General features: G+C 41.4%; 4 protein-coding genes across 11 annotated transcripts; 1 reads left to right on the top strand and 3 right to left on the bottom strand.

Moving 5' to 3' along the window:
• Positions 1-7,988: 7,988 nt before the first annotated feature.
• Positions 7,989-42,954, top strand: LOC129200365 (gap junction beta-7 protein-like). 5 transcript variants are annotated; one of them, XM_054811703.1, is made up of 4 exons: positions 8,268-8,332; positions 14,251-14,314; positions 36,997-37,058; positions 41,712-42,954. In XM_054811703.1, exons 2-4 carry the CDS (start codon positions 14,289-14,291, stop codon positions 42,527-42,529), a joined length of 906 nt encoding a protein of 301 aa, XP_054667678.1. In that variant the 5' UTR covers positions 8,268-8,332; positions 14,251-14,288; the 3' UTR covers positions 42,530-42,954. The 5 variants fall into 5 exon arrangements, with proteins under 5 accessions (XP_054667677.1, XP_054667679.1, XP_054667681.1 ...); XM_054811702.1 differs by lacking the exon at positions 36,997-37,058 and having other exon boundaries at positions 7,989-8,332; XM_054811704.1 differs by lacking the exon at positions 14,251-14,314 and having other exon boundaries at positions 8,199-8,332.
• On the bottom strand, positions 16,862-23,655 carry LOC129200366 (uncharacterized protein C6orf163 homolog). The gene is made up of 5 exons (XM_054811707.1): positions 23,508-23,655; positions 21,807-21,901; positions 21,158-21,265; positions 18,744-18,946; positions 16,862-17,360 (listed from the first exon to the last, which is right to left on the bottom strand). Exons 1-5 carry the CDS (start codon positions 23,653-23,655, stop codon positions 16,862-16,864), a joined length of 1,053 nt encoding a protein of 350 aa, XP_054667682.1.
• On the bottom strand, positions 26,431-29,346 carry LOC129200367 (small integral membrane protein 8-like). Of its 4 annotated transcripts, XM_054811709.1 has the most exons (4): positions 29,200-29,228; positions 28,933-29,109; positions 28,027-28,168; positions 26,432-27,090 (listed from the first exon to the last, which is right to left on the bottom strand). In XM_054811709.1, exons 2-4 carry the CDS (start codon positions 28,989-28,991, stop codon positions 26,932-26,934), a joined length of 360 nt encoding a protein of 119 aa, XP_054667684.1. In that variant the 5' UTR covers positions 28,992-29,109; positions 29,200-29,228; the 3' UTR covers positions 26,432-26,931. The 4 variants fall into 4 exon arrangements, with proteins under 4 accessions (XP_054667686.1, XP_054667684.1, XP_054667685.1 ...); XM_054811711.1 differs by lacking the exons at positions 28,933-29,109; positions 29,200-29,228 and adding an exon at positions 28,303-28,436 and having other exon boundaries at positions 26,431-27,090; XM_054811710.1 differs by lacking the exon at positions 28,933-29,109 and having other exon boundaries at positions 29,200-29,346.
• Positions 42,955-48,024: 5,070 nt separating the features above from the next.
• Positions 48,025-58,309, bottom strand: LOC129200364 (zinc finger protein 292-like; the record flags this gene model as incomplete). Its single annotated transcript, XM_054811701.1, has 2 exons — positions 48,025-56,396; positions 58,121-58,309. Coding segments are annotated over 2 exons (7,377 nt in total), but the record flags the coding sequence as incomplete, so codon positions are not given.
• Positions 58,310-59,328: the final 1,019 nt, after the last annotated feature.

Genomic DNA, 59,328 nt, shown 5'->3' on the forward strand with positions numbered 1-59,328 from the left:
GTGTCCGAACCATTGGCTGACACTGATACACAGTAAAAAGATTCTTCTTGGCTTCATGATATAAGGACAGAATTTACATATTAGGGAAGAGTCATTAAAAACAACATGGCAGTTTTTGAATTGCTATAAAGGTTGACACCCTAGTGCTTTCTTCAAGGGAAAGCATATCACCTATTTGATGAGTCTGCTATCACATTAGATTGGCTGTCACATTTAGGAAGTCGCCTCTTTCTCCAGCTATATCCAGAAGACAGGATTTACTCCATCGGTTGCTCAAGCCTGGGCACATCTCCTCATTTTGCCAGCGTGCGGACAAAGTTGCAGCTGGGTGCTCTTACATCGCAGAGCTGAAGGGGAAACAACTTAGAAGCAGCTACGTGACACAGCATGCGAATTTAGAGCACAGCTTGAGCGCTTGTCAGTCACATTAGGCGAACGGAGAGCTTGCACCCCAGAAGATAAGACTGCCAGGATGGCAAAAATGCATTGCCGTCTGAAGCTTCACCCACTGCCCTGTACCCAGTGGAGAGGCTAGGCTGAGGAGGAGTCTGTCTGAGCTCCACTAACACAGTCACGTTCACCAAGGGATTCTGCAATGACTAATCCTCCAGTCATTCTCACTCATTGCTCATCTGAGAGACACTAATCAAGTTGACCTTCCAGCTCAGTTAGCCTCTCTCTGTGCTCAGACCTCCTCTGACTGGGTGGCCTGCTAGTGAGTGAGCACCAGCTCTCTGACCTGAAGGTCTCCTGCTGTCATAAACAATGCAAGGCACCAGTTAAAGCTCTTTGAAGATGATATACGTAAGTGCAGGGATTTACAGCTGACAATGTGGGATCCAGGCAGAAGCTGAGTTACTGTCCCTTTCTTCATCTCTGAAGTTAAAACATAAGCTGTGCGATGCAGGGTTTTGTTTGCTACATTTCAGAGTCCTGAAACTACCTTGCATCGTGATGCAGAAACTAACATTCACTTGATTACACTTGGTTCTACCATAGAAGCAGTGCAAGGAAAGTCTGTATTCGCACAAGAATGAAAAGCCTGTCTCTTTTAAGAGGGAAATACACTCAAACTACCTGGCTTTTACTGTTTCCAAAGAGTCACACACAAGTCTCACAGTCAGAAATCTACATTGTGAAGGCAGACGTATCATGCCACCTTCTTCAGTCTGTCTGTTAGTTCACAACAAAACTGATTTTCAAAGCTGAAAATATTTTGGTGCAAGAATTTTTATTCTTTCTTCCTCCTCAGGCCTGCATATCAGCAATCATTGGAGGCCTCTGTGCTTGTGCAATCTTGTTCAGAGCACCACTGTGGTGCCAGCCGACGGTGTTGACTGGCTCAGCTTTAAGGACACATTCACACAAGAGGGTGCAGCACTATTTTAAGTTTCCAGTGCTCTCCTGGAAAGCTATATAAGTGGTAGGTATATAGCCATTTCAGGCTCATTGAGGCACAGCACAGGCTAAGGTAAGGGAATCCCAGATGACATCTATAGCAATTATTTAAGGTATTGTTAAGGGTTTGAGCCTCCCTTTTAGAACATGGTGAAGGAACATTAGACTGCTCTTCTGTTTTCTTCTCCCAGCTTCATCATTTTGCTGCAGTAAAGAAGGGATGGCTGGGTATGCTAGCGCTGTGTCTCCCCCTAATTCCCAATATATCAGAATTTCACTACAATATGTGGGTACCTAGCAGGGAGCTTAGACTTACTCATTGTACAGGGAACTCAGATCAGGGAAGCTGACAGTTGTTCCCTGGATGAAAGTGTCTCCAAGGCAGCAAGATTTTGCTAGACAAAGAAGTCCAATTTGGCTTTTAACTTAGAAATCAAAAAAATTCATTCACAGGTAACATGGCACAAAAGGTTTACCCTTCGTTTGAGCATTTCTGGAAAAAAACCCAGAACTGTAGAAACCCAGTTAACAAATGCACTATTGTTAGCCTGGGTCCCTTAGCAAGCACAATGGATGCACTATATTTGCCAGGTTACAGAAAAGGGTGTGGAGCAAAATTATTTGTCCTTCAAACCTTGAGAGATCTGCCATTCGCTGTACAGAGGGAGTGGAGAGATTCCAGACATATCATCAAGTGCATCAACTGGAAACTCCTGCAAAAGATGCAGCTATATTCAGATGAATCACTTCCTAAGGCTCCTAAACAATATTAACATTACATTAATGTTGCAGTCAAAGGCATTAATAAAAATAACACAGATCAAGAGCTTTTTCCATTAATCATCCCTCTAAAAAATCCGTTGAAAATCAGACCCAGGACTTACCATATACTACTTGATACACGTCAAGCAGCTGCCATATATTCCTGCTGAGTTATGTTTCAAAGGAGCTGCGGTTTGGCCAGAAGCACAGTGCTATTTCATGGGTTAGCTAGACATTAACTAGTCCTTATGTCTGTACAGATTATAATAATTCAGAAATGCTAATATTCATTTTACAGGTGTGGTGGGTTGACCCTGGCTGGGGGCCAGGTGCCCACCAAGCTGCTCTGTCACTCCCCTTGTTCACTAGACAGGGGAGAAAAAGTATAACAAAAAGCTTGTGGGTCGAGATAAGGACAGGGAGAGATCACTCACTAATTATCATCACGAGCAAAACAGACCAAACTTAGAGAGGGAATTCATCTAATTTGTTAACAAGCAAAACAGAGTAGAGGAATGAGAAATAAAACCACATCTTAAAACACCTCCCCCCACCCCTCCCATCTTTCCAGGCTCAACTTCAACCCGGGCTTCAACCTCTGCCCCGCCTCAGCAGCACAGGGGGATGGGGAATGGGGTTACGGTCAGTTCATCACACGGTGTTTCTGCCGCTTCTCATCCTCAGGGGGAGGACTCCTCTCATCGTTCCCCTGCTCCAGCATGGGGTCCCTCCCACGGGAGACAGTCCTTCACGAACTGCCCCAGCATGGGTCTCTCCCACGGGGTTCAGACCTTCAGGACCAGACTGCTCCAGCGTGGGTCCCCCACGGGGTCACAAGTCCTGCCAGCTAACCTGCCCTGGCGTGGGCTCCTCTCTCCACAGGTCCACAGGTCCTGCCAGGAGCTTGTTCCAGCACGGGCTTCCCACGGGGCCACAGCCTCCTTCAGGTGTCTCCACCTGCTCCGGCATGGGGTCCTCCACGGGCTGCAGGTGGAATCGCTACACCCCCCTCATCCTTCCTCCATGGGCTGCAGGGGGACAGCCTGCTTCACCATGGTCTTCACCACGGGCTGCAGGGGGGTCTCTGCTCCGGCGCCTGGAGCACCTCCTCCCCCTCCTTCTGCACTGACCATGGTGTCTGCAGAGTTTCTTACATCTTCTCACTCCTCTCGCCAGCTGCAAAAGCTCTCCCTAACTATTTTTTTTTTCCTTCTGAAATATCACAGAGGCGCTGATTGGCTTGGCCTTGGCCAGCGGCAGGTCCATCTTGGAGCCGGCTGGCATTGGCTCTATCAGACACAGGGGAGCTTCTAGCAGCTTCTCACAGAAGCCACCCCTGTAACCCCCCCACTACCAAACCTTGCCATGCAAACCCAGCACAACAGTAGATGACCTTCTTGTGCAATGTCAAGATGAGGCATTGCAAAAGCCCCAAATACCACCAGCATGCAAAAGAAAAAAAAAAACCAAAAAACTTGTGCAGTAATTTTCCTATGAGCTGAACAAGTGTAAGAAACAACTGCTGGGCAGCACCCCACACTGATGGGATACATCAGGAGATCCAGGACTGAGGACTTTTTCTTTCTTCTCTCAATTCAGGTTATAGGCACTTCTAAAGTTACGGAAACACAACTATCCAGTGCGTGGATAAAGGAAAGAATCTTATAGGTGTTATACAGCTCTGACTCCATTAGTGGAGAAGAAAAAATGCACTAATAATGGTAATGTGATTATTCCACAGTTTGTACATTAACTTCTCACTCAGCTCACTTTTACCCAGCTATAGACTTCTCACTGATGTACAAGGATGCTCTTCATTCATCTGTCAGAAAGGAAGGGGAGTCAATCAGACAGCGAGGGCAAGAGGATTATTATCCACGCCGCTTCAGAGCCCTCCCTGCAGTGTTTTCCCCATGTCAAGAAATGAGCTGGGAACCAAATGGATACACTTGCAGTTATGTACCAATTTGCAAATCCTTCTCCAAAATAAAATTCTGAATTTTGTTGCCCAAAAGCAATTCTATTCCCAGTGAGCCTTCTCTCCCCTAGAGTGGCTATTCAGGCTTAAGATCCTGTCAATTTGTGCTGAATACTTGGCAGAATAACTCTTTAGAGAGCTGTGCCTCTTTGTAGCTATCTTCAAAAGCAGCACTAAGGACTGGAAGAAAGTGGTATTTTAACATCATGGGATGCCTGGTAACTCTTGGAAAACCAAAAGGATTACTGAATTAGCATTTCTTACCTTTTAGTTTAGAAATTAATTCTATGACTTTTCTACAGATATGCAGCACTGGCCAGCTGTGACTGTTTTTTTTAATCTGGCATGTCAGCTCATCTTGATAATAGAAGTGAAAACAATATTTAGATAGAAAACATCCTGAGGAGATAGAAAACCAATTTATGAAACTACAAGTACAGAAAAACACGTGACATTTAACCATAGACATAAAATGGGACTGAAAAGGACTTAGAGATGGTCATTAAGTCCATCTTGCTGAAACAAGGACAGGATTACTGTTCCCTGGCATGCACAAACATTTGAGAAAGACAGATAGGTTTGCTTTGAATCAAAGGCATTTCTTGTAAGAAATTTTGAAAGTCCTTTGCTAGGACATTTTACCATGCTGACACCCTCTGACCTCCCATTCAGCTCCTTCCCATGACAAGGAGACAACTGAAGTGAAACTGGAGATTTCTTCAAGTCTTTATCAAGGTGTAAGCTGGAGGCCATACAGACATACAGACTGACCCCAGTGTACAACCACAGCACAGAGCTCAAGAGGTTTTGAGAAGAGGATGCCTATCCTTTGCAGTTTTGAGGCAGTTAGAAACAGGTCTACTGGCAGGTCACTTTGAGCACAGGAAGTCTTAATGGCAGATTAGAAGAGTTTAAAATGTTTATAGATATATAAGACAAATGCTGTCATGTGCCACAGAAAGACATTGCTTTACTGAGAAATATAATGTGAAGCAACAGCTTCCAAAAAGTCCTCATTCTGGGCAGCTCTTTCCAGCTGGTCATTTGCAACATCTAGCACTACTTGGAAAAAGCAAAAAGAAAATCCCTACGTTCACATTGACTTCTTTCTGCCAAAGCTGACCCAGTTGATTCCTCTGGCATTTCTTTAGTAACAGCTCCATGTAGAGATGTTAGGGTGCAAAAGACATGACCATCAACCATGAGCATGACCTGCTCCTTTGTAGTGTCAGAGGTAGTCATCATTTCAAGAGAGTCACCAGGCAATGCCACAGCCCCCTTGTCCTGAAGCAGACCACTCTTCTACACAACCACTCTGTTTCTTTGTCAACATTAAGTCTCATTTTAATCAGAATTTCTTCTAGAGATATCTGTAGTGGTGCCTAGGAGGAAGATTATTAATAAGTTACATGCATCTTGACATGCACGTATGGATGCCTGCACATGAGGGAGGTAGCATGCTTAATAGCTGTCTTGGTCTGAAGCATCAACCAAGAAGAGCGGAGAGCTGCAAGAAATATATTTAAGCCCTGAGCAGCCTAACTGACATCTCCCAGAGTTCCTAGCAGGTATTTAAGTGTCTTTTAACAAGATAACTGGTTATAGTTGGCTGCATTAGAAACAAAGACTTCATATACCTGATGGGCCTCTACTGACTTCTTTATATCTTTGCAGAACTCACTCACTGGTAGGGAAATCACCTGTCATGATTTCCATTCCTGGTTTTGCCTTTCAGATTCTAGGTCTTACCTTGTAGCCCAAATCTTCAATCCAAGCCCAAGCAACAATGAAGTCCTCTGCCCACCCAGAAGTGGACCAAAAGAAGGTTTGGCCAGTATTTGGCCTCTCAGGAGAAGTGCCCTTGCTGTCTTCTAACCTAGGGGGAGGTCAAGAGGGAAATGAAACTCTTATTTGCACTCCTGCTGGAGCCAAGCAATCCTTTCAAGGTTGACCTGCCTATAGTTTATTCACTTTTCAGAATTCTTTTGCAAGTCTTGTGAGTCCTGAAACAACTACTTACATCCCACTCTGAGGGTGGTGTAAGGACTTTCACCTACCTAGAGGACTATCCCACACCAGTGTTGCAAACTGTGGGCTCTCTGCACTGAGAGAAGAGGTATTATAGATAATCCACTAAGATATCTGAAGATCTGAGTTTGATTTTTTCCTCTACTATGGAATATTAGGCTCTGCTTCAGAAGACAGTTTATGTGGGTTTTTGAGTTAAACCAAACACCCTGAAACACAATATTTATGTATAAAAAAAAGCATCTCACAATAGTTTCTGTTCCAATCTGATTTTCTTTGACTAGCTGAACCCCTGTGTTGTTCCATTTGAAAAGTGAACAGGATTATCTCACTGAAACAAATTTTGAACCAGCTAACCATAAAGCATAATGCTCTCTGTTCGACCAAGTTTCTTTATACTATTCTTTGTGGTTAATTCTAGCTTAATACATGTGCAACTTCATGCTATTTCAATCTTAAGCCCCCCAATAATGGACAAAGGATACTTGTTCTTAGAAATAATTAAGCTGGGTCATCTGGGTGATGATCTGGGTGTGATTGGCTTTGTAGGACAGACAAGGAAGTTCTTGTTTTGCTTTTCTTCTGTGGCTTTAGTTAGTTTTCTGTAGGCTTTATCTCTAGTCTGGCTTTGTTCATCTTTCTGAACTTGATTTAATTCTCTCCACTTGTGTGTCACCATATTGCTGATGTTTAAGCAGTAGTGATCTTGCAATGCCACTCCTAGCTCAATTTCATGTAGTTTCTCTATTCTTAAGTGAGTATAGTTCCTTTAGTCTCTCAATTATCAACTTAATCTGATTGTAATATTCTTGGTTTATAGCGTTTGAAGGACTGAGTCATTTGTGTTAATAAAAGACACATCACATATTAGCTGTCTTTAAGCTTGCACACACCAGGCTGAGAATTTACATACAGCTTCATTGGAAGCTATAATCTAAAGACAATTTAGGATTTAAACATAACTGTGAAACTTCAGGTTACACAACCTCTTCTCAAAGTTCAATTAGGGATAGAATTAATTTGAAAAGTAAGTGGCCTCTAGGCTGAGGTTTAAAAGACAACACACATTAAGTATTGACAAGAGCGTATTTCACAAAGACAGAACTCGGGATTGAGCTTTGACCTACACAATCAAAGCAGTAACTTACAGATTTGTAAAAATGGATGCTTTGAGCAAAGCAATGATTTTCATGCCAGTTCCAAGCCTGGTGGCTGCACTTGACACAATTCTTTACTTCACAAGACCTTCCACCTCTCCAGCCAGCTCTACTGCTCTGCAAAAGAACATCCCCTTTCACTTCACACTGAAGAATATCCTCTTCCTCCTAGAGTAAAAATTTTTGAAGGAAGTCCACACTGGCATTAAAGCTTATTTCTAAGCTTTGCAGACAACCCTGAATACACAAACTGCTCTCAAAAGTAGCTGTGAAACTCTGGAAGGATGTTTTGCTGAAAGACCACTGGTTGTTTCTTTGACCTCTTGCTTACACTGGAGACTTCACAGCATTCTAGATAATGGCTATCTAAATGGGTAAATAAATATAGAATATAAAAAGAAAGTATGTACGTTTACAGCATGCTAAGATCTGTATCGTCTCTATATCAGACTTCTAGAAGTGCCTGAAAAACAGTCAAAATGTAAAATTTTCCCAAAAGCTTGAGTTAATAATTACATATCAACGGGAATATCTGGCCGTAAACCTGTTTATGTCCCAGTCAAGTAGAACCTACTCAAGCCACACCTTAAAATATGAGCAGCAGATCAAACATTTACACAATACCAGACTGGAATGTTATTATGCTCAGGGCAGAGCATGAAACAGCCTCTTGCTTTGTTCCTGCATCGCATCCCCTACTTCTAATGAAGATGGAAATTCCTAGCACCCACATCTGTGATTATCTGTGGGGTTAGGCACTCATCAGACTACTTTGCTTGTAAAAAAATCCCCTACCCTGGTAACTCAGAGTAGCCTTGCAATGAGCTGCAGAAGGGGCTCCTGAGCCAGCATGTTAAGGAAAAAGCTGTTTCCAGGTCCCATGGAAGACATGGGACTAGCTAGAGGCCTGCAGCTGAAGGAAAGATGCTTCCCTCTTATCTGCACTGACAGCAGCAGAGTGAATATTTCCACCATTTGGAGCCAAGAAGAGAAGAATAAAATACAACAGGTAAGAAAAATGGGCTATGCATACAGCTTTGGGGGTGTGTGTGATGGTGAAATAAAGCTAAAAGATGACTGTATATGCATATTGTAATTCCTCAAAGATGCTAGTTTGCCAGCTTTCACACATTTCTGTGCTGGTTATGGTTTCCTTGACTCTGGCTCCAGTAGATCAGTCAAAACCATTGAAATACTTTAAAAAAAATGTTGTGGTGCCTCCCCTCTGCATACATACTGTGTGTGCACATACAGTGACACTACATGACAGTCACTTCTGGGGGGAGGGAGGAAGAAACTGCTGCGAAATATTGTTCAAGAAGTTCCTGCCTCCCACATATATTCAAGAAAGCTCTTAAACTGTTGTCAATCCTTTTGACAGTCTCGGCAGACTCACCACTTCTCTGGTGCACGCACATCAGATTCATTAAGATAGCTTGCAAGGAAAGGGGAAAGGTGAAGTTTTGCTAGCCTCAGTAAAAAGTCACACTGATACCAGCTGACATGCAGCTTTTCCAGCACATTACAGTTAGTATCATGCCTGCAAGACTTTTTACAGAAAGAATAATTCCAACTTTTAAAAGATAATTCACTAGAAGTTGCTGTAAGAGCATTAAGGCCAGGAGCCGTGGAAGGAGATCTGCAGCAGCGCTGGGAGCCTTGTGCAAATCTGCACAGCATGTTTGAACTCAGACACTCCTTAATGCCATAAAATGGATTTACCAAAACACTTTGTGTCCAAGAGGAAAGAGGCCTGACAGTAACATATCGAGAACCAAGAAAAAGCCACCACCTGACACCAGTTGCCATTCTCCCTTGCGGGGTTCTTGCTGTTCCCCTGGGCTTTAGACAATAATGTACCTCTCAGGTTTTCCAGTCTGCTTCCTGTGCCAGCATTTGTATAAGAACAGATCAGTAAATTGCAGAAGCACAGATCTTTTTGTCCTAAGTAAGGCTGCAAGGCAATTCAAATAAGATGTATACTGATTTTATGCTCAGGACTACAGTATCTGAAAGGCATTTTTTTAACTAGAGGAAAAGGAAGAGATGCACTTTTAGTGTTCTCAAAGCAAAAATAATTTTAGTAAAGAAAAAAAAAGCAAGGAGCAGGGACTTTAGAAACTTATAGGGCTTATAGAGTTGAACCCATATTATTCACTTCCAAATGAGCTCAGTTCTTTCAAGCACTCTTTCAACACCATGAATGTCCTCTTCCACTGCCAGACTTTCAAGACGCACTCCAAGTCACTCAACTTATTGCTGCTTAGATAGAACCAAGCACAGGAATGGACAAAGCTAAGGATTTCAGGCTTTTACAGTATTAGAAGCATTTTGTTCACAAGGATCTTTCAACAGTGCGTGTTCCAACATCTTAACCTTGGATTTAAAGCTACAAAGACTGGGGGCACATACTGAAAGAGCTCTGCTGGTGTGTGTAGAGAATCCCAGGTTATTTTCCTTCTGAATGGAATAAAAGAAAGTTTTGCTGTCTTCTTGGCAGCTTCCCAAGAATCCTCTGGCGAGATCATAGTGGTCCCGCGTCATCCTATGAAAGGAATTCAACTCCTCATTGTCCTCGGTGAAAGCCCTGCAGAGGATGGTCTCTGCAGAGCTCAGTTCAGAATTGGCAAGCCTGCAAGAGCATGTGTCAGCTTGCACAGCATAGACACAGATCAAGGTCTCAGTCACATGGGTGCATCTCTAATTGACCAGTAATAATGTCAGTGAATTGCAGTTCATGGCCCACATGCAGCAGTCTGGGTGGCTGGCGGTTTGCAAGGTTTCCAGCAAAGTCAGCCAGCAACTCTCCAGTACCCTGCCAATACAGCCCTTTTTGGCAAGAGAATTAAAAGAATAAGAACTTTTCCTTGGCAGTAAAGTTAGTAATTCCAAGCTTTCACTTACAAAGCTCAACTTACTGAACTGAACCCAGTATTACAGCCTTATCCGAGTCATGCTTTGAAACACAGTTTCTTTCACATGGTTTGTGAGATGGCATGGGAAGTTTCTGCTCTTGGCTACAGCAATCAGTTTCATCGAATGTGGTTTGTAACAGAATAAAGGATCAGTCCGGTTTGTGATGGAGATCAGTTTTCTCTCATTAACAAATAAACTATTCCAAACCATTTAGGAGTCTTTATCCAGGAGAGGTCAGCAAGTCCTGTATAGAGCACTATCTGTTTAATAACCAAGAGATGGATATTATTGAATTTATATATATATTCTTGAATGTTACCCAGTTTCCATCCTCAGTTATCCATACACAAATGAGTATTTATATTTAATCAGTCCCTAAATAGAATGGGTAACTAATATAAGCTGGTTACAAGAATAATGGTTTAACAGCTATTTTCTGATATTGATTAACCACATTCAGAAATGGGAGACGCAGCTATTTTTTATTTCCTTGAACTGCCTCATCTTCCTCATCACAGTGATAACATCTGTTGTCTTTGCTTTCTGGTTCTTTTTCATTAGCACAAGGATGCAATGTTTGGGTTAAATATATTTATAGATGAAAGTCAGAAGACAAACACATTTGCAGTTTGTTTTATTTTCTGTGGTGGAACTCAGGAGTTGCCCTGTAAAGAAACACACTTCAGGTAGTTAACTTTAAACCTGGACTTGTCCAAGTTATTACTCACAAGTGATCACTAATGTGACTTTTAGTTTCTAGTGGAGAAACAAATTTTGTAAGAAAACAAAACAAAACCCACAAAACAAACCAGAGTCAATTTCAGAGGTGAAAGAGTTTAGCAAAAGCTTAACACAAACATTACAGCGGTGCCCAGCTCCTCCTCTGCATTCCCCACATAACTGATGATAATGCATTAAACATGCCAGCAAGCATTTACCTTGTTCTCTGTTGAATCAAGAGCAAAGGTCCTGTTTTATAACAAAAGATCTACATATATCTGTGTTGCCTAATCTCTCAACTCTCCCCTTTTAAAGAGGAATCAGGTCCCTGATCCAGTTCACAGCACCACAGCAAATGGTTGGGCCAAAATAAAAGAGAGTGGGGAGGACAATTCTTTAATCCTATTTTCTATGGGACACTTCATCCTGTGAAAAATGTGGCCTTACTTGAAGGTAATGCTAATGTCTGTTTAGCAAGGCGATGGTACTTTTATTACCTGATTCAGAAAGCGAAGGGGCGCAGCCTGGTTTCAACATGTAGCTCCAAGTCCAGAGTAACTTTCTAGTTTTAATGAGGGAACCCTCCTTTTGCACAAATGGGGAGAGTTACCCCCAGAGGATCCTAGCTTTAATGCTGCCTGGTAGCCCTGCAGTACCTTGAGGAACATTGACACTTGAACTTCAGTGCTGACCCACTTAAGGGGTGAGGTGCTCACTAGCATAGCTAAGTGTCTCTGCATCAGATTCCTATTGATATAATGGAATTACAAGAATCTTCAAGGTGAACTTTAAGGCTGACAGTCCAGGTCACTGACTTTTAAATCCACATTGAAAATCAGAACTGGGTATAAATCAGGATTATAAGCCTCATATTAAAGAGGGACTATCAGAAACATTTCAAAGATGGTTAACACCTTAGGTATAGCATCAAAGTTGCTCAGACACTAGCCTCAGAGTTAAACTGCTCTCTTCCAAATCTTCATACTTGCAGTGCTTGGCAGGTAAGGAAAAAAAAAAACCAAAACCAACCCACGATAATCAGGAATCATTGTGGGATGCCATAGGCAGCACAGGGAAGGGACTGCACCTTTTGTGGCTAGCAGCAGTAGTACCCAGAGCCCTGCACTTAATCTGGCATCAGCAGTATAAGTTCTGAAGAAGCTGTGAGACAAGACAGAATGGAGTTCAACTTTGGCTAGCAATATTCCATTTATAGTGTGGCTTAAGTTTTCAAATAAGGCAACTGGAAGTGCCTGTGCCTTTTTGAATTTTTATTAGAGGAAGGAAGAATGTAATCTTATGAGAAAAATAATAGAAAAATATGGTGCTCAGACACCTTGATGGGGTAGGATTTTTCTCTAGTCACTCAAGTTTTAGGACATAGACTGCAGCTGTATAGTGGAAATGTCCAAGTATGCAAAAGAAAGGCAAGATCCAGTAATGAGTCAGCCATACTCTTAGAAGAAGGCAAACCAAAGTGCTACAGACTGTTTTAATAAAGAGCAAGACAAACTATTGATGATCAGCTAGAAGAGCCAAGATTTGGGCAGGCCATGTCACAGTTGGGGTACAGTAGTTTTATTTATCCTTCTACTTGGAGGTAGTTTACTAGCTGTTGTTAGTCAAGCTGTTTATCTAACTCTTGATTTGCTCACTGGCCCAAAGAAAGCTAAGGTGATGTGTTAACTGCTAGTCCCCGTAAACTGCAATGGAGGCAGCACAGGTTCCCTCACTTCCCAGGATGTTTCCATCATTGTTGTTGGCCCGTTCTTCCTTCTAGGATTTGTCCTTCCCTCTGGTCACTGCCAACACATTCCCAGGCAGAATCCTCTCCTAGATATCCCCAAAACACCCATGTACTGTACCTACTAGCCAATATTAATGCCGGTTGTTCCAGTATTTGCATCTCCCAGCAGTCACTTGATGCATTTTGCGATTAGTCATTCATAATCCTCTACACAATCTATATTTTAACTAGCAGCAAACATAACGCTGAACTGTTGTTAATTAAGGCAAAGGAAATCACATCGGTAACTTAAATCACAATTACTTGGTTTATATCTCTGTGGGTACACTACATCCATGCATAGACAGAGTGTATTCGTTCTGCAGTCTGTTGCCCGTGAGGCGCTGCAGTTCTTTAATTGCCTCATAAGCACAGACAGCGTGTGCTCACACTCCAAATGCTACTGGCATCATTAGTTCCTTTCACACTTCATTTCTCCATGCCAGGCATTCAGCGATTTCACAATCTGCATATCCTCCTTTTAAGACATCACAGATCTCTTCTGCAGACCTTTGAGGGACTAACGAGCAAGATGTCTCTGGTTTATTAATTAGCTGCTTATCAGCCGTACGCCACAGCTCCCTACTAGTTCAGCTGCTCAGCTACAGTAATTAGACAACCCACTTTTCAGTCTTTTATAGCACTGCCTTAGACAGAAAGTTTCACTGTTCCTGAGACTATGGTACTTTCTGGCAATTTTAGACATCTCCTGAATGACTAATAGAGAAATCCTGCTTTCTGTATTATTCATTGCAGCATTACAGCTCCTCATTCTAGGTTTTGTCTCATGCACTCTGCTGTCAATATGTGCCATCACCGGCATCCTAGCATCCAGATGTTATCTGAAAGCTTCTTTATTTGCATCATTCAGACAGTCAAAAAGCATGTATTCGTGCTCTCTCTGATTCAGAGTGCAAGTAAAGTGAGTAGTGTTACTTTTCCTGCTGCAATCCTTCTCAAACAGGAACAAAATCAAGCCAACAAACATATGCTGTCTCTGCTTCATGCAATGAAAGGCTTGCTTGTATGCCTGAACTCCTGATTTGTAGCTCCAATGAGTTACCAATAGCTCATGTACTCACAGATTTCATTAGTTAAGGATCTGACATGCAGAAACTTACAGAATATGAAAAACAGCCTTTTTTTTCAGCTTGCCAGTCATCCGTAATTAATATTGTGCAGTAAGTACAACTAGAAGGGGAAAAAAAATCTCTTAAATCAGGCTTAGTTGGTTACTTTACTTTCTACAATATTTCCTTGAAATACCAAACAGTGTCCATGGCAAATGGCTCTCCAGGTCCTATAGCAATTTTACTGCTTGCTATCTATCTGGTCTATCCATTTATACTGCAGAGCTATTCACTTAGGCCAAGCTGTGGCTCCTTTCATCTCTACACAACCAAGCACACAGACTTCAGAGGACGCGCTGTTTCTAAGCAGAGCCAACACAACTTCACCTTGACATTTGAAAGCAGTAAACCAAAATGTTCTTCCTTTCCCAAAAGGCAATGAGAAGCAACACCAGTGTCCGACAGACTGTTATATGCTGTATACGCTGTGCATACACCGGTAAGTCCACCCCAGAGCATGCTTGCAGTGTATGTATATATGTATTGACACAGCTGACCAGATCTTGAGCCTCTGCTGCCTGTCTCCAAACATGCTCCCAAGGCTGGAGGTCAGGAGGGGCCTGGAATGGGCACTCAGAGGGGCCCTTGGTCTTGTCTGGATGACTGAGGTATCCAGGACTAATGTTCACCACAGGGAACACTTACCTCTGTAGACAGCCACAGTCTGTGTCAGTCACTGCCACTGTATCCCAAATAAAAAGGGCTAACCTCTCAAGGCAGTGTCACTTCTTTTTTTCTGAAAAAAATGCTAACTCTAAGGCATTGCAGAAGTACATGATGATTACATTATATCCTTCCCAGTGGAGAAGAACAAAAAAATCTACTTATCTATCACTGTAAGAGAACTTGAACTGTTTGTTCAAGGGGAGTTGAAGCACTTCATTATCATCTTGGTTTTCTGACATGGAAGATGTAGAATTGCCCCTCATGTTGCCTCATGCACAGACACACGCACGCAAACAGCATGTCTGGTAATTGGTCCAGACTTAGGACGTTACCAGCAGCCAACCCTCAGACCTCACAGCCTCTCCAGTCACTGGCTGTGACCACTGAGTCCCTCGAGTAACCAAATCTCAGATGCTCTGGTCTCTCCAGTATCTTAGATTTACAGCCACTCCGTCACCTACCCTATTTGTCGGCTAGCCTGTCTTGCTATTTGCTAGTAACTACACACTGACATACCTACCCACATAATATGCATTCCAGCCTCTCCAATTGCTGGCACCCTGAGCCCACACCCCCCATCATCTGTGGTCCAACTCCAGCTACTGGCAGGTAGACTTCCAGGCATACACATGCACACAGAGAAAGCCCTGCACCCAGAAAAAGTTAGAAATGGAGTTCAATGAGAAGACGGGACAGACTGCACTGATCAGGAGCAGGGCATGGTCAGCTATGACCAGCCCGTTTACATGTAACCAGACTCTTTTATCCCTTTATCTCTCATTTCCCACTCTTTTTCTTCCCCAAACTACAATGGTCCCTGTTTCCGCACATTTGGTTCTTTCCCTAAACATCCCATAATAAGCCTTTATACAATCCCCATACAATCCCCAGATGTTCTTCCCTGCATCCCATAAGGAGTCCCATACCTCCAGTCTGTATCCGCACTCCAGAAAGCCTCTCCTGTTGACTCACGGTGATGGGTCTCACTGCCCGTCCATGGGGCTGATGCCCTCCTGGGATGCCCTAGGAGGGGCTGGATTGGAGGCTCGTTCCTCTGACTGGGTTGTTGGGGTTCCCCCAGCTGCCGCTGTGTCTCTGGGCTTCATGGTGTGTGCCGAGGTGAGCCTTTAATCAGCTAACCCAATGGAGAGCATTCATCAGCTTTAAGTATTTCATGATGCAGCTGCTAGTACTTTAGATCCAGTATTTTACTCATGTAGTTTCAAAAGACATTTATGCTTAATGCATATGAAATCCACAGAGCAAGCTTCCACAATTCAGTGAGGTAAGGTTTTACAGGCATTTAGGTCAGAAATAGTGCCAGAGTGTGCCAAATATCTGTTCAAAGTATTTTATATGAATTAAACTGTTCCACGAGAAACCAGTGACTCACTTGTCTTCACTTCTTAGTTTGGTAGAGTGATGGATATCTGTGAGATTATTCTGCTTTTTTGTTTTCTCGGGTTGTTTTTGAGCATGAAGAAAAGAAGACTACACAGATTGCTCTCTTAAAAATTCCCTTAAACAAAATGCCTACGGAGAGTTTCCTTCACCATATTATACTTGCTATCACCTGCAGTAAAGACCAGCTCCTTTACATTCCTCAGCTTGCACTCACGATGCTAAACCGTGTTTTCAGATTAACAGGTAACAAATGAGATAGACACAAAGCTTTAGTGAATGGTGTGAGAAGTCTTATTACACAGCGAAGACAAATCAGACGTTTAGGCAGAATGAATCGCAGACACAATTGATGTGCTGAGGCTGGCCTAAAGCCACACAGGCCTCAAGCATGTGTGAATAGATAAACTTGAGTACTCCCACGGGAAGGTTATTTTTTATGCCTGCTGGCACACACTTTTTGCCCAAAAGCTGTCTCTCAAGGTGAGTTTTCAGACCATGTAACCCCTTACTTGCAAGTATTCTAGACATACACACTGCTACATAGAATAACCAGCCTGTAAATCTCAGGAGCCAAGCTGCAGGTGTTTAAAGCTTGTGTGTCTTACTCCACATCCAAGTATTCAGGGGCAGAGCCGACAGCCCTCACAGTCCAAGCACTAATGCTTAACTAAGCAACAGATTTTCTGATCAGATTCTCAGGTTTTTTCCTTCTCAGTAAGGACTCAGTGGGAAGCTCCTCAAATGCTACATGTTCCAACCTCTGCCCTACCATTTGTAAAACAAAAATTAATGCATAATTTCTAAGCATGGCTCACCACTGCATTATTTAATATAGTGGTGGTTATTTTTCTGTGTATCGTTCTAACCACACTCATATAATTCAGTGAACAGAGATGAATTTATTTTTCAGCATCACCTATTTGTAGTCCTGTTTACCCATGGCTGTTAATCTCTCACTTCTAATACTAGTTCTCTTATATTCCTTGTCACTGTCCTCTGCTTCTTCTGGGGTGTCCTTCTGCTCAAATGCTTTTCTGAATGGCAGAATAAAATCTGCCTGTCCAGGAGACAGATTAGGAAATGTGGCATCAATATACTTCTGAAAAGCTTGTCTTGTTGCTTGTATTTCAGTTTCCAGGCTGTCCTTCCAATCTGTCATCTTTTCCAGTTTTTCCGTGAGAGTCTTTACCTGTTCTTCTGCTGCTTTCAGTGTAACTATCACTTTTTCCAGCTCCTCAAGATGTAGGGTCTCTGCTTCTTTGACCTGTTTTTCAGTCTCAATCTGATTCTCTTTCTGTGTGATATTCAGGGCAATATTCATCTCTTGACATTTTTCTTTGTTTAATTGTTCTATACTCTTATGATGTAGTTCCTCAGCTAACATCCTTTCTTCTTTGAGTTGCTCTAAGTGCTTTCTATTTAAAAAAGAAAAAGAAGAAAAGATTTTTAGGGAAGACCTGTTATTAAAGATTATTTAAAAAACAATTTAAGCCTATTCAGGTCATTGTAAAACCCCTCTTCTTCAACTATAAATATACATGGAATTAGAACTTTATGTAGAACCTCTGAAACAAAATAGGGTAAAAGAAGGCCACTGATGACGCAGAGAAAGGCAGCTGCAGAAGATTCTATTTCTGCATGTGTCACTTCTAGCAATAATTTAATGATGCTTGCTTCCAAATGGAAAATATAAAGGATTATTATTTCACTCTTCATTCAGGTCTCTCTTTGAGCTAGCCCTTAAGTGCAAACTGATTTTCAAATAGACTTTGAGCAATTCTGCCCCCAAGTAAAAAAGCTGTCTTGAAGTGAAATCGAAGAACTGATTTCTAGACTACAGATTCATCTGTAATTTTGTTTAAGTGGTACTGAGAACATCTTTGTGCTAGCATGTTAGTAATAAAAGATATAATTTACATTATGTAGTCAAAACATTATAGGTGCTATTCCCCAAAGTTGGCTCAGAGACACGTAAAGAATGGTGCATCAGGCATCCATTAAGGTTACTGATCCAAATACTTCAATGTAGAGAAAAAGAATTCTGCCCTCTGTTATTGCTCCCTCCACTTTGCTGGAGATATTTTTGCAGAACTCTGCTAACCTGAGAAGTTAAAGAGACCAGCTAAGTTTATGCAGAATGTGATTTATCTTTGTCAGAAAGGCCATGATTTAATAGTGAAAATGAAGGTATTAAATAATGGATCAAAACTTATGTGTGACTCTGTTCAGAAAAAAAAAAAAGCATCTTACAAGGGAATACACCTGAACTGATCTTTTCATTGTGAGACTACAGTGTTATTTTGTTGTTTATGCTGTCAAAAAATGAAATGTAGTCTACTCTTAAGGGAGAGGGGTGTGTTATTATTTTGTTATCAAAGCTGTTGAATTCACAACACTTAATCTGTAAGGGTAGAATCTCCTGCGCCCTGCAGATCTCCATATGAACACCTATTTTTCAGTTTTACATAGATGTCATGAAAGGCACAATAGGCCCCTGAGATCTTTATTTCTGATGACTCTAAATAAGCCATAAAAAGTAAAACTTTTGGATCCTTGGTTGGCTTTATGATACTTGCTTTTAGGAACAAAACATGTTTTATTCCTATGTGGGATATCAGCAAGAGAGAGTGAGCCTGCAACTCTTGCTGGTCCCTTGACATTTCCAAATACATTTTTTTCTAAAGGGTCTATCAATCTTTTCCTAGAAGACCTGCATCTGAGCAATGCCGATGCAATTCCAGTCATTTTCTTTAGCACAGCATGTTTGCCAGCCAAGTCAGGGGAAACACTAAGAGCACCTGTGCTGTCTGGCTGCTTCCTTCATGGCCGCCTCCCTCTCCTGCTTCCTGGCTTCGGCCACCGCTTGCATCTTCTCCTGGGCACACTCCATCAGGGCGCACTGAAGTCTGTGAGCCATGCGCTGCTCTGCAGCTTCAGTCTCTCTCCTCTGCTCATCCTCCATGTACTGCTGCATCTCTGCCTTCACCTTCCTCACCTCTTCCTTAAGCAAAGTTGAAAGTAGATGTAAGTAGTGACAACTTATTGTTCAGTTGTCTTTAAACAATCCTCAGCAAGGCCCAGCAGAAGACACTTCAGGAAAATATTACAGGGCAATTACAGTGACTTACTCTAGCATCATTCCACATCATCCATGTTTTCTACATAAGGCACAAAAAGTTCCTGGATATATTTTCTTCCCAAGCTCACATGGCCGGTGACATGGTTTTAGAGTGAGATGGAGAAGAAGCCCAGTCCTTGGTATGCTTGTCAGCAAGATATTGCTCGGGCTAATACATAAAGGTGTGACAACACTAGTCTTAGGTTGTCTGGATGGACATACATACATCTGGAATCTCAGACAACTCAATATATACCAATATACCTCTGTTGTCATTATAGGCCATGCCACACCTAACCATCCAGTAAAGCAATCCAACTCGCTTAACTCACTGCCCAGTCATCTACGCTGCTTTGCCACCATTCACAGCTCTTTCCAAGACCCCTGACAAGTGCATCCTCTGTGGAAGCAGCAAGACACCATTGGGAAAGTTCTGGCTGCTTAGATCTTCGTAGGTTTTCTAATACAGGATGAGCAGAGTTATATGAGGTCTGTTGTAAATTGCTTGCACACCCATGTACAAACCCTGTATTCTGTGTATTTTTGTGGATACTGGTTATTTACCTACTGCTGGCAAGTAGAGTGACAAACAACAGGACCTTCCTACAAGAAGCCTAACTAAAACCATTTGACCATTAGTGGTGGTAGAACAACAACATCAGCACTGCTGCGAAAAGCCGTTCCTGAGGCTACCAGCTGAAAGCAGTTGTCTTTGACCTATCCTCCATGTAAAAACCCACTTCAGTCACTCATTCAGTGATATGTTTTGTTGGCTGCCACTGTTTGCTCAGACAGAAGTTGAGTAAATTTGCTGCCACCACCTCTCCAAGCTAGCTGCTAGTGAGAAGTGAGCTCACTGTTAACACACCTCTTGAACTGCAAGAAATACAAACCACCAAATCTAAACCATCTTGCAATTACTTTAGAGCTGCCTCTTCTTCTGTTTCAGCTGTAGAATTCTGTATCTGCTCCTGAGCCCTTAGTCACTGGAGCCAGTATTATCAGGACAAATGGTACACGTTCAAACCCTGAGCACTCAGGTCTACAAAGATACACTTATGGCAAGTAATTGAATGGTTAAACACAAGGAACTGAGCTTCTGCCAACTATTGTCAGCAGATGCTATGACAGTAAAAGACAAAGCTCCCTTGGAAAACAGCTCCATAAAATGGAATGAACTCTGCCGGAAACTTAAGACCACTGTAAACCTCCCTGCTTTTCCTCTTGAGATGCCAAGCACGTTGCTTTGACTGCCTGCAGTATAAACAGGTAGCTATTTAGAAACTTGTATAAAATAAAATTCCAAAGCAAAACACTCCGGCAATTCTTTGTGCGCCTTTCATCCGCTGGTGGGAGGCTGCAAGACTAAGGATGACAGGTGTTCGATGGACTGTGTAATGCCTGACCGAGGAGTGCTTGGATGTTCTAGTGGTAAAAAGCCCTGTGAAGCAGCGCAGAAAGCAGGAAGGCTCAGATCCAGAAGGCAATTGCCTTCCTTTTTCTTTCTACATGTGTCTCAAATATCCAAACAGCCATACGAAGCATGTGCTAAGTACATATAGAAATAAAAAGCTACAGCTGGTGTGCTTCGTTTAGAAATATCTCTATGCTGGCAGTTTTCCTTCTCCTCCACTCCACTTAGGGTCCAGGTTCAGTAAATCAGTTAAACACCTTTCTAGCTGTGATGAACACAAAACTTCAGGACAGATTTAGTTAAGCCCATATTTAACTGCCCTTAAGAAACGCACCTCATCAGGTTCAGTGGCTGGCTGAATCAAGGCCTGACAGGAATTTTCAACAAAGGCCACAAACTTAATTCAATAAATAAAAGAAGTTAAATGTGTTGAAAGTGAATTAAAAATCCAGCTAGCTCGAGCTCACATCTCCCCTAGCACAAAGACAAAGCTAGACATCTTTCAGGCCAAGTTCTTCTCCTGGCACTAAAGTACAAATCTCAGATGAATGAAGGTCCTGGTTATGGCCAGCATTAAAAAAATACTTTTTTTTAAATGTAGAATGACATTCTTAGTTGTCAAAACCATGATTCTGTCATGCTGGCTATTTCTATGGTAATGAAAGCAAACTGGTTCATACCCTTAATTCCTCTCCAAGTTTTTGTTTAAGGTCTTGTACAAATGCATTGTGGTTAGCGGCTGCCTCTTTGAGAGCTTTATCCACTGCATCCTTCTTGTGCATTTCAGCCTTTAAAACAAGTTATTATTTAAGTATAGCAGTTCACATTCTAATACCATCCTATTAAGATGAAGCAGAGGTTACATAATCAATAGTTCTGTATTTTTCTATTCAAAAAATCAGAGCAAGTTAAATTTAAAACCAGATGGCAAAATACATTTTGGCCCATTTGGCAATTTTATTGCAGCAATTCCTGTTAAAATGTGGCCACACAATCGCATTGAGCCGTGAGTTGTAACCACTATATGTCTGTATTATAAAGGGCAGTTTCAGAATCTTACATAGCACTGTGGGAAACAGCTTTAACAACCGACAACTTCTGTGTGCTTTAAAGGCCTTTTTCAGACCAGATGTAAAATTTGTTATTAATTCAAAGTATGCTTTGTTGTGCACATATGTGCACACAGAACTCTGTGAACAAAAGACGAGCTGAAATTAATGACAGCTCTATAGCAGTGACCTCAAAGTTCTTTATTAACTGTTTTTACACTATAGCAATTATTCCAAAGAATAATCAGCATTTAAATGACAGGAGCATAATTTAATTTACCTGAGAACAAAGTTCAGCTTTCATTTTTTCAATGCGCTCTTGTATCTCCACCTCCTTCTTTTTATGTTGTTTTTCTTGAATGTCTGCTCCAATCTCTGTACAATCAACACAAGCGGATCACGCACAGCAAATAACCAGAGTGCAGAAACCCGTGCCTCTCTCCCGACCCCTTTGCATGGCTCTGCAGCTGAATTAAAAATCAAAAGGCTAAAAACTACACACCCACACTTCACGTATAGAAAAAATACAATTATTACTGCTTGTGCAGTTCCATAAATATAATAGGAAGGTGCTGAACCCAACGCTCACCTTCTGGGCAAAGCTGCACAACAGGAGAGCATCACAGACTCCCATGGAAATGCTGTGAAAGCAAACACGTAGCCCTGCTAACTCATTTGAAAAACCGGTCTTCAGCACCGATTGCCCGGAAGAGAAGCCACTGCAGAGAGAGGTAGATAAAGATGCCTTTCTGCAACCCAAAACTCCCCCTTAAAAGTGGGATTTTGGATCCTCCCCCTCCGCCTTTCCTACTCAGTGCCAAGCCTGGGCATTGCTTTGGATCCCATTCTCTGCACCTGGCAGGGCCGTAGAGTCACCTCTTCCTGGGTTATTAGGAAAACGAAAAAGGAATAGAGCCACAGGAGATCTAGCTTTCACACAGCCACTGGAGGATTAGGTGTCCCTCTTTCACCCCAGTGTTCTTCCTCACTCCACATGGGTGAGCAGAGTCCTCTCATGGAGCTAACACAAAGTACATGGAAAACAGGGCTCAACAGGTTTAAATCAGCAAAATAGAAGTCCAACAGTGCATGAATCTTAGCAACAAGCATGTTGTGCTATGACTGCATAGCTTTTCCCCAGTCCATTATATTAAACAGTAAAGAGAAAATAATTTAGAAAGAGACTTTCTGTGGCCTTCTGGATGCGTTTTACACTGTGTGTGTCAGTGCAGGGCTGAAGCCTCGTGTTCTGAGACATGCACGGCACTCGCCCAGCTGCCAAGGCTCTCAGTGCACTGATAATCCCTTGGATATTGTTTAAAATAGAAACCAAGCACACTCCTCTTCACAACGCACATTAATTAAAATGCACAACATGATTTCTACAAAACTTTACAGGGCTGATCAGAAACCTTTATGACAATTAGAAATAGCATAAAAAGATATTTCAGATTCTTGCTTGATCCTCAACCAAGTGAATGCCACCATACGCTTTCTTCATCGTTGAGGTTATGATTGTGGTATGTCAGAAAAAAATCAAACCTCAAGAGGCTCTACAGAGCCTCACGCTAAGGTCAGCAGCCAGAATCAGGTATGAGAAGGCAGGATTACGGATAAAACACCCCAGCTGTGTCCTGTTGAAGGACAAAGGGATGATCTTTGCAAACCCAACACATAAGTCTTAAGCATAGTTCTTCCCCCAAACTACTTGAGCCCTAGAAAACGTTTGCTAATGGTCTTACAGCTCATTCTCTTTTGCACTTCATTATGCCCAAATCTGAAAGTCTCCATGCACCACGGGATGGCTGACACTGTCCCCGCTCTGAATATGTTGGATTTACTAATATTCAGAAGATAAGCGCAGTTCGTTCTTACCAAGATGTGAATGCCTTCATGACTATCAACAACAGATGGATACAACAGCTCTTGGAGTTTTCCTAAATCTTAGATTGTGAGGAAAAGACTTCAGAAACAAACTTACCCAGAATATCATAATGAGTGTAATACCGTGTCCTGAAAGGTTTATACTCCCGAATCCGATCAAAAGTAGCGTTGGAAGGTGGTGGTGGTATTATTTTGGAACATACAGCACAACAAACAAAGGAGTCCAGATCAGGACTCGTAATCATTGTGGTATTCTAGTATTTTGCTGTAATACAGTTACTAAAATGTCAGAACTCTATTCCTGATAGATCTCTCGCTTGCAGGCATAAACGCTTCTTGTTGCTACAGAAAACACACAAGCCAGTGAAGAGAGAAAAATCATTGTCCATTCACTTTTTACCAAGTTAGCCAAAACGTTTGCCTTCAGATGAGGATTCACACATGCTGACAACTCAGTAACATGCTGTAGGCAGATGATGAGGGAGGGTTGTACAAAGTGACCACTTCCAGCCTTAATACAGCTCCCTACGTAGCAACTGTCACTAGGCAGGGCTGGCTTTGCTCACAAAGAACTAACTTTCCCTGGTAATAGTTAAGCAGCATCACAGTAGGCTTTGGCTTTTTAATGCATTTTTTTGTTGTTGTTCTTGAATCTCAACAATTCCTATTCAAAGGAAGATTTTAGGAGCAGTACAATAGCTACTGTTTCAGATATTCGAATCATAGCATTTTGTTGCTGTTCTTGGTAAAGATGTGAAAGCCACCATGGACAATAAGGAACTGGCAAAAACCTGCAAGAGCCTCTGCCCAGGAAATCACTTTGACTCACAGTTCCCATCAAGCCAGCTATTATCCATTGTAGATAATTATTACTATATTGAAGATGAAATTGAGAAAAATGGAACCAAAGAAATCGTATGGGTGCTGTTTGCTTATCCTCCAGATGCATAACAGGAGCAGCGCTTTCAGAGTTCTGCGAACAAATTTTGTTACCGATGTAGTTGTGTTTGGGTGGGGTTTTTTCCCCCTTTAATCCCTATGCACACATAGTTTTTATGATATAAATCAGGTACTTAAACCAGCAAATGCCAGTATTGATACTATAACACCCGTTAATTTACTACATTCTTCTCTGTATTTGCACTGCTTTATCTCCTTTTTATATATAATTTTTGTAGCATTAAGAGAGTTACCTGTACAGCAGCTGCCACAAATAAATACGGAGAAGCTCCTTCAAAACAAGAACGAGTTTAAATACTCACTCTTCCTTCAGCCTAGGCAGTTCTAAATGAACCTGGTTAACAGGACTTTACTCGATCCAACAGGTAAGAGGCCCCATCTCAGACAGCTTTTCTATGAAGTGCCACTGGCATGCAGGTCGCCTAGATTCTGCCCAGGTCAGTCCCACACCTTTCTCTTTCACATACCCTCTCCTCCTTTTCCCCCAGTGACTTCCATATTCACTTCACAAAATAGAATTCAAAATTTTAAGAGTCCAAATCCTGCATTATTCCCAAATATGTGAAAATGAGAGACTGGGCTTTCACACTTTGAATAATCTGCAGGTATAAGGATCAAAGAGTGTATTTTAAAAGCCGGCAGAAAAATAGGTTAAAATGTTTACTATAGCACTCGTTTTGAAATAATTCAGTTAAATTCATGCGGACATACGAGACTCGTGCATTTTAATAAACTGAAGAGAGCTAAAATCCTGTGTGACCTTCTCTGAAAGAACAGATTAATTCTAAAGATCCGTCACATCCTATCAAACAAGACATATTCTACACGATATGCACAGCATGTGATAGTTCTGAATTCACCTGGAAATTCCTTCACCAATCAAAAAGCAAGCAGTTTCCTCACCTGCAAGCTTTCAGATTTGCTCAAGATCTTGTTGTGAGGCAGCTAGGCTCAGAAAGAGGAATATGCTTTTAAAGACTGTAAAAAATGTTGGGTTTTTTATAGCTTTATCAAAGGTAGAACTCACTTCCCTTCTCAGGAAGGAGGTAGTCAAACCAAGGCCCAGCCTAATTTAGGATGCAGAGAAAACCCATAGAGCAACTACTGCGCCCTGAGGCAGTCACCTTTTTTATCTGCAATAAAAAAAAATCTTTCAATAACAAAACCCAAAGCAATTCCCAGAATGACAAAGCAGATGACCTTGCATGTTTTTTCTTCTTTGGCCTGACATGGCCAGAAGGGTGTTAACAAAGACTTCTCTCAGCTTCCTGGGAGCCCCTGATGGGGTTGAAAATATGAGGAGCTGAATGGAAAAATGCAACTAGAACATTACTAAGGGTCCTTGGTGGAAAAAGGGCACAGCCTGGTATGTGCCCTCCCACCACATGTTCTGGAGTTTGGTCAATGGGATACCGCCTAGGAAGTGTCAGGCACACAGAAGTAGCTGGAGAAGTTCATAGGAGAAGGCCTCAGCGCTGGAGCAGGGAAGCACCCACCTGTACAGTTTGCTCAAGGTAAAGGTTCACATGGGAACCGCCTCATGTGCTAAGGAAACACCACGATGACCACCGGCCCTCCAGCCACGCTCACAGTGGCACCAACCTGCCAAGGGTCACCACCAACCACGCACCGGACTGGTTGGCAAGACTGGGCTTGTTCAGGTTGATATGTTCTTTTCTCTGTGCCTGCAAGGACCTGTTGATTTTAAGACTTTCCATTCCTTATTTTGAGCTCAGTAACCTATAATATATTAATGTTACATAATGTATTTTGCAATATAGAGAAATTTGATTTTTGAAAGCAGCTTAAATAAATAAACTAGTCCTGCTGACTGGTCAAGAACACCACACAAGCTCTGGCTAACCTGGAGTTGTACATATTGATTGGCAAGCTGATACTGGTATGTAACTCATCTGCTGCTGTATGATGCCAAACAGAAAAGGTAATGGCTTAGTTCTTCCTGCCTTCCTCTTGGCAGAAGTACTCATTTCACTTTTTCTTCTCTAACTAGCTACTGATTTTTTTTTCATTTGTAAGGAAGAGTATATTAGGACGCAAGGATTATTTTGACCAGTATTTTACAAATTCCTTTATTAAATAGAACCCTTCAATGACTGCTTTATCAGATCTTTCTTGCCTTAAAATTATTTTACTTGCATCACTCAATTATCAACTTTCAACAGATCAAGAGATCAACTTTTTCTTTTCATGCACAATACATTATGCCTTCTGTTTAAAAAATAAAAGACAAACCCCTGTTTTCACTATCATGTAGATTTCTAAGGCATTTAGAAGTCTTGACTGCACATCCGAGTTAACTGCATGTCTTCTGACATGCATGTCTTCTCTGTGGAGATTGCAGACAACAATTCTTAAAATCACTTTAATGTTTGTATGTATCTTAATAGCAATTTATTTGTACAGGCACAGCATTTTATAAAGGAACTTAAATTGGATTAAATAGCAACAGACGTTTATCCATTATTATAATGGACAAGCAAAAAATTGTAGTTGCCTTGAAAAGTTCTGTGACTGATTTGCTGATTTCCTTCCTTATGTTCTCAGTCCCACTTGGAAGTTTTCCTCCTCATATACCTGGACCCCTCACTGTCGATGGCTTCATAAAGGTCCTTTTTATTCTCTACTGTTGCATGCAGATAACCAAGGTAGGCCACACAGAGGGTAATTGCCATGAGACCAAATGCCATCACAGGTTTGTTCTGACCAAAAAGAAAAAAGGAAAAAAAAGTACATTTTTAGTCAAAACATTTTTCATTCATCACAAACATTACATTCTACAATCTTAGCTCAGAAAGTGAACCGTAAACTATTGTGACATCTCCAAAAATCATCATTGCCTGCTTATAGACTGATTCAAATAACTTTAATAAGCAGCAAGAAGGGAGACCTGATTTTCTGATAGCAAAAGGAATTACCTACGAAGAAGACGACTCTCATTGCAATGCCCAGTGCTCTGTTTTATGCTGGTCACAAATGCTGCTTGAGCATGAATAAACAGGCCAAAACCAATTACTGAAGATAATTATTACAAACTTCTAACATAATTCATCTGGATAAACTACTGGGACAATGAATCCTGCTCCTGTCAAGCAACCTTGATTATATTCCTCTAAACCAGATCATGTATTATCACTACAACATCTACTTTTATTATATGCATAAAATTTCATCCAGTCTTGCTGGGTTCTGCAAGTGTAAATAAAACCAGAGTATCACCAACCTAACTATAAATGCAAGAAAAAGAAAAACCCAAAATATCAAAAAATCCCCTCCTTTCACATCAAAAAGCTTGCATTTTATGATTTGTTCCCTTTTAAATATTAAAGAGGACTCCTATTAATTAATCTGTCAAATTACATGGCTAACATGCCTGCAAACAGTCTTTCTGAAAACAACTTGGCTAGGTACAAAAGAATCAGACAAAATAACAGTGAAATAAAAGCTGGAATAAACAATGTAATGCTCTGGGCTCTTAACAATCAGAGTAGAAAAAAGTAAAAATATTTTTAGTTACATTACTGAGTGGTTTGCATAACAAGAAATGATTATATAATGCACACAGTATTGCGATGATTATTTTCAAGCAACCGTGTCTTTCCAAGCATATTTAGTTTCTCTCAGAACGAGCCTCTTACAGGTTTAATGAAAAGCTCTGGGTTCACAGCTCGGAAGAGCATAGTTGTTTGAACACTCCTCAGTCCTGGTTTTCTCTCTTTGGGTGTTTCATTTTCATTTGGAAGTTTGGTAGAAGACATTTTAACTGATGTTGAATACTTCCTAAAACCAGAATGAAAAATAGATGTCATTTTTATAAAAACCTGAAAGAACTACATTCACTGAATTCACACTCAGCTTGTGGTCTTACAGTGTGATTTTTTGTTTCTGTATATACTGATTGCCTTTGACCTTACCTAACATTCCCAGCTTAAGCACAGTGACTTTCAGTCTTGTCCATCTTGTGCATCCTAAAACTAACTTTTGGAGATGCACATCTTTATACAGCAAGTCTCCTGACTTTGGCTAATGCTTTGGCAACAGTCTTCAGGCTAAAAAGACAGTATCAGGGCACATTTACTGTTTAATAACCTTATGTGTGACAGGACAGCCTGCACCCTGTTGCAGTGTGGTCACTCTATCCACCCACAGCCCTAAGACTCAAGTCTCATTTTCACATAGGAGATGCAGGTCACCTGCAAGATGCCACCTGAGCAAAGGTGAACAAAACACAAACCTTGCTTACTGTGGGGACAGAGGAGACAGGGTGCTAAGGACACCCCTGCCCCGTAGTTTATACGAGTGGAGCACAGCTGGGGGCCCCGGAGCAGGATTCACAAACCCAACCCAGCAATCACCCGAGGCCTTCTCCCGTAAGGCCTCAGGCACGGCAAGGAGGTCAGGGCAGCGTGAAGGTCGGTTAAAGACGACCACACGGGGACAAAGCACTGCCAGGCACTGGTGGCCCGCCGCCAGCCCGTACGTGAGGAGCAACCGCCCAGCACCTCAGCCTGACTCCGCCGTATCTGCCCCCGAGCTGCACAAACCTTGAGGGCGGCGAGGGAAAGGGCAGAAACCTCCCCCCGCGAGCGGTGAGGGGACTCATGACACCACTATCGGCTTTAGGCCGGGGACGAAGGGGGCAGTTTCCCACAGAAAAAGCCAGGCGGGGACGCCCAGGACATAACGAGCAAGACTAGGCCGCCGCCATGCTCCAACAGCGCCTGAGGAGGCGGAAGATGACGGTTAACGCCTCACGGCCAGCAGCCGCCACCCCGCGCACCCCCTCACCGCCCTCCCCTGCCGCTACTCACCCCGCGCCGCCAGCGGGGCCTCCCCTCGGGAGGGACGGGACCCCCTGCGCGCTTGCGCCCCCTCCTGGGCGGAGGCCGGCGGCGCGGGCTGGAGGGGCGGGAGAGGCGGGAGAGCGGCCGGGCCCCGCCCCGCCCCGCCCGTCCCCTCAGACGGCCGGCGGAGTGAGGAGAGCGGGGGGGAATGTGTCTTCTTTGGTCGGTGCGGCGGTCTTCTTCCCCAAGCACAGCTCCAGATCGTAAGCGGGAAGTGGGGGGAGAAGCTGGCTCGGTGGGAAGAGGAACATGTCACCACTGAGCCCCTCCTCAGCACCCGAGCCGCCCCGACCCTCCGTGGCCAGGGAGCAAGCATTGGCCTGTGGGCAGTGGCTGGTGGCCCTGGTAACCCCCTGTAAACTCCGCGAGAGCTGTACACGACTCGTCTAGGTGGTGCAAACTGGGAAGAACTACACAGGCTAGTGGCAGCTAAATGTAGGAAAGGAGAAAAAGAGAAGCAGTGAGATTCCCCTGTCTGTTAATCCCAAGCATTGGGATCGGGAAGGGGTGTTGAGGCGTGCCTCTGGAAGTGCAGTCATTTGAGCAGAAAAATACGTTGTGATTTAAGCATCCATTTTCTGGTACTCTAGATTTCAGGTGTCTGGAAGCTCCCGGTTATGCAAATGCTGCTTTGCGGCAGTGTTTTGTTTTCTATTATTTGTAAACAGAAAGTTAATAAAATTACCCAGAGTCCAGGGGAGACAAAGCCCATGTGATTGCATCTGCCTGCTCGTGCCTCCCTTTCTGTCTCTACTGACTGGTGCCATTGGGCAGTTTCAGCCATGTTAGAAAGAAGGGTAGAAACTTCAAACTTTGATAAAACCAATACCTGGGGGTTAGGGAGAGACCCAGATTAGTGCTCCCCTAGGTAACAAGCAGGCAGAACTGAGATGTGATGGCTAACATTACAGAGATTTAGCTGCAGCCAGCTGGAGGATTAGTACATATGTAGTTCTGGACTTGCCAACCCCAGCTCACACTTTTCTGCATCTGAAGGATCTGTGAGAGGACTTTGGTGGAGCATCTGGTTATTGTAGCCATGGAGGCAGAGGGGGACAAACATAAATGTAGAGGTATCCAGAACCACTTGCTCCATGTTTTCTGTTGCTGTAATCAAACTGCATTATTTTCTTTTGAAAGATGGCAGAGTAATAGGTTACTGCAGGTTAACTTGTCCCTTCTAAATCCAGATGGAGTATCTAAATTTTTATTTATTTATTTATTTATTGCTGCATGTAAATATGAGGTGAGAAAAATAGCAGGAAAATAAGTTTTGGTGTGAAGAGAGGATCAAGTGGTATGTCTATGTTTTGTGTCAACATTTAATTCACAACACACCATCTGCTAATCTGGTAGCTATTGTTTTGGCAGCATATGCCACACAGCTGATTTTGTTTGGAAACCATTGAGTAGAAAGTCACGTCTGAGTGAAGGTTGCTGCTCTCATTTGTTTTCCTGTTTGTATAATTGAAAGAAGCCAATACAAGGTTTTGGCATGAGCCTTGGCTTTCTGGAAAGTAGCTTGGTTTTCCTGAGGGAAGGGGCAGTTTTTACAGTACCGTAGGAGGTGTTCTGCATCCAGCTCCCCAGTAACTGACACATTGTACATGGGAATGCCAAACATTTACATGACCACACTGAGAAGTGCACTCACTTATCAGCATGTGCACCTTTTCCCAGCAGTTACTGTCATTAACTGATCTCATCTATGCAGATAAACTTCTACCCAAAGTCAGCCAGGGTCATAACAATATTTTCCAGGTCGTGGTAGGGTGGTTTTATGCCAGAACACATTTGCCTGACAATGGTGGCAAGGATTGCTGCTAGCCTGCTGCTAGTTCTCTAGCACTTCCCGTCTTTCTTACAAAGGACAGGTAACTCCCAGGCATCATTGATGGGGTAAGAAGTCATACACAGTACAAAGAATGCCATCGGCTGGAGAGAAAACATTCTCCATGTGAAGAGTTGTAGGATAAGGCTTTCTGTGTAGAAGGAGAAGCAGAGAGGGATGTAGAAATGGGGTTGGGTTTTGATGTGAATGCTGGGACTCAGCATACATTACGCAGGTGCCAACTAACCAGATTAACTCCGCAGTGAAGAAAAGCTGAGGCTGCTTACTGTTTCTTGTTTTCCTTTATGACTGTGGAAAAGTGTCTTATTTTATCTTTAATGTGAATATTATGTTGCCATCATCTGACCCAACAGGATGTTGAAATGCTCAATCCATCAAGGCTTATAAAGTTGTCTGGCATCTTTTTATAGAAGACACTCTGTAAAGGGTAGAATTGTAAACATCTGTGGCATTTCTGAGTCACCCATCCTCTTAATATCCGAGTATCTCCCCGGAAAAGTAACCACGTAAAAACCCCTTCCTTTTCCAAACCTGAGGCTTTTACTGAGATTTATTTTCCTTTTAAATAAATTCCTTTGGGATTCTGCATTCAGTATTGTGCTGTATGCCGTGGCCATTCAGAACATAATAGCAGTTTCTGCTTTTCTTGAGACTCACATCCCCTTATTGTTTGAGCTGCAGAAGAGTCTCTGTAGGGAACAGAGCAGATCTGATGCTGTGTCCCGCAGATGTCGTTAGGATGCAATAGCTGATCTAGTGCTGTCTGGGGAGTAGCAGCGTGCCTCCATGTCTTTGCTGATTCACCTCACAGATCCTGCTTATTTCAAGTACCACACAAGAACAATGTGAAGCTTAACATTGTCTTCAAAATAAAGATAGGATACCTTGAGCTACTGATAAGCTTGTCCCTACTTTAGAGGCACAGTTACAAAGCTGTTGGGGAGCGACAAAAAATTTAGCGCTGGTATGATTTGTAGTGAGAGGGGCAACTTCCAGCACGTGTTTGTTAGGGTTTTCATACGTGAATGTCTAGTGTGTAGTTGCATTCCTGTTTTGCCTGATTTTTACAATGTTTTTATACACTGTGAGCTTCATCATATTTTAATTAGAGTTGACAACTGCAACTTTTTTGTCCTGAACAAGTCTGGGAGAGAAGGGAAAGCAAAAATTAAAAATTACAAGTACTTCCTCCACCTCACAGCTAATGGAGAGGGGAACAATTATTGCATTGTGGCATGTGAAACAGTATTGCCATATTAAGGACATAAATGTAGAAGAAGAAACAAACAGATCTCCAGCTAGACAGAGGTGGCATTGGGAGATTTCAGTGTGGTTGCTCAGCTCGTGTCAGTCTCAAAAGCCCTTATGAGGCTTTTCAGCTGCTATTGCTCGTTTGTATCATTCCCATTGAAAGAAAGCAGAGTTTTCAGACAGCAGCATGCAGTGGTTGGGACCCTACCGCGACAATCCAAAACAGTTTTAAGGCAATATGCATTTTAAAAACAAAAATCTGTTAGAGTGAATCTTCTGTGTTTCATACCATTATGTGTATGTCTTCTATAACACTTGTTAGCCAGCTGTGTCTCTGAGAGACAGACACAAACAAATCACCCAGCCATGCTTTCCAGCAAAGATTAAAGCAATTGTTATTCTTCAAACACTGATCAAGCTTATAAATCTTTTTAACTGAATTCAATACGGAAGGGAAAAGGCACTTTGGTTCTACTTTCATTAATGAGTGGGCAAATTGTTTCCAACTGGGAACAGAATAATATCAAAACCCAAAGCATCCCTTCTGGAAAGAAAAAGCTAGTTTCTACTAAAAAGGAAGAGCAGAGAAACACGTGCAGCACTGAATTTGCTCTCTACAACAATACACAGCCAGATACCTTAGAGCGGGGTTTAGAGACAAACTGGAGCTACTCTAAGAGTGCACCTCCAAAAAAGGAGGGGGCAAGGGGAGACCTGTTTTCACTTGTGGTTGCTGTGGCCTTCCTTGCATGAGGACTCAGAATTGCTCAGCCTTGGAGTACGCCAATTTTGCTCCCTCGCTCAGCTGAAAACTAACATTGCCAGAAAAGAACAAAGAAGAACAAAGTTTATTTTTCAATTGGGTGGGTGGGACAGTTTGATGTAAGCAGGGCAATGCAGTTGGGAAGGCAGTAGAAAGTGGGGGCACAGACCAGGACTAACCTCTGCCTGTAACACCGAGGTGTGAATCAGCTTAAGCTGTGATAAGGTAAAATTCTTCAGCTAGTGCCCTCTCTGATCTAGGCACCCTTCAGATCTCAGGCAGGGAACACAGCCCCTAGGAAGACTCTGGAGGGTAGAAATTTGACCGGTTTAACAGAATGAACTCTGTAGTGAGGGACTCTGACACTCCGTAATCTGGAGCTCTTCAGATTTTCTGCACCTTACAGTTGTCTTTTAATACATAAACACAACCACGTAACCAAATACAGTAGAGAGTGGCAGTGCATAACATTTATATGCTAGATATGATGGGGATACAACTGTGGGTGTCATAAAGATGCTTAAACAGGTTTGACATTTAAGTGATGGGATTGTAACCATGCAGTGCAATTAATAAAAACTGGGCTGTTGGGGCTTTTTTCTTTTCAGTCTCTATAGGACAGTTACAATTGCTCAGATGCCTTTAATGCCATAATAAAGTTTAGATTTAAAGTTTAATTTTAGCTTTCTCAGTATGCAGGTAATTACAATATTCCGACAGTGATTTTGGCCTTTGAATTAGTGATGTGAACTGAACCTTATTCAGCGGGCCATGGCTTTTGTCAGGCATTCGAGCAGCAGTACCAGGAGGAAGGTGCTCGCCTGGCAGGTAGCTCCCTCCAGCAGGCAGCTGGGAGGCTCTATGTTTCCTGCACTTCAGCTCAGAGCTCTGGCACCTTCAGTCACCCTCTGGAGGCATCAGCTTCTCTGGGGACAGTACCAAGGTCCACGTGAGTTAGGCTGTGTGATACCCTCCTCTCTGTAAAACCACTAACATTCATATATAATTCTCAGATAAAAGCCACAGTAAGTTTAAAATAAATGAATTATACTGTGAAGAATTCATTTAACAAGCAAGGAGTTCAAGCTTTCTGCTTTTTTTGTAGCATTACTCAGCAATATAGCCATATCCCAGGTAAAAATGACTGCTGAAGCGCTGATGCTTGATAAGATGCATAAGGCAGGACATAAACACTTATTCAATTGCTTAGTTATTAAATATCAAGTTATGGGCTTGCTGGTGGGGAGTGGCTCAGCTGCCTAGTCCAACGCAGGAATTGATTAGCATGTACAGTAACCAAATTATACCTTAATAACAAAACCCAGGCTTCAGTTACTTACGAAAACCACTGTAATTTAAAATATTAATAGAAAGACCCGTCTGAATATTTGTGTAATGCATTGTTAAATGTAATGCGTGCCTAAAAGAATATTTGTCTCTAGCAGGCAATTTACTTGCCCAAGAAAACCCAAACTACAGATCTGATGTAAAATGTCAAAGAGCAAACAGGGTGGGGGTTAAGCTTCTTAGGTCAGTTATATGATTTCAGAAGTTTACCGTAATTCCATACAGAGGTTTCAAGTTTTTCACATGGACAAAGTTCTGCTGAAAAAAATGTAGAAGCTGTACTATGAAGGGGTGCTGAGACTCAAGAAGTATTTCATGAAGGCCTTTCTTGGTGTTTTGCTATTGCAGTAAAGTTAGTATCAGGGAGCAAGCATAAGTTGGATGAGACGAAAGTTAGGAATGAAGTAGCATCTGAAATGGGGAACCAGCCAGATCCTCCAGGCCATTCCTTTAGAAATGCCATGTGAAAGGCAGGCTTTTTGGACGGAGTCTTCTGCATGTGTTCATGCAAGATTGGCATTGTCAAGGGACTTCTTGGCTTGCAAGTGCACAGGCTACGCATGTTTCACGGAGGGTCACCGATCACTGCCTGCTGCTTTGGACGTGCATGTCTTCAGGTTGTGCTGTCGCTAATGTGAAAGCACAAAGCGTGCAGCATTAGAGCTGATGCTGATGAGCGCTCAAAAGATGCAGATAAAGTTTGCAACTTTAAACAAATGCTGCCATTTCCTCGTATCTTTCTGATGATAGGAGACACATTATGGTTCTGGTTTGAACAGCGTGCCAGGAGAGGTGATCAGGTTTCACTCGTGCAGTTTATATTACCTTAGAGACAAGCAGTTTCAATTTCAAAGGCTTAAAGCAGTGACTCCCTTTCTCAGAAACAAATCACTGATTGTTAATGCCATTCGAAAGCTGGGGTCCGGCTGTAATAATACACTGACACACAGGTAAGTTAGAGTTTCTTGTTATAAAATATAGTTTTACCAAATGATAAGTTGTTTTTCTAATGTTAAATGAGCTTGATAATAGCCTGGTGAAAGTGTCCCACCAGCCAGCATAAACCACAGATATAATCCTGTTTTCATTGCACTATTGCAGTACTTTATAACTGCTAGAGAGTTACAAACTGTAATGCAGCCATTGACCATCACTTGTTCAAGTGGAAATCTTTTGATTTTGTCAATTCTTTTTTTTTTTCGAAGTTGACTAAAGCATTACAAAAGTAGCCTGAATGGAGCAGCAATACTTATTAATGTTGAAGATCATTTGCTGCAGAGAGAATTTTTTATTTACAGTGGGAGAGCATGGGAGAGATGGGTTATCTGTTTGGCATGAAGGCGATGAGAAATGCAGTAGTAGTTGTGTAGGCGAAATATAGACATTATGACTTAAAAAAAAAAAGTCATTTTGGCTACTTCTGAGTTTAATTTTTTTTTTAATTACACAGTTTACCAAAGTAACAAAGAAAACAGTGAACTGTGTCTGCCCTCTTTCAAAACACATTCATTGCTGCGGAGAAGAGACCACAGCAATTAGCAGCTGGCAAAGCATCACACTCAGCAGCTGCTGGGTTATTAAGTGGTGTTTGTGGTTTCCCTAAATACAAAACAAGATGGGATTTTGCCACCACTGGCTATAAAAAAGGCCAAGCATGCCTAAGGTTACGAAGCCTACTGAAGATGTACTTTACAAGTGATATTTTCAGAGAAGTGGATGTTGGGCAGCTAAGGTCCTGAAGCCTGGAGAGGAAGGAGATTTGTCCCAAGCCACTGCAGAAGCTGATGCGAAAGTCAGGTGTAAAAGCCAAACCAACCAGCTCCAGACTAGTGCTAAATGACCAGATGAGTGCTTTTCCATCTAGTCTTTTATTTTCCTTCCTGTAGTCAGTTGGCAAGTAAATACCTAGGCTGATGTTTTTACGTACCACATGTGTATATTAAGCACTATTTAACTCTTTGTGTAATTCTACTTTTAATATTACAGTATCCAGAGGTTTATCTCCTGACGTACCCAAGGGCTTATTTGTTCCTCCAAGAACTTAAAAGTTAATAATAGACACGAAACAGTTAGAATCAGTAAGCTAAGGAAGATGAAAGCAAAGGATGGGGCTATGAGAGGTCATGGCTCTTTTCTTAGCTCTGCCTCTGATGTGCTGAGTGATGCTGGATAAACCACATCACCTCTCTGGACATCTCCTCTTCCACAGCACGTGTTTTCTCTGTCTGAATCGTCAACATTTTGAAGAGAGGGCTCTATTTCTTATTACACGTTAATGACAGCCTGAGAACCATGGACTCTGCTGCACTACCACTGGCAGTGGTCATGGCAGAAATGAACAACGTGGCCAGCATGCAGACCAGGAGGGCTATGTTTGCTCATGGGTTGTCACGCCTTACCTGGCTTGTTTCTGAAGAGCCTTAAAAAGCAATGAGTATCAATATAATGTTAATGTTACAGCTTTACTTATTTGATGATAAGAGACAGGTTGTCTGAACAAGACAAGGTTATTTTTTGTTACCTCTCTGTTTTCTCTTGGCTTTTTCATAAGGACCTGCAAATCACCTTATATTGGTGCTCTCGCCATTGAACAAGAAACGAAGGCATTGCAAGGTTAGTGACTTGTACAAATAGTTTTTCAGCTCCTGTAGCAGATGTGCAACAGTTTGAATAGCTGGTGTATGCACAGCTTTTAGAGTGACTTTGAAGGGTGTTATACTGAATCTTGGTGTTCCCAGGAGGCTTCCTGTTCCCTCTTCTTCTGTAGCAGAGCACTGGCATAGATATACCCTGGTGGGGTGGAGTGTGGGGACTGGTGGAGCTTACATCAATTTAAGAGCAGACTGAACAAACATCTATCAGGAACAGTATATGAACAACGAAGCCTTCTTAGAGCCAGAGAATGAAGCAAACCAGTGTTTCTGAGCCTGTGGACCTTACACCTCTGGTAGTCAGTAAGGAAGCAGTGGGTAGTCTGCGAAATAAACACAAACACTCAGCAACCATAAAATGGATGCACACTTCCTTATATCAGCAAACAAAGAAAATAAAGGGAAAACGCAGTTACTAAATGAACATCTGAAGTTAAGCTTCATTATTTGCTTGGTTGTTTATGGAAACTGTTGTGCCAATGTTTGGGTTTTTTTTCCTTTTTGTCCTAACACTGAGATGATCCTTGGTGTTTAAAAACAAAAAGCACTGTGATGATGTTTTGATTAAATTGTAAAAAAAATGTAGAGGAGGAACTCTCAAGATTGTTACCAACTTGCTTTTTTATGATTCTCTACTTCTGCTCTCTGCTTTATCATCTTTGCCACTATTTATGTTTCTCTTTCTTCCTGTCAAAAAAAAAAAAAAAGAAGGGTAAGTTGTAGGTGCAGCAAAATACTCCCATTAGCAATGTTTATATCAGAAAAAGAAAGTGTTTTTCCATCTCTCAGCCTGTGAGGATAATTCAGCTTACTTATACAGAATTCATAGATCTACCCTTCCCAGGCTAGTGTTCTTTCTGTTATATCTCACCATTCCATCTCCATTTCCCGTAATACTGCACCTTCTTCCTATAATTTGCATGCTTTCCAAGCTGCCTGCCCTCTTTGTGCCCTGAACACTTTGGATGCTTTCCCCACTTCCTCTCTACTTAGTTTGTTCTTGCTTTTTCTTACTTTTTTCCCCCATTTTCCTCTGCACAAAGATACCTTTTCTGCTTTTAAAGTAATTAAATTAGCAAAGCTGATTGAAATCTAGGTGAACTAATTCCCTGAATAACTATGCTTTTCAATGGATGCATAACTCAATGCACATTAGCCAACCTTCTGTAGACCTCACTGAACGGCATAAATGATTATTTGATGAATATATTCAATGAATATATTGAACAATAGTATTATTCAAACACTTTACTCAATAAATTACATTCAGCACACTCAGAAGTTAATGGTGCATTCAGGTTGCTCTGTTTGCTCAGCAGAGCACATGTGCAGGCTTAGGGCGGGTGATCCAAGCCACTGGTATGTCTGAGGGAAGCAGGGCATGTGGAGGGTCTTCTGGTCACTTGTGTCTCTAGTGAACAGGACATGGTGCGTGTGTTGGTGGCAGGGGCTGTCCAAGTCACATCTAGGGAATAAATGATGTATATGAGGAGGAAGAGGAATTACCTGCTCTAGGTTCCTGGCTGGCAGTAGAAGGAGCCCAGGCACTTGTTTTCATGCTCATCCCTGGTACTAGAATTTTTTCCAAGTTGGAGGGGGTGTGTGTGTATGTGTCTGGAGCAGGAGGTTGAAGTAAATCTAACCTCAAATCCCTGCTCTTCACTTCTTGCTCCATTCAACTTTTTCTTGAGCACTTGCAACAAATCTTTTACTGTTTAAGACTCTTTAGTGCCTCCTTTGTAATTTCCAATAGAGGCTAAGTCTTTTTGTGGTCTTTATTTCTACAGTGCCAAATAGATCCCCCTTTGACCCTTTTGTTGCTTTTTTAAACTTTTGAGTCATTTCATTATTAGCCTCAGTGATGGACATATTGCCTTGATGCAAAATGATGACACCTGTATTTTCTACAATCTACTCCATTTCTTTAGCCAGCTTCCCTTCTTGACTCCCTTTGATTCATTCTGCACAAAATGAACCTCCTCCGAAGGCAAAGGTTGATATTGTTCTTTGGCTACAAGAATTTGGATCACATTTTTTCCTCTCTTGTTCTTATGTTAGAGTATAGTTTTTCCAATGTGTCACGCCCTGACACTACTCTTGGCATCTGTTTCCATACGTACTGCCACTTTTAGAAGTGTTACAAAACCTCATAGCACTGTCACCTTTTTCATACTGCTCAATTGTGTGCTTACTTGAAGATTTATCTTTTTTTGTTGTCTGAATCCTCACCTTTCTCTGAATTTCATACAGCCCATATGTTTTTGTCTTCTCTAGTCTCAGCTAACTTAACCTCTCATCAGTCTGCGCCTGTGCTGTTCCACGAAGTCAATTATTTCTTGTTCACCTGTTGAGTAACTCTTTATCTTTGAAGTCCATTTTATTTTTTCCATTCCATATGTTCTTTGCAATGCTTCAGTGAATTAATCTTATTTTCAAAGGATACAAAAGCATCAGTTAGTTAACATCCACAACCTTCTATAACAACAGTGGTGCGTGAAGCAAAACCAACCTTTTTAAAGGCACATTTGCAGCTCCTTTGAATGGAGGATCTATGCCGGTTACAACCCAAACAATACCACGAGACAGGCTCCTTCAGGCTTGTGGCTGAAGATTGCCCTACACAGTCATTTCTCAACATCAAGTGGAAGCTGCAAATGGAAATATATAACCAAAGGTCCGCAGGGTTCTGGCTGCAGAAGCACTGCTGGCCACAAGGCCTGCCCTGCAGTCCTTTAATAAATTTCAGTTTCTCATCAACAGAGCACGTAGATCAGGAACCATCTTTAGTCCTGTGAAATCCCTGCTGCCTCACTGCCAGGCTTCTAGGTACCAGAATATGTTGCTGTCTTTCAAAATAGCTTTGCAGGAATTTCATCCATCTGATCTTTTTGCTGGCTAGAATTTGCCCATTGCTCAGGATCTGCTGGAGACTTTTGTCAAAGCCTTGATCCTCATGTTCTTTGGGCAGGACTTCCTTTTCCCCTTCACATCTTTCTCCTCAATGTGGGATTGGCAAAAGCAGGAATAAAGTTATTCCTTTCTAATCCCTCTTGCTGCTCAGGTGAGGAAGTAGCAGCTCAGCTTTGGGAAAAGAGACCTCAAGGTAAATTTCTCAATCTGTATTTACGTATCTCCATGGCCTGATTTCCACCAGTGCGGGTTCACACTGATTTTTGTGTCTTGCTGGTGACCCAGCACATCTTTAATTTCTGTCCTGACTTGTGCAGCTGGAGGCTCAGAACTGGTGTAGCTTCAGTCATGGATTGATAGGTGACATGCTTTTTACACTAGAAAGGGATGGTGCAATTTTTATGGCCATTAGCAAAAGCCCACACACAGCTGTACTTGTTTTCCATGGCATAACAAAATTCACTCTTCCCTTCTATAGTGCTTATGCACATCTTAAAATCTGAGGTAAGGCTTTCTGACGTTTTCCTTCAAATCTCCTGCAGAGGACAGCTTATCCACAAGCTGCATTCATACATGTCAATATTCACACTCACTCATGTGAACGTTTTGTTTTCTTGCCTGTGCTTTATTACATAGTACTGTCTTCATGCTTTGCTATTCAGCTTCTTTGAGACTGGTGTATTGACTGTGTATTACTTAACCAGAGAGCATTAAAGCCCTAGTGCTGATGTCTTGAAGAGCTGGATTTAAACTTGTGCTTGAGCTCTAAGTGCAGACACGGAGGACAGAAATAGCTCTTTAATCACAAAGTCACCACCCCACCAAATATATTTAAAAGAGTCTAAGCATATGTCTGATAGGCTAGAAGCCAACTGATATTCCCATTATTCTTTTTTCACCTGCAGCATAAAGGAGGAGCTTGGTAATAATCCTTCATGAGAACATCTCTTTTCAACATCCTTCCCAGTATAAATCAGCAATATATTCATTATTTCTGCAGCTGTCCTTCAGCAACTCATGCCAGTCACCAGCTCACCAGCGCTAACAATAGCAGTGTAGGAATACCCAGATAGGCAAATAACCTTATTTTCCAGCAGAAGTCTGGCTGTAGGCATAGGTCACGGTGGGCTGCAGAACCAAGGGACAGCAAAAGAAGTACTGAGCTTTCCATCTGTGTTGAGCTTTGTGATGCTGCGGCCTGATTACTACTCGTACACAAACTTGCCAGCTGATGAACTTGCTCATACACTCAACTTATTAGTACGGTAGTCAACTTATTATGGGACACTTGACTCCTATTCGTAAATTTGAAAGTGAAATCGGATTTGACTGTGATTAGCATTTGCATAACTGACAGCGCTAAGTTGAGCATAGCTCAGTGGTACAGCGCTAGCCTGAACTCGCCAGAGAAAGCTCTAGGAGATCTTTAGGAAGAACAGGCACATTTACTTGCAGAGGACAGTTTAACAGCATGATTAGGTTTCAGACTAATTGACAAAACCTACTTGAACAGCAAATAAATTTTATATAATGGCCGCAGAAGGTGCAAATGATCAGCACTAAGAACAGTTTGTTGTTATCCTTTTAAAATGCTTAATAATTTTAAATTTCTTCAGCTACTGGTTATATTTCACCTTGAATGAACTTCTCATTTCTCTTCACCCAAGAAAAAACATCTCTCTCATATTGTGTTTCTTCAATACAGCATTGCCTTCCTTGAGGAGAAAAATGAGCTGGGAATTCCTATGTGATCTACTGAGTGGAGTGAATAAATATTCAACAAGAATTGGAAGAATTTGGGTAGCAATTGTGTTCATGTTCCGCTTACTGGTTTACATTGTGGCCACAGAAAACATCTGGAAAAATGAACACGATGAATTCGAATGCAATATCAGGCAGCCTGGTTGTGAAAATGTCTGCTTTGACCATTTTTTCCCTGTCTCCCACATCAGACTTTTGGCTTTGCAATTAATCATGGTCTCCACCCCTTCACTCTTCGTTGTTTTTCATGTTGTTTATCAAGAGAACAGAGAGAAACACCATAATCAGAAACTTTATAAAAGTCCAGGAGAGATAGATGGTGGATTGCTATGCACTTACCTTATCAGCCTTATTTTAAAAACGGGATTTGAAATAGTTTTTCTTGTTCTGTTTTATAAATTGTACAATGGATTCAAAGTACCACGCCTTGTGAAATGTGACATAAGACCATGTCCCAACACTGTAGACTGCTATATTTCCAAACCCACAGAGAAGACGATTTTCCTGTATTTTCTGGTGGCATCTTCATGTCTCTGCATTGTATTAAATCTAAGTGAACTGAGTTATCTCATTTTCAAATACTCCATAAAATGTTATCTGAAGAGGTACATCAAGAAACATCAAGGCTCAAAAAGTGATTGCCACAAATCAGAAATCATCGGTCACAACAGATCAGCCGCTGGAGGATGGTTCTACAACAGCTCCTCGTCCTTGTCTTTGAATATACAAGACGAATGTGAAAAAAGCTCCCCATTGACTTGAAAGAAGGTTAGAAACTGCCTTCCCCTTATACAAGCTGTATTTGGTGAATTGCTTTTCCAATCACTGCTTTGCAGAACTGAAAGGATAGTTACATTGGATATATTTTTTCTCTATTAGTTCCCCCTTGATTGACTAGGTAAGTTCAGTCGCATTATGTATGTCATACATAGAATCATCTAGATCTGTTCATCTTGAAACAAGAGGTACAGGAGTCTGAAAATTCCATGAAGTTTTAATATAAACACAGATGCTTACAATAAATCATGATGAAACAATTGCTCAAGCAGTTGTGTTTTGAATATTACACAGAATTGTTTTGGTACAAGCAAAAAGAGGCTTTTTATATGCAGAGTTGGAAGAACCTGGGATTAAGAGGCTGAACAATAAGGGGATGTACAGCATTTGCCAGGTGGGTGGATCCGATAGCCATTGAAATAGCAATTGGAAAGAGCTGGGGTACAGTGGCTGCTGGTGGCTTGAAGTGAGCTGGATGGTCACAAACCCATTCCACTGGACTACTGTAAAACACCTCAAAAAAAGGAAGAAAACTAAGAAGAGGTAGACGGACTTGGTTATTTAGCTATTTGTGGAGTACCTCCTTCTGGAGGTATTTGAGCCTTTTACAGTTTTTAGGGTATTTATCATCAGAACGCATCCCATAAGAAAAGGTACTGACTCAAACTTGTGCAGGCAGCATATACTGGACTTAATTCCTGGTCACCAACACCGAGCAGCTCTTGGGTCATTAGACTTTTCTTCTGCTCTGTGGCTGTGGCATTTAAGGGAAAAGACCATTCCCAACCCCCTAGGATCCGAGTAGAGAGATGTAGACTGCACAGTATGGCGAAACAGTAGCCAGTAGTCCTAGTGTTCAGTAGCCTGGAATCTGATCCCTTTAGTAAGGCTGAAAATTCTGCTGCTACTCCTTCATTAGATTTCCCTGCCATAGAACACGTGAAATCTAAAATATGAAAGGCCTCCAGAAGGAACAAAATAAAGAAAAGAATTACCTATTCCCTCCCCAAATTTCAGAATCTCTCTTCACCACAACACACCTCTGCTCTTTGTTATGTCTGCTGCTTGGGCTAACAGGAAAGGGACAGAAATTAGCCAAAACTTGTCTTCTGTTGAATCTAGATTCGTGAGACAATAGAAATTAGTGCCTAAAAAGACACATTTCAGGGTAGTGGTCTCTTCCCATTGCTGGGATGAAAAGACCTATACCATCAGAACTGAGCCTGATCAAAACACACCCTTTAGAGAAAAACGCTGCCTGCAATAAGTGGAGTTGCCTGAATGTTGAACTGATTTTATTGTTCATGACAGGATAAAGAGGAGGAAACAGTAGCAAAAGCATGTTAATTATTTTTCACTCAAAAAAACCCCAGCTTTGGTTACTAAGTATTACTTTTATGCGTACTGGGGTAGCAGTTACAAAATTAAGAACTAAGGAATAAACTATGTGCTTTTGACACTGATTTTCAAGCTTTTTTTTGCTAAAATAAAGCTGCTTTTATAAAAGGTGAAAATACATTTGCTGCTGCTGAACTTAAAAGCAACAGCCATCCCTCAGATACTAGCTTGCCAGCTTGTGGCCAGTTAAACGTTTTACATGGGTGTGTATATCGAGACAACGCACTTTACATAACTTGAAAGATTTTCTGTTAAAACTCTGCATAGGCAGGACGTGGCTGATGGCAGAAATGCAGTTAGAAACTCATTTGCAGTTACTGGACAACACCCACCAAGGAGCACATGAAGCAAAACTGTCGCCCATCATCCCTCTGTGACTGCTGCAGTTTGAGTAACTGAGAACTAAAACCAAAATTATCTTGGCCCTTTTGTACTCTAATGCATAATTTTTTAAGACAAGGGCAACACTATCAAAATAAAAAAAATGTTTCCAAAATGACTGGGTTTTTTTAATTATTGAGGACAGATCTTCAGACAGCACATGAATGAAAAAGTATTTATTCATTTTTTTTTAAAAGCAAGGTTTATTTGAGAGAAAACGAAGAGAAGCAAACACAGTTTAGCCAACACAGGTTTCTAATTAAATTTATGTATTAGCTGCTCTCTAATAAAAAAAGTATATTAAGTCAGGGCTTGAAGGGTTTTAGAGCATCCCCTAAAGCTCTGTGGCTGGTCAGAGCTTCCCACTTAAACCAAAAATTTTCCTGCAAAACAAGAACTTTAATTCTTTGGAATGTATATTCAAGGTTTTATTTCTAATTCTATCTTCAACAGCCATGAAATGACAATAAATTCCAAAAATCAACAGGTTTCAAGTCTTGGAGGATACTTCAGTTTTGACAAAGCCAGTACCTTACACGAGAAATATTCTGAAAAGTTATTACAGACCAACTCTGTGTAACCCCCAACTCACTCGTAGCAAACTGCCAAGCGGCTTTTACATCATGTGCTGCAAAATTAGTGTGTTTGACAGAGCCACTAACGAAAAGGAAAGGAGCATCACACAAGGCAGCTCTGTCAGATCTTACTTAACCTGAGAGAACAGAAACAAACTCACTTTCTGAACCCTTGCTCTTGGCCAGCATTTGGTCTTTTACTGGCTCCTTCCCTTCCACAGCCCTTTCCCTGCCTTTATACTCCTTTGTGCTCCCATTTGAGTTTCACTCATCCATCCATCCCTGAAGTCGTTTGCTCTTACATTTTTGGTTCAAATGAGTTTGTAGGCTCAGTCCCTAAACTAAAGGTTTAAGGATTTTTTTTTTTGTGTATTCAACTTCCAAGTCACTCAGACAAAAAATTAAAAAGAATTCAAGTGCTATTTTTTCTTTTTTCTTTTTAAAGTGTAAAAGGACAGTCTCCTCAAGCACAGAGCAATTGGTAGGAAGCTGTTCTGAGCCCATTCTGTATGGAGAAATAACATGATCACTCCATGCACATTCATACAAAAATATTTGCCTCGTTCATATTTCAAAACATCTCTGTGAACATTACAAGATTCAAGTCTTACACAGATGCTCATTTTCTTTAAAACCCAAGTAACCTCCTTGCCTTCTGACAGATGAGGTTTGAAAAAAAGTCAAGGAAAAAATATTTCCCTATTTGCTGATAGTTTCTTCCCTCTACTCCCACCTCCAGCCAGGGGGGAGCAGCAGGACATGAGCAGGAGCTCCTCTGGCCAGGGGGGCCTAAACCTCAGGGCATTGTGTCCCTGCTCGTGCAGGTGGGAGCCCCAACCAACCAATTCTTTGGCACAGAAACTAATTGCAAGAATATAGCCAACTGCTTTCCCTCACCTGAACCAATGACTGTTTTCAGTGTTGCTTTTACGAGCATCGTTCCCTCGCTATCCAAGAGCTGTAGACAGGACAGCCCAGCAGAATGCTCTGGGACCAACAGTCCCCCCATCCTGCCAAGAACCACCACACCAAAACATGCGAGGACAAATCCACTACTCACGTACACTGAATCAGGGCTCAGACAATGTCAGATTTCTTTACACAGCTAACCACAAGAGAGGCTGACTGCCTGTTTAGAGATGTCTTTCGACCACACAACAGCCTGTACTCTGCATCCAGACTCCTCGATTTGGTTGCTTCCCCATCGGCAACAACTGCTTTAGTCAGCACATTCCTGATGGTGGTGAGGGGTTTAAAAGCAAGCATCTTTGCTCAAATGCACCACAGTTCGTGGGTGACACATCTGGAAGACAGAGATACAGAGGAGGAAGGAGAGAGGGGGGAAGACAGAGAGGGACCGGGTGGTGGGGCAGGGGCCAACAGCACCAGTGGGTGTCGGGGCACCCCGCCAGCAGAGCCGGGCTCAGCCACCCTGGAGGCCCATCCTGCCCAGCAGCCCCCACGACAGGGGAACGGCTCCGGGCTCCAGAGGAGCTGTCACAGTTCAGGCATGCTGCCACAGCTGCAGCAGGTTTTATACATCACTCAAGGTAAAATATCTAAATGCAAATACCAAATTTATTTCCTTGGGAACTTTTGTAGGTGGCTTTACCAAACCACAGTGCCCTCTGCAGTCCATGACATCTTAAATCAGACCCTGCCTTTGGTTTCCCACTTTAAAATAGTTTTTTAAAAAAAAAAAAAAAAGGAAAAAAATACCAAAGTAGCATACATGTTAGATGGCCTGTCCATACCCACCTGAAAGACAGTCTGCCATGTCGGGTACAGACTATATTGGTACAGCATCCACTTCAATTGGATTAACTGGGATAAGAATGAGACAATATTAAAAATCTCATTCTCAGAAATTCAGACCCAAACCTGAAATTATTTCCTTAATATTTATGACATTGGATTTTTTTCCTTTTTTTTTTTTTAACATAGGATTCTAGCATAGCACTGTGTAGCCAAATAGTTGTATGCTATTCTCAGTCTAAAAACTGCAAATGATGCGGTACCTATCACCAGAAACGTCAACATTGAAACTAAGTCACACAACGCAAAATTCTTCTAAAAATTAACAGTTGTGAGGTCTGTCAACAGCAACTGCAGTGGTTAAGTACATCTGAAAACAAGGTATTTCAGGCGAGCTTTGTGGATCCTCTCCAGAGGAGGTTCTCTGCCCTCTTCTCCCCTGCAGAAGATCCCTTCTAGAATCACCGTGGCTGGCATCAAACAGCAACTCCATCCAGGGAGACTGCGCGGCCTCTGGTAGGTAGAACGTGGCATCATGCGCTTGTCACAATAATCATGATCTCTCCTAGAGTTCAAACGCAAGGATTTGTTTTGGTTTTATCATTCTCAGACCGCACCTTTGATTTACTAACTTATCAGTTTAGTCACTGATAGTGAGAGGACTGATCGGGCTCCGTTCAAATGGAAGCACAGGCTTTCTGAGAAGGTATGCAATTTAGCACCAGACAGCAAACCAAGGGCTATGCCCAAGTAAAAATGCTGTTGCCTTTCTGCTTTTTCATACATATTCCTCACACTCACAAGTCACTTCATTTGGTTGTAGGAATGTGCCCTCTGCATTGGTATTCAAGTAAACTGTCAAAGATTCCAGGTGAATAACTTAAGAGCAATCAAGTGTAGCATTTAATGCAAAGCTTTACATGGCAAGACAAGTTTATAGGAAAAAAAAAAATCAAGCCAATCTCTCCCAAGACAAAGACTATTTTGTATTACTGAAGGTAGGTCACATCCAGTAATGAGAATAATCCAAGACAAATTTTTGGTACCACGCAATCCAGCTGGCTTGTCCCATCCGAGTTAAGCACAATCACGCATGAAAACCGACACTGAAGATTCCTGGGTACCAACAGCTCCCACCAATGCATTCACGCTTTTGGTTAACTCAACAAACTGGATACCTGTCGTTTCGGTTAGCAGCATACAGAGAAATCGCTCCAATCCCGGGCACTACCAGCGGCACCACTTCCGAGGCTCATTCCGGTGTGGAAAAGAGAGAGGTGGCGAGAGTGCTGCCAGGTACAGTCAGCAAGAGGCAGAAGAGCGCGGAGGGAGCCTATGCCATTGATAGAGCACAACCACCGAGTTTATCTGTAAGATCACAATCTCACTTCCCTTTCAGAAAGTGCCTTGTTTATTCAGTTTTTTAATGGTATGGCATAAGGACTCACGTATTTTATAGATAGATACCAAATTGGTATTATCAAAATAAACCATCTGTTTTATAAACCCACTATTTACAAAAATGGTTTCTGAAGGTTTTTTTGTTTTTTTTTAACAAAAATTAAACTATACACCAATCTAAGTTACAGAAACAAAAATAACCTTTATAAGATCACATGTATAAAACAAGAAATGAAATGTGATTTTATTTAAGGCAATACTGGGCTACTTCACAAATCACCACCTCAAATATATACACTGCTCCACACTACTAATTTTCTATCACATTCACAACGGATTCTTTAATACCAAATATTGTTTTAAATCTCCAATGTAGCAAACTATTTTTATTCACATTTCCATTTTTATTATGGAATCATAAATGCTTTGTATCCAATTAAAAGCAATGAAAAAATGTGGCTATAAGAAAACTATTGTATTTATGAGTTAACTACATATGAATATCATCCATAGATACTGGATGTTAAAATTTACAAAAATGAGAGTGTGTCAGTACATTTAACCTATGAAATGTGATCTTATCCAGCTCCTCTCCTGTAAATAAATGCTTTATGCAAAATAAACTGGATATGGCAGACTTAGCTAGTTTTAGTTCAAAAGTTCTTAATTTAAAATGATTAAAGGACAGTTTTAAAAACTTGCTCACTTAGTTACAAATTAAAATTCCGAATATAAATGTGTCATTTAATAGTTTAGACTTACAGACTGCTGGTGGCAGCAAATGATTTACAATAATAAATATATACAAAAAAAAAAAAAACAAACGTATCTACAAATAAAGAGTACTGTTATACATGAGCAGTGACCTGGTGAAAGATACCAATCACAGACAACTCACAAAGATTTAGTTCATGGAAAGGACAATCTGATAGAAAGTTGAGGTTTTGATCAAGTATTTACAAAACTGAAGCAATTACTCTGTTCTTCAAGTCCCATAGGGATAAAAACAAATAAGAAATTTACATGACTCATGTCATGTTTTTTGCTAGATTAAATCACTTCAAAATAAAAGAGCTCCACAGTTACTAGCATGCTTGATGGCTTCCTATTCAAAGTAAATTTTATTACAGGTCACGGTTAAACACATTAGGTTTTCAGTATTTTGACTCCCCTTCCTCGGTACTCATAACAATTACTTTTGCAGCTGTAACCTCTGGATTATCCTCCCAGTGTCCTTCGAGCTTTCTCAAACTGACGATAGGTTTCATTTCCTGAAGTTGCTTCAACGCCCGTTCAGTGCAGTCTTTAAAAGTCTTGTCTAAAACTATCTTTACATTATCACCGCACGGAAGCTGTGATGGGTTGGCAAACGGTACAAGGGTTTCAGTTTCAGAACATGACCAAGTGACATTATTACTTGCTACGGAGGTCTTCTCGTTGGACTTTCGTGAGTTCGAATGGGATCCTTTTTTGGTTCCGCTGCTATGGTAGTCTCTTTCGGTGTTTTTCTTTTGCTTCACAGCAGACTCTTCAAGGAACTTGAGGAATGACACTTCAAAACCCATCGGCTTAAACGAGCTCCAGTCAAAAGCTGCAGGTTGCTCTTCGGCCGTTTGAATGGCAACAGCCGTCTCTTCCTCCCTGTGCGTGCTACTCACGTCAACAGGCAGTACTTCCTCAGTTTTTTCTGCTCTCCTTCTCTTATTCTGAGATACATTTTTTTCTTTGTTTGCTCTTTTTAAGTTGTTTGATTTTTGCTTTTCTGAGGGGCAGGAGCTGGTCTCCTGCACGTCGCTATTTACACTGGAAGAGATTTTTGCTTGATTTTCAGCACTTGAACAATCCTCGTTAATCAATTTAGTAATGAATAGTTCTGTCAGTTCGTCCACTTCATCCTTCTCACCTTTTTCAGTTTCTTTTTGTGGTAATGGAGGTGTGCTTGAATCATTATTGCTCACTATCAAACTTGGTTCAGGCTCTTTCACATCACTTTTTTTATCAGTCTCCTCTTGTTCACAAGAGGCTTCCTTTACTTGTGAAACAGAGTGCTTTTTAGATACAATAAGAAGATTTCTGTGTTGGGAAGTAAATGCTTTGGACAGTTTGTGACATTTATAATGCCTTATTATGTTACTTTCACTTGTAACTACGGATGAACATCCCTTTATCATACATGGATACTGAGTTATGAACCTGCTGGTACATTCCGATAAGGCATCGTTTCTAGCCTTTATTGAATACACGTGCTTGCCGCGTTTCAGTGAATAAGCCTTATTTTCTTGAACTTGCATTCCTTTTGAGTTTTTGTTTTCCAAGTTCACGTTTTTCTTTCGTTTTGTTTTCACTGACAACCTGTTACCTTCTTTTCCCGATTTGTTTTTCAGTCCTCTCTGTTTGGACTTCAACGGTTTCTCCTGATTTGCTTTGCTTGAAATGTTTTCCTGACCTGGTGTCAGTCTCCTGGGTCTTATTAGATGATCTTTATGCTTGTCATTATGTTTGTTAAAAATATGCCTCAAGAGGTTAGACCTAGTAGCATAAATACGGTCACAGCCTTCGCAGTCGCACTTGAATACGCCGTCATCTTCTACTTTGTTTGGCCTTATCTTAATACCGTGATCTGCCTCAAGATGCACAATGTAGTTAAGATACGCTGTAAACGAAGACTTACATTGAGACTGATCACAAGAAAACCTTCCCGCCTCAGGAGCCGATTTCATGTTTCCAATTTGCTCTGGGGTCATGTCATGAAGCTTCATATAATGTTGTATCAAGCTGGTAACTTCCTGGAAGATGCGAGAGCAGTCACTCACCTCACACCTGAACTCTCTGACAGCAGGTTTGGTATCCACCTCATCGCGTTCCTCTTTGCCTGGGTCATTCTCCTCCTCCAACTCAGCAGTGAAGGCTGGGAGGTCTGTTTTGTGCACAGCTTGGTAGTGAAGGATTAGGTTTTGTTGTATCGTAAAAGCCGCGAAGCAGCCCTGATGGACGCACCGGTACGGCCTGTAAGGGCTGTATCTAGTGGGAAACTCCAGAGATTTTGTTACAGGCTTCCTACGTTTTCTCTCCTCTTTTTCCTTCCTGTACCTCCTAACCTTGCGTACTTTGGGTTGTGCCTGTGTATGACCAAAAGAAGCTGCATTGTGCTGCTCTGGTGGAACAGAAACCACTTGGGGAGGTTTTTCCAGTCTTTCAGGAATGTTATCTTCTGGTAAAAGTTTTTCCAAGACTTTTACAGGCTCTACAATCTCCTTTATCTGAGGTTCTTTGACCAATTGAGCTGGAGTTTTGTTTTCTATTATTAGTGTCTGCAAAGTTTTTATTTCAACAGGTCGTGGGGCTGTGTTTACAGTTTCATTTTGAGATCTTCTGCCATAAGGCCTTTTAATTTTTAATTTTACCATCTCCTCTGTCGTAAAATGATGTACAAGCTGACAGTGTGCTCGGAGATTAGAGTTTCTTGTGAATGTTTTTGGACAGGTAGCTACAACACATTTGAATGGGGCGTACTTGAGTTGATGCTTCTTAATTTCTAGTATCATTTCTGCAGTGTACTGATGAACCTTGCCATAGTGTTTAAATAACGCGTCTTTTGTCATAGCGCTGTAATTGCAGCCTGGATCCTGACATACAAAGGGCTTATTGACTTTATCACTAAACTGAATGTTACTTGCCTCTGAAGATATCTGGAGGAGGGGTTTATTTTCAGTTGATACAACAGGAATTGCTGGTGCTAGCGTAACTGCTGGAGGACACTGGGAAACAGTCTCAGAGACCTGAATGGGTGAATCATTTTCTAGTTTCAGTTTTTGCAAGCCCTCCAAAATTTCCAATATTTGAGTATCATCCTTTTGAGATGTCTCAGACTGAGCAGAGCTACTCTTTGCAGCGGTGACATTCCCAACGTGCATGACAAACTGTGCGGGAGTAGGTAGTTTTACACTATGCGCAGAATTTCCCGAAGAAGCCTGTGCATTATTTACTTGTGAGTTTTGTCCTGAAGCAATGACAGTATCCTGAATTTCAGTTTTCACCTCAAGTATCTGTGAATTCATAGCAGTTTTAATTATTTCCAGGGTTTTTTCAAAGTTCTGCATAACATTGTCTTCTGAAATCTGTTCCTCTGAATTTGCTTGCGCACAAGAATTTACAGCCATCATTTGGGAATCCCCATTTTCAGTTTTTACTGTTAAAGGGGGTAATGTTGTATGAGCCTCGAGATTTGTTTTGAAGTTGTCTTTGATACTGGCCATGAATAACTGATTGTCAACATTATTGAGTTTCTGCGTGAGATTTTCCACCACTGCTTGAGAGCCACAATTTGCCAGCAAGTTGGACTGAAAGCTTTCTCCCTGTATTTGCACGTTTCCTTCAGTGCTTTTGGTTAGAAGTTCCATCGTTGTTGTATTATTTACTGCTACTTTCTGTGCTGTATTGGATGCAAGCAAGGGTGTAGTTGCTTTTCTCTTCCTCTTTGAAGCACTGCTTCCCTTCTTATTCAAGTTGCTTGATCCTGAATTCTTGGGACTACTTATAACTGAAACTCGTGAACTGTTCCCTGCAAAGTTTTGCGCTGCTGCAACGGTATTAGAAAATGAGCTAGGACATAAGCCATTTTCAATAGTCTTTAGCATTAAGTCCTCTGTTGCAAAAACAGGCACACTCTTGCATTCATTTATTGGAGGAATTTTGGCATTGAGGGTCCTGTTTTGGTCTGTTAGCAGGGTGCTGGGGTTACAGACTGTCTGCAGCAGAGGGGACGCGGTTGAGTTGGGGAGAACAGCTGTATTTATCTGGGTCGTACCAGTGACGCAACTCGTCGTAACTACGTGTGGAAGTACTTCTGTGTTATCAAAGGTACTCGGGATGCCTGCAGTTTCCAAGGCTTGTTTTATAATTTGACTTCCTTCCTCATTCCCACCAGTATTAAAGTTAGTCACATTGGCCCGTGGAAACATAGTCTGCAGTAAGGCCGTGGAACGATTTTCAGCTGCAAGTAACTGGAGGAATGATGGATCTTTAAAACACGTCTCTGGATTGAAGGCAGACTCCTGGGGTTGCTGCAAGTTTAATGAATTTGAGGAAAGAATCATACTGGCAAGCAAAGACTGTCCATTAGCCTGCAGAGCTTCTGGAGAAATTTCTGATCCTTCAAGAGGTTTACAGTAAGACCTCTTAGATAAGTGACCACCAAGTGATCTAGGATTAGTGAAAACTCTGAAACACCTGCTACAGATAAATTTGCCATCCCTAATTATTGCTGGCCACTTTGCCCGCTTGTTATGTTTTGGTTTCCTTTCTTTCCCATTTGGGCCCCGGCCACGATCTTTTTTCACCTTTTCTGAAGTTGGAAGTTGAGAACTAGTTTCATTGAAGTTGTTTTCATTACTCAGTCGTGAGGGAAATATCTGATCAACAGTTTCCTCTTTTGGAAAAGCAGAACTAGTGTTTCCTTCTAGTTGTGATGAAAAGCTATTTGCATTATTTTCCAGTTGTGAGAAGACTGAATTTGGAGGATTCTCTGCTGACGAAGGAAAGAGAGACATCGGACCATTTTCTGCAGGCAAAGGAAGAAAAGGATCTGAACCGCCGTCAATATTCAGAGGCATAACTGTTTTTGCCAGATCGTCCAACTGGGAAGGTAAGGTTGCACCAGACAGATTCTCCATTTGTGAACATAAAACACTCTCAGGCTCAGTTTTAATACGAGTAGACAAGCTTGGATTTATGACACTTTCTACTATAGGCAACATAGGATTGGCCAAATTTTCTAGGTGGGTTGGGAAAAGCGTACTTGAGACATGTTGCACTTGACTGGAACAGGTGGGATTCAAATTAGGTTTGTTCTGTGCAGTAAAAGCAGCACCACTGGGATTGCCCACTTGTGACGGCATAAGATATACAATCTTCCCATCGTTCGGCACGTTTTGCAGATTGCTGGATTTTCGTGGTTTCTTATTTTTACGCTGCATTTTAAAAGCAGCATATTGGTCAGGGTGTGCTGCCTTCATATGTTTGCCAATGCTCTGTGATGAGTTGTATGTTCGAGTACATCCCTCAACCTGACAATTAAATTTCTGAACTGGGGCTGCTGGTGACACAGCTGGAACTAAAGAGCTATTTATGTTAGGCTGCGAAGGAATAAATGTAATACTTTCTAAAGTTTTTAAAGGCAGGTTATATAGATTAGCTGCAGCCTTAATACTGTCTTCAATTTCAAGTTTGGAAATGGGTACACTGTTTCGATATCCTGCCTGATTCTGCATGCTGAATGGATTTACAATGCTCACTTGTCTTTCTAAGCTTTTTGATTCAAGGGCTTCTGGTTTTAGTGTGTCTGAGGTCACAGAAATATTTTGAATATTCTGAGTCTGACTGAGACAGTCTTCTTCCTCTCTTTCTTGGAAAACTGGAAGACAAGAGTCAACCGATGAGCACAACTGCTGGGCTCCAGGTTTAGTGGTATCTACTTTACTGGCAGCAGCAGCCAATTTACCTCTTTTTAGAAAGTTCTCTCGGATCTTCTGGTTAACAGCAGGCACCTTAATGCTGCTTGCTGGAATTGCCAATTCTGTCTTCACTGAACCTGTAGGAGACTGCTCCGAACCAGCATTAGGCGAGGAATCACTTTGCTGCGGTACACTCGCTGATGCGCTTACACTTTCATTCCCTACTGGTTCTGCTTTGATTTGATTCCAGACAACGTTTTCTCCTTCCGTAAAACTACTTTGGTTGTCAGCCAGAGGAGATGACAATTCCTCTTTAACAGCAACTCCATCGGTATTTTCACTAGCTTTAGAAGGCTGACTAGGATCAGGTTGATTAGTCTGGCTTTCAGGCTGTTGCACTTTTTCAGGCTGCTTGTTGTGATCCTCAACGTGCTTTTCCAGTTCGTTCTGAGAACGGTATACCTTTCCGCAGCCTGTGACTTTGCAGGTATAGGTATTATAGTGTTGTGCTTCATGATCGTACAGTAAATAGGCTTCGGAAAACACTCTGCCGCATTTAGGAAACATACACTTTGCTCTGAAGACTTGATGCTCTTTCCTGTGTGTCAGCAGCTCAGCGTAACTGTTAAAACCAGCCTTACATTTCATCTGTATGCAGATATAAGGCTTGCTGCCACAGTGCATTTGTAAATGATCATTCAGGTGAGTAACACTTACGAAATGTCGTCTACAGTACTGGCAAATCACTTTTTTGCTTTGCATTTCAAGAAAACGTTTAGCTTCTTCATTATCTTTATGCCCCTTCGCGTGTGCTATTAGATTTTTAAAATATTTAAAGCCTTTTTTACAAAATGTTACAGGGCAGGTGAATTCATTAACAGGGAGTGGCTTTTGAACTGGCACTATCTCTGGTATGTAAGGTTTATCTTTGTCATCATTTTCATCATCTGAGCCATCGTTATCATTAAACACAATGAAGTCTGTTGAATAGAGACTGTTCTTCTTAATGGGTCGCTGCTCCTGTTTGGATATGGAGTCAGTTTTCTGATTCTCGTTGGCAGTTGCTATTTTAGGAGGTCTTCCCAGTCTTCTCAGTGGTTTCATAGCAGCCAATCTCTCCTTGCTGGATTTTTTAACATGCAAAGTTACATGGGGAACAAAATTTTCTTTAGAATTAAAATTTTGGGCACAAATAGGACAACTGTAAATTCCGTCTTTATAATGTTTTTGTGCATGCCTAACTATTCTATGACCTAGGAATTCTTTGTCGCATAACACGCAATACTGCATATAAGCTTGCCAGTTCCTAAATCTAGCTGATATGAACCCCCTCTCTCTGAGTTTTTTAATTTCTCGTTTTTTCTGCTTTTCATCTCTGATACCCTTAAGAAGGCTTGTAGCTTCATCAAAAGTGCCAGCAAGCCCATTCACAGAAGTTTCTTTAGTCTCTTCTTGGCAATCCTCAACCTTCTCATAAACTTCACTATCGTTCAGTTCGTCTATTGATGATACGATGGATGCCTCCTCTCCCATAAGTGCCAGACACTGACGCTTCAGAGTTTTCCAGTCCCAGAATTCTGGATCAAAAGGCCACTGAGTTTTCAGTACAAGTAAGAGCTCACAGCGCAAAGAATTTGGTATTGGAAGATTCTCTTCATCATACTTCTGGTCAGGCTGATTATATAGCATTTCAACAGCATAATATGCATCCACAGTGGGTTCGAGAAGAAATTCACTCAGCTGACAAGCACGTTTAACCTCCAAATCATCTGGAAGCAAGCAGGAGATAGTCTTGCAAATAGATATCTTGACATCTGTATTTTCACTGGATTCCAAGCGCAACGCTTTCACACACAGTTCAATGCAGGTTGCAAGTCCAGCACCATCAATCTGTAAAGCAAGACTAATTTTAGTAAGTCAGCTACCATAACACTTTCTATAGTTGTAAATAAAAGATATCATTACTCAACCCTAAGTATCAGAAAAAACACACCTGGAATTTATAATTCTAATTTTTACTTTAAGAAACATAGTGGTTTGTCTTTAGATGCTATTCCTTAAGTTGCATAATTTGTCTTCATGCTACTAAAAAAATATGAAAGTTTATGTAAACTATACCACAAATTAATTGTATGTTCTGTCTAGTTTGAGGACTTTAGGACTGTACGTTAGAGGTGTTCAGTTTATATTAGAGCAGTATTGAGCTTTTTCCATGAAATAAAGCCTGCCAGTTACGTCACAGTTATTTGAGACGAGCTTCTGTGGAACATTAACTTAACACTGGGTAGAATTCAAATGGTAAAAAGTGCTACAGCTTAAGAAAGAGAAGCACGTGATCTTCAAAAGGTCTACAATTTGGAAATCACTTAAGGTAGAAAGGTTTATTTTTATTTTTAAAGATTATGCCACTTCAAAGCCAACTGACCTCAACTGAACATATGGCTTAATTCCACCTGAAAGTAGTAAGTGTAGTTTAATGTTCCGTCATTTAAGTGTTCCAAAGGTCACGTGGTATTTTCTCATCCATACCCTCAGGCAACATAAATTACATTTATGTCCACTTTACAGTCCCTTTATGCTGCCAAGGATGCACAGAGAGGCTGTGGTACACATGAGAATAAGGTCCAGCGAATTTATGAATGCACAAGCCTACTACCCACGTGATCTCCAATTTCTGCCCTGAATGAAATTATCCACAGCTCACTAGAGAAAAATCAGTATGACATGGAGCAGACAGAGCTCTTAATATGGCAAGACTCTGTGGAAGTTATTTTTCCCCCTCTCCCACCCTACTCCAATTTCATTCAGATCTTTGGGAAAAAAAAAAATCTTCAAGATTAGAAGCCCATGATTAGCCATACTAGAACACTGCAAAAGGAAAAAAAGAAATTTTATTCTTAGAATTAATGTACCGAACTACCGAAACCTCCTAACTAAAAGCTTTCAGAAGAGCTCAATTTAGCTATAAACATTAAATAGTGCAACTACTAATGAGAGGAAACTAGGAAAATTAGATGACAAGGTTAGCTGAGATAGATGAACAGAGTTTTTAATATGACATTGGATCTAAGTCCACAAAAGGCAAGTACTTAATTTATCAAAACAAACTGCATTTTTAAGTGGCAATTCAAAAGGTTTTTTTTCTTTTTTTTTCTTTTGTAAACTTTCTGTAATTTTCTTATATATTAATATACAGCCTTCATTTTCTCTTCTCATAAGCTTTTCCTCTCCATTTTCTGTAATATTTGAAATATGGAAAGTAATGAAGGGGATGTTAGGACCTGCCAACAGAAAATACCTCTTTTAGAGGACATGGACAATAATAGAGGCTATAATCTCATCTTTAGATTTTCCGTCATCTCAGTTGTGGCATCCAGCTCTTCTATTTATCCCCCAATTTTTTTTTCCCCAAAGGAACAAAGAAGTTTTAATGATTCAAAATGAATCAACTTACAGTTTACCTACAGAAGGCTACAGCCTTTCCTAAAACCAATAAGGATTGCCCGAAAGCTGATGCTACACAAAGAGACGGGATGTCTAAGCAGCTTTCATAAATTTTCCTGATTACAGTTCCATTAAAAGTGCCAAAAATATTCTTTCAGGAGTATCCTTACCTCTGAATTAATTACTTTAATCAGGAAGAAAATGTGATAAACAGTCTTAGTTAACACAGAAAGTTGACGACATCTCTCTAGATACACTTGAATAGAAGGCTCTACCCTTTGCTGCAGTTTACTCCAAAAAAGAGTCAGTTCCCTAGAACAAGAGAACAATATTTCAGGGCCAGCAACGAAACCACTAATCTGATCACAAGAAATGCAAGGTTGAGAACAGTTTCTGTTTTGTCTTTGGGAAAGGAAAAAAAAGTATCTTAATTTATTCACACCTTATCTTACAGAGAAAAGCTTTTATTAATATACCACACTATTAGTATCTAATTTTCAAAATTATTACAATGACTCAATTCCAGAAGGACAGACCAGAATAAAACCAGTATTACCACAATTTATGCTACATAACTTACAGACTCATGATGTGGTCTTGAAAAAAGTCTTGCAAAGTAGTTTACTCTTCACTCCACAGACTGGAATTTTACACTTCTGAATTCTTAGTAATTACTAACAGCTATAGGAGGATGGCTTTTCTCAGTGGTAGATACATTTTTATTGAGCTGCTCCGCTTTAAGAGCTGAATCTAACTGTGATTTAGTAAGAAATTAGCCCCAAAGCCAAACAGTATTACTGTATCTACATTAACTCACTAGTTCATTCCTCCTTAGGTGCAAATAGCCAAGGGTATTTAGTACCTTGGGGAACGGTGCAAACCCCCAAAACTTTAGCAGAATCTGTCAAAGCAAAATCCTGCATGTTCTCCTGCTGCTGCACAAAGGAGGTGCACGAACAAAGCAAATTCTTCAGTAATTGTACAGGTTTGGAAGTACAACCAAACCATTAGTAGTTGGAAATTCAGACCCTAACAGCTCAAATATCTGCCAACAAAGACCAGTTATTTGTTCCCACATTAAAGAAAGCAAGCCCTAAACAATAGGTTTCTTCACCTAGCTTATTATTTTGGTTGTAGTAGTAAAGAGCTCCTTCTTTTCTAAAAGTTTGTTAGAGAAAGAAATACTGTGTTATGAAATAAGGACAGATGGGAACAGTATTTATGCATTAAATGTTGACATAATGCTGAATAGCTGCCTGCAGATATTAAATTCCTTATTTCTACAGTGTGAGATTATTGTCAAGAAAAATTATTAACTAGCTCCTGGCATTTGTAAATGCCTCATCATATATACAGCCTTCAAATTCCCATAATGGAA

This window comes from Grus americana, unplaced genomic scaffold, assembly GCF_028858705.1.
Source record: "Grus americana isolate bGruAme1 unplaced genomic scaffold, bGruAme1.mat H_78, whole genome shotgun sequence".
Taxonomy (NCBI): Eukaryota; Metazoa; Chordata; class Aves; order Gruiformes; family Gruidae; genus Grus; species Grus americana.

Coding starts and splice junctions, on each gene's coding strand:
- LOC129200367 (XM_054811709.1), bottom strand. CDS start 28,991: ATGAGTCCCCTCACCGCTCGCGGGGGGAGGTTTCTGCCCTTTCCCTCG. Junction 28,169..28,932: donor TTTCCCTCGCCGCCCTCAAG/GTTTGTGCAGCT, acceptor TTCTGGTTTTAG/GAAGTATTCAACATCAGTTA. Junction 27,091..28,026: donor CAGAGCTTTTCATTAAACCT/GTAAGAGGCTCG, acceptor CTTTTTGGTCAG/AACAAACCTGTGATGGCATT.
- LOC129200366 (XM_054811707.1), bottom strand. CDS start 23,655: ATGATTACGAGTCCTGATCTGGACTCCTTTGTTTGTTGTGCTGTATGT. Junction 18,947..21,157: donor AACTTGGAGAGGAATTAAGG/GTATGAACCAGT, acceptor ACTTTGCTTAAG/GAAGAGGTGAGGAAGGTGAA. Junction 17,361..18,743: donor GAAGCAGCCAGACAGCACAG/GTGCTCTTAGTG, acceptor TTTTTTAAATAG/AAAGCACTTAGAGCAACTCA.
- LOC129200365 (XM_054811702.1), top strand. CDS start 8,174: ATGTTAAGGAAAAAGCTGTTTCCAGGTCCCATGGAAGACATGGGACTA. Junction 8,333..14,250: donor AGAAGAATAAAATACAACAG/GTAAGAAAAATG, acceptor CTTTCCCAAAAG/GCAATGAGAAGCAACACCAG. Junction 14,315..41,711: donor TATACGCTGTGCATACACCG/GTAAGTCCACCC, acceptor TCTTCAATACAG/CATTGCCTTCCTTGAGGAGA.